At 49.8% G+C, this 70,928-nt stretch overlaps 1 protein-coding gene across 3 annotated transcripts; it reads left to right on the top strand.

Annotated features, from left to right (window-relative positions):
- The first annotated feature begins 42,363 nt into the window (after positions 1 to 42,363).
- Positions 42,364 to 68,913, top strand: CSF1 (colony stimulating factor 1). 3 transcript variants are annotated; one of them, XM_073319740.2, is made up of 9 exons: positions 42,364 to 42,590; positions 48,462 to 48,590; positions 53,036 to 53,098; positions 53,529 to 53,708; positions 54,867 to 55,044; positions 58,547 to 58,680; positions 59,402 to 59,457; positions 59,759 to 59,814; positions 61,032 to 64,309. In XM_073319740.2, the coding sequence occupies exons 1-8, from the start codon at positions 42,516 to 42,518 to the stop codon at positions 59,811 to 59,813; spliced, it is 870 nt and encodes a 289-aa protein (XP_073175841.1). In that variant the 5' UTR covers positions 42,364 to 42,515; the 3' UTR covers position 59,814; positions 61,032 to 64,309. The 3 variants fall into 3 exon arrangements, with proteins under 3 accessions (XP_073175841.1, XP_073175840.1, XP_073175839.1); XM_073319739.2 differs by lacking the exon at positions 61,032 to 64,309 and adding an exon at positions 68,879 to 68,913 and having other exon boundaries at positions 42,365 to 42,590; positions 57,503 to 58,680; XM_073319738.2 differs by having other exon boundaries at positions 42,367 to 42,590; positions 57,503 to 58,680; positions 61,032 to 64,310.
- Positions 68,914 to 70,928: the final 2,015 nt, after the last annotated feature.

The following is a 70,928-nucleotide window of genomic DNA, read 5'->3' as shown; positions in this document are numbered from 1 at the left end:
AGCTACAGCTCGCGGCATCGGATGCAGGGTTTCCAGTGACGCGACCCAGCATCGCTAACATCCACGGCAGTGACTTTTGTTAAACTATAATCAGTGACATTCTCTTGCTTCTGCCCAGCAATGAGTCCCCCGAGTCACTTCTCCCACCCCAGTATGTTCCTGGGTAGCCAATAGAAGGGTCTATTTAGAAGGCTTCATTCCCCTCTTCCCGCTCCAGCCAGGGCTGAGTGTGACTCAGCAGTGAAGCCTTTGTGGAATGCATGAGCAATGTACAGATCGCCTTACAGATCTGAGCACCGGGTAGGCAGTGTGTCCTTACTATGAAATCCAAGTGAGCATTGGCTTTCCCCGCTCTATGGGCTCCTTCATTAAACAAAACAACCCACTCGTGCTTGGAGCCAAAGACTGCTTGGGGACTGCAAAGGCTGAGGTCCTGGAAGGTATTTAGGCACCTAAATACTTTTGAGGATCTGGGCTAAAGTATTCCACAAGCAAGATTAATTAACCCATGATGCCCCTCCCAGCAGGGCAGGGTGCTCTTATCTGTGTTTCACAGATGGGGAAACTGAGGCACATGGAGGTGACCCGACTTGCCCAAGATTAACCAGGGAATCGGTGGCAGAACCAGGGAGCGAACCCAGAAGTCCTGGTTCCCAGTCCCCTACTCTAACCACTGAAGACAGTACATCTTCCCAAGACTGTACAGCCCCACACAGAGCCAAGGAGAATGTGATGGGTAGAGGTAACATGCCTCTCTTCTGGAGACGGCTGCTGTTGCATCCAAAGGCTGATCTCACATCCCCCTGCTTCTCACATGCTTGCCACTGACAAAATTCCCCTTTTGCCTACATGCCTGTATGCGTAGGCTCCACCCTGCCCCAAGAGGGCAATGATGCATGTCCATCAGGACCAGTGTTGCTATGTCTGGATTGCATTTACAGCACAAGTGCTCTGTGGGGATGTGCAGAACCTCCCGTGGCCACAGAGAGAAGGTGTAGCTATTGTGAACAGTTCTGGCCCCTCTTGGTGTCTAACCCTCTGACTGGCACACAAGAACAGGATAACCAGCTGGGGGGGGGGGTGTACCAGTGCCCTTCTGAACCAAGTGCAAACCTTCCTGCCAGCTCCCTTCAACGATGGCCTGTGGCACCTGGATCCAGGTGAAATACCAGGAGTGAGGCCTGTTCTGCTGCTGGCCCAAACCCCACCCGGGAATATTGGAAATCACATGGGAAAACCTGGTCTCGCTAGAGACCTATTGCCATGGGGCGTAGAGGGGCTAGCTAGCCCTCAGTATCATCATTGGTCATTGGTGCACCGTCACTGATGAGCAATCAACCAATTGTCTTCACCCCTGATGATTGTGTGTCAGTACTTGAGTCTCTGCGAAGTCCATTTGTGTCTACTTTTTTATGTTGTCAGTCCATCTCTTCTTCTTCTCTTCCCCTGTACTGTCCCTTGGAGGATGATCTTGGTTAGGCCAGATCTTGTTTCATGGCCTCACCACTTCAGCTTGCTCTTCTTCAGTCATCAGGAGGTCTTCATATGAGCCAGTGCATTGCGAGATGATGTTGCGGACCTCTTCATTAGTGATGTGGTTGAAGTAGGAGATGCCCAGGATTTTACGGAAGTATCTCATCTCTACTATCTATATTTTTCCGTTCAAGTTCTGCTGTAAGGATCCACGTCTCACAGGCATACAGAAAAATGGAGATGACCAATGCGTGCAATAGTTTCAGTTTAGATTCCAGGGAGATGTTCTTAGCTTTGCTGCTGCTGTCTGCACAGTTCTTGGCCGAATTTCTGCCTTGGATCCTTCATCAGTGATCATTGCTCCCAAATACTTGACCTGTTTCACGGTCTCCAGCTCTTGCCCACTGACAGTGATCCAAGGTGATCCTGTCATGTTTGTTTGTCTTGAGCTTGGTTTTCTTTGCACTGATCTCCATGTGGAGGTTTCACAATTTCATCTTTGCTGCCTGCCAGGCCGTCAATGTCATCAGCGAACCGAAGATTTGAGATTGTTTGCTCCCCCAGTGCTGACTGTGCATATGTGATCTTCTAGGGCATCAGTCATTATGCGCTCCAAGTAGATGTTGAACAGTGTGGGCAAAAGAAGGCAACCCTGCCGGACTCCAAGGGTGGTTGATGAGAACTGCACTGCTGGCCTCTGCATACAGTTGTTTAATGGTAAGAATAAGCTTACGACCAACATTGTACTTCATGGTTGCCCAGAGAGCTTCGTGCCATTGTCTGTCAAACGCCTTCTTAAAATCAACAACGGCATGGTAGATGTCCTGCTGGTGTTGTAATTACTCCTCATGTAGAACACGAAGGTTGAAAATCTGTTCTGTGCAAATACTTCTTCCAGCACAAAAGCCAGCCTGTTCTTCAGCAAAGATATTCTTCGCTTGTGGCTTCAATCTGTTCAATATGACTTTCAACACCACTTTGCTGGGATGGCTAATTAAGCTTATGGTTCAGTAATTTTGACCTCATTGCAGGTTGCCTTTCTTTGGCAGAGTGATTAGTGACTGTTCATGTGGTGGGCCACTCGCCAATCTGCCAGATCTTGTTGCAGATCTTGGATGATCTTGGTGAGTACATCTATTACTGGCTAAGCAGCAGTTCTGAAGAAAAGGACCTGGGGTTACAGTGGACGAGAAGCTGGATATGAGTCAGCAGTGTGCCCTTGTTGCCAAGAAAACTAATGGCCTATTGGGTTGCATTAGTAGGATCATTGCCAGCAGATCGAGGGAAGTAATTATTCCTCTATATTTGGCACTGAGGTCACATCTGGAGTATTGTGTCCAGTTTTGGGCCCCCCAATACAGAAAGGATGTGGACAAATTGGAGAGAGTCCAGCAGAGGGCAACAAAAATGATTAGGGGGCTGGGGCACATGACTTACCAGGAGAGGCTGAGGTAATTGGGCTTGTTAAATCTGCAGAGGAGAAGAATGAGGGGGGATTTGATAGCAGCCTTCAATTACCTGAAAGGAGGGGTTCCAAAGAGGATGGAGCTCGGCTCTTCTCAGTGGTGGCAGACGACTGAACAAGGAGCCATGGTCTCAAGTTGCAGTGGGGGAGGTCTACGTTGGGTATTAGGAAACACTATTTCACAAGGAGGGTGATGAAGCATTGGAATGGGTTCCCTAGGGAGGTGGTGGAACCTCCATCCTTAGAGGTTTTTAAGGTCCGGCTTGACAAAGCCCTGGCTGGGATGATTTAGTTGGGGTTGGCCCTGCCTTGAGCAGGGGATTGGACTAGATGACCTCAGGAGGTCATCTAGTTGGTTAATCTTCCAACCTTAATCTTCTATGATTTTCTCCTCTGCATTTCATCAGTTGAGCTGGGATGTTGTCAATACCTGTAGCCTTTCCATTCGGGAGTGACTTCACAGCTATCTCCCCTTCTTCACGTAATATTGGAAAGTCATCCTCCTCTGAATCTGGGCTGTCTAAGATTCTAGGATCTCCATTTGTCTGGTGGTTGTATAGATCAGAGCAGTAGTTTGTCCACCTATTGATGGTGTCCCTTTCTTCTGTAAGACTGTTCCCCTCTTTGGCTTGAATTGTGTTAGCTTTGGTCCATCTTTCCTTTGTCAGATCTTTTACAACCGGGAAGGCTCGTTTGCTATCTTTATTATCAATATACACTCCAATTTTAGAGCATTGTTTTTTAGTCCATATCTCCTTGGCCACCTTCATTCCTTTCTAGATCTTTCTGCCAATCGTTCTGAATTTATCCACTCCCGCAGTGCTGTTCTTGTCTCTCAAGTCCTCCTCTCATGTCACACATTTTGTAGCATTTCATTTGGGACCCATGGTTTTTGTCATCTTATGATGTTTCCCAAGGATGTCCATTGCTGCCTCATTCATTACAGCGCTGAAATTGTTGATCCTTGTTTCTACATCTTCCTCTAGAGCAAGCAGCAGGGCAAATTTTCCACCTATTGTTGCTCGGAATGACTCAAAGACTTGGAGGCTGAAGCATTGCAGAGTCAAACTTGGTTCTGGTGAACTTTGGCCTGACGATTTTCCTTAGCTGCAGCCAAAAATTTAGCATCACAAGGTCATGATCACTTCCAGTATCAGCACCAGGGAAGCTCCTTGTTTTAGCTCTGTTAATCCCAGAATGAAATTTGACTACATCATGGTGCAAAACAATCTGGCTGTGATGTGTGCCATGTTGATCATCTGGATGCTTTCTGTGCTCCTAATGTGTTTGTAAGAACCAGATTCTTATAGCTGGCAAACTCCAAGAGTCTCAATCCTCTCTCATCGGTTACCGCATTACAGAAAAAGACACAATAATCTCACCAATTTGCCTGTACGTCAGTACCCACTTTAGCATTCCAATCTCCCTGTACAATCAGGATATCTTTCTTGTGTAACTTATCAATGATGTCTTGGAGCTGTTTGCAGAAATCTTCAATTTGCTCATCGTCATAGTCTGTTGTAGGGGCAGAGACTTGTACCACCATGATATTAAACAGTACTGCCTATAGACAGATGGAAATAAGCCTGCTGGACATCAGGCAGCATCCTAATACTGAATTCTTGATATCCTTATGCACAAGAAATCTTATGCGGTTGACACGTTTGTTCTCTCCCCTGTAATAGAGTACATGGCCTTCTTACGTTAGTACTTCTCCATGGTTCTTCCATCTGACTGCAGAGATTCCTAGGAGGTGCCAGGTGTATTGTTCCATTTCGTACATGAGTTCTTTCAACCTCCTGATTTTGTCTCAATGCTCTCGCCTTCCATGTGGCTATGGTGATGTCGTCTCTTCCACGGATCCTCTTCATTGGGGTTACACCGTTAGCATATTTGTTGCTTCTGACCTGATAGGAGACGGATGGCCTGGTCATTATTAACCCGGGCTGCGATCCAGTATGGCGATCGTTGACTTGCTTGTTATATGGTGTGTCTTGGGCAAATTTCTAACCTGGCGGAGCCCATCCCGCTCCAGGCAGCCCCCTTTTAGTCCCCTCTTACAACATGCAGGAGGAGCAGTGGGCCTATTCTGTCCTCGGGCCCATAGGGGAAGCCCTCAGTATACAAGGGGTTAACTGCCGCTCGACTGGCCCTTCTCCTTGCACAAGTGATCAGAGGAAGGGCTGCTGGAGAGATGGTATGGGAGGATGCCCCGGGACTGCAGGTTCCTTACCCAGACTCGGGGAGCTGCTGGGGTAATCCTTATCTGTTCCTACATTTGCTGATTTTTATTATTTACTAGTTGTATGGCAGTAGTGCCTAGGAGACGGAGTCATGGGCCAAGACTCCACTGTGCTAGGTGTTGTACAAACACAGAACAAAAACACGGTCCTGGCCCCCAGGAGTTTACAGTCTAGCCTTTTCAGCTTTGTGTATATAGCCATTCTCTCCTGCTGAACAAACTATCCTGCCTGGTGGTGCCTTGTCTCTGCTGTGTCATTACATGGACTGACACCAAGCCTGCAGAGCCAGGTTTGATCCCAAATACACAGCTCATCATGGGCCAAACGCCCTGAAATTTGGGATAGCGTGGACTTGCTTGTGGGTCTGGCTATTGTGGGGATGTGAAGTTGGGATCTGATGCTCTTGGTTCTGCCTATTCAAGACCCAAGATTTGGATCTGGATCCATAGTTCGCATCCAGTGGCGGTGCCCATTATAGAGATGTGAAGTGTAGATGGCGGATTTCAGTTCTGCGTGTTCTGAAGAGATGAGGTTTGGATTTAGATGTGCTATTTGGGGTTTGGATCCCGAGTTCAGATCTGGGCTTTGACTCTGTCCATGTTAGAGATAAATAGTTGGAAATTACTGCCCTTCTGTGAAACATGGCCATTCTGACCAACAAGGGGATTAGAGTGGAGCCAGTCAAAAATGAAAAGTATATTTCACGGATCATTCTGAAAAGACACTTTTATAAATTTTATTTTTTTATGCAAAATATCTAAAATTCTTTTTTTGAGTGAAAACGTTCACTCTGATTTTTTTTTCTCCCTTTTTTTTTCTCCCACCTTCTGCCTTTTTCTTTTCGGGGCGGGGGGAGAGTAAACACACATACTAATAAGAAAACAACTCTGAAAAGCTGAGGGGACAGGAATATTTGTTTCATCCTGAAACTTTGTCATTAAAAAATAGAAAATTCTCATTTTGATCAAAGTTTTTCATGTAAATACTTCCAAAAAATGCCGTTTTGACCAAAGAGTAATAACAATAGGCTTGGATGGACCGTTTTTGACCAGCTCTAGTTTAGGGATTTGAAGCCCAGGCAGCGCAGACCCAGAAACCCACACTGAAACTGACCCTTCACCTCTTGAAAACTCTAAAGCATTAAAAGCTTTGTGGGTGACGAGAAACCACAACAGTCCTTGAAACTGAGCCATGTTTGTAAGAAGCTTTTAGTACAGCAGCTGGTCAGGAATTTAAAAAAAAAATTAAAAAAACACTTTTTGTTATCACATTTCAGTTTCAAGGAACTGACAATTTTTCACAGGAATTGTATCAATTTTGATGGGAAAAGTTCCAAAGCTTCAGTCTGGCATTTCTGGGCAGACAGTGAACCCACCCATCTGTGTGTGTCCAAATGGCTAGGAGGCTCATCTAGGAGAAGAACGTTAAATTCCTGCACTTGTGAATATTTAACTTTTTTTTCTACACCAAGTAGAACAGCTCCAACAGGAGAGTTTGAGTGAGCCTCACCCCCTATAGCATGGTGTCATTGGGGGTGCTTACCTGGAATGCACAGATTCAAGGCCCTGCTTCAATTCTGGCAGAGCAGGGATTTGAACCTGGGTTTCCTATCTCCCAAGTGAGTGCTCTAACCACTGGGCAATTAGCTGTTCAGGGGTTAGCTGTGTGGTTCCCTCCCCCCCCCACCACCAAAAAATAACCTCAAAAAGTCTGTTTCATCCCACTGTGAAACAGGAACATTTTCATGGGAAAACCATTTCTCACCTAGCTGTGTGACCTAGTGACCAGAGCACTGGACTGGAACTTAGAATCCAAGTCTTCTATTCCCTGCTCTGCTGGGTGACCTTGTCCAAGTCATTTTCCTGCTGCATGCCTCGGTTTCCCCATATGTAAAATGGGGATAATGCCACTCCCCTCCTTTGTAAAGCACTAGATGAATTATGCATGGACAGTACATCACAGGAAACTAGACAGAAGAGTCATATGGTCACTGGGTTGTCACGCAATATCCTCTTTAGGTAGCTTGGAAAATACAGATGTGATATTTATAGCCCAGCTGTGTGATAACAGCTCTGTCTCCCAGCTGTTTGCATTCATAAACTGAGAATATGGGAGAGAGGTTCTATCAGCATGTGGGTCTGAGGATTGACCAATGACTTGTATTAGCATCACAGATACCTTGATATTACACTGTCATGTGGCTGGTTTATACAACGTGTGACAGAGAAACTATTTTAGAAATGGTTTAAAATATCTTACTGGCATTATTTTTCATCTTCCTCCTCCTGTAAAACCAGTTTCCCTGAGTACCATGGGCTGGATCCTCAGCTAGCACAGACTGACCTAGCTCCATTAACTTCAGTGTACCCGTGCCAACGTATGCAAGCTGACATTCAGCTCCCTTTCTTTAGCCCTGATGGGTTGCCAGATTTTTAAGCCATAATCTGGTTGCAGTTCCAGGGCTGAATATTACTTATAATGAACCTCAGACCAGTGAAACTTTGGGGGGAAACCGCACACTTTTGTGGGGAGGGAAGTAGGTTTGCTGAGAGGTTTGGAATGTTGGAGGTAGGCCCAGCAGAGAGGATGGTGGGCAGAGTATAGGTGAAGTTGCTAAAGGTGGATGATAAAGGCAGGCGCTTATATGGATATCATTTCTACAACATGTGTAGATTAACCGCACCTGCACGTGCTCCTGTTAGAGCTCATCGGAAAATGGAATTTTCTGTTCCACAAGAAATGGCAACACTTTGAACAAAACAGCAAAGATCCTCAATTTCTTGTGCAATGAAAATTCCAAAACAAGTTTCAATTTGGGACTATCAATGTTTAGATAATGTCAAAACATTTTAGTTTTGATAAGGTAAAAATGCATCCGATGAAGTGAGCTGTAGCTCACGAAAGCTGATGCTCAAATAAATTGGTTCGTCTCTAAGGTGCCACAAGTCCTCCTGTTTTTTGCAGATACAGACTGACACGGCTGCTACTCTGAAACCTAAAAATGCTTTGTTTGCATAATATCAAAACCCTGTAATGATCAGTGCTCCTGAGTACTACAATAATTATAAAATAACAATGATTTATTTTATATATCAGAAAAATGTATCTGTACGCACTTTCACATTACAATATTAAAATTTGATAATTTTAAAGTCAATAAGAAACAAATCAAAACAATGTCAAAACAAAACATTTTACCTTGTTGAAACAAAACACTTCACTATTACCAAAACAATAGAATCATAATGATTCATTTAGATTTTTCCCCATCAAATTTGGTTAAAATGGACACATGAAATGTCTCATTTTCAACTAAATTTGCATTTTCCGTCAAATTTTGTGGCCAGCTCTGAGCATTCTAGCAAATCCTGGTTAACTGAACCTACTAATCAAATCATGGTTAGTTGTCCTGAACATCTGCTTTTGCCACATGTAACTCCCATGCTTATGCAAAAGTTTCTGAAACTGTCTAGCTGATTGGCTTGCAATGGATGTAAACAGAGAGGGTTAATTGAATTCAGTGGATTTACCCCAGGGCTGAATTTTGCTTCGAGACTGAAATTCACCCCGGGCCTACGGACAACACACATTGTGTGCAACAATGAGATCCCATTTAATCTTCGATTCCCCTGGCTATCTGCAGGGTTCTTCCCAGAGAGAGAGGTTTAGATGGGACTATACCATACATATTATTGCCACAAATGCGGCAGAACTCACTGTGCCTTGGCTGGAATATGCCAGGCATGAGCCTATGACATCTGATGCCCTACCACTGGGAGTGCTGTGTGCAAAGCCCAAGCATTGGGGATGGCAGCTGGATTAATAGGTCCATAGATTTGATTTCTTTTTTTTTTTTTAAACCAGAGCACTTCGTGCAGTGATTCCTGTACTGAGCCTAGAACTAGAACAGATCTTTTAGAAAGGGATCTAGGCTCCATGTAACAACTTCAAGTGATGGCTAGTCCAACACCTGTCTGTCTAAGTAGTTCCAGTAGTTAACCATGCTCCTTGTTAAACGTTGTGCCTCTAGGCTTTGGATATGCTTATGGCTTGGAAATGCATAATTTTACTCCTCCTTTTGGCCCGTGCACAGCTGTTACACTTTTCCATGGAAGTGAAATTTAACTACAGGACGCAGCCTTGCTTGTGGGTCCAGCGTGTGACAGTGTGGTGATTCATTTGACTGGGAATGTAGAATATGTCGAGTCCTGGCCTTGGGAAAGATCACACTTTTATCCTGAGTCAGTGGAGGTTTGTATGTTGCTCAAGGGATAGACTGTATGCCTGAGTGTGGGTGTGTGGTTTTCATTCTGTGTGTATATATTTGTGTGTGTCAGTGTGGCTGTGACCACATGCACAATCTGTACACCTGTGCGCATGACTCCTGTTGCACATGTGCGGTGCCCATCCCATGAGTCTGTCAATCTGCTTTTACAGCATAGTTGTCGTTCACTCCCCTCCCACCCCAGCCCCTGCTCCTCAGAGGCAGGAGGGAGCTCTGAGTTACTGGGGACCAGGTGAGAGAACCTGGATTTGTGCAGGAAATGGCCCAACTTTATTATCATGCACATTGTGTAAAGAGTTGTCACTTTGGATGGGCTATCACCAGCAGGAGAGTGAATTTGTGTGGGAGGGTGGAGGGTGAGAAAACCTGGATTTGTGCTGGAAATGGCCCACCTGATGATCACTTTAGATAAGCTATTACCAGCAGGACAGTGGGGTGGGAGGAGGTATTTTTTCATATTCTCTGTGTATAAATAAAGTCTGCTGCAGTTTCCACGGCATGCATCCGATGAAGTGAGCTGTAGCTCATGAAAGCTCATGCTCAAATAAATTGGTTAGTCTCTAAGGTGCCACAAGTACTCCTTTTCTTTTTGCGAATACAGACTAACACGGCTGTTACTCTGAAACCTGGGGACACATGCTGCATTATGAATACCTGGTCGGGCTCTTTGACCTGGTTCTAGCGTGCAGAATGCAGGGGTCGGACCCACAGTAAGGAGCTTTTGGGTAGAATGCAACCAAACAAATGTTTTCTGGTCTGGGCTCTGCAGTGTGGTGGCCACTGCAATGGGATAGAGGCAGAATCTGGAACGAGAAGAGATGCCACCTACCAAACATTCCCTTGAGCTTCAGAATCAGACACTCAGACCAGTGCTTTGCTTATGCCAGCTCATCAAAGCAAGAATCCGAGTGGAATTCTAGAGAAGGCTCAGGGGTGGGGAATGGCCAGGCAAGGTGAATCCAGGACAGGAATGAGGGGAATGCTCGGGGAGGTCGGGATAAGATGGCTTGGGAAGGGGCTAGGACAGTAGTTCTCAAACGTTAGACTACTGTACCCCTTTCAGGAGTCTGATTTGTCTTGCGTACCCCCAGTTTTCACCTTACAAAATCGGACACAAAAATACAAGTGTCATAGCCTTCTATTACTAAAACTGCTTCCTTTCTCACGTTGTTTGTATGGACTGTTTGCTAGTGTTTTTTATGTAGCCTGTTGTAAAACTAGGCAAATATCTAGATGAGCTGATGTACCCCCCCAGAAGACCTGTGTACCCCCAGGGGTACATGACCACTGGTTGAGAACCACTGGGCTAGGATGCTGTGGGACAGCATTGGCCTTCCGCTTCTCTTGCTTACCCCTTTCCTGTGACAGGTGTGGCTGGGTAACAGGATATTCTATTACATCACCCGCAATGGTGATATATGGGGTGTCGCTGCTTTCTTCTAGACCAGTGGTCTCCAAACTGGGGTGCGCGAGATGATCCCAGGGGTGCACGGCACCAGGAGTGCTGCCGGATGGCACTCCGCCATTTTTTTTTCTTTGGCGGCAGCTCTGCACATCCACAGCTGATGTTCCCCTCCGGCGGCCCCCCTGCAGTAAGTCTTCTGTCGTCGGCGTGTCTGTGGCAGGTCTTCCAGTCTTCACCTTGGGGGTGTGCGAGCCAAAAAGTTTGGAGACCACTGTCCTAGACCATGGTGTATGCTGCTCTTACAAGGAGCGGCCCCTCTACACAGCTCCCTGGCTGGGGGTGGCAGGAGTGGGATCCACAGCAGGCATGTCTCTGGTACAGATCACACACATGTTTGATTCACTCAGGGAATCTCATGCCCTGAGCTGAGCCTTCAGGGAACCTACCAAGGAGGAAGCTTGCTTTCTCCAGTACCATCGTAGGGAGAGGAAGCAGCTGGAAAGGAAACCACAGGCAGTTTCTATAGAGTTTTATTAACCTGGCACATGTGACAGGGCTTCTGTTTTCTGGTTGTCACGACCAACTGCTGAGTCTCTGTGATTGCAAGGTCTGTTGCTGATTCTTGGGGCTGGTTAATGGGAGGCCTTGGGGTGGGGTCAAGGAGGATACCAGGGCTATGAATGCTGCATGGTGTGACAAGGAGGGGGTCGACCACTTCAAGGTCAGGGGGCCTGGGGCTGGCCAGCCCTGTTCTGAAACCAAGCCCCTTTAGGAACAGGTGACATGGCCTGATAGAGGGGATGATCAGACCCAGCTGGGAAGGGTTCAGGTGAGCCTCTGATTCTTATAAAGGCTGAAAGATCTCCGTTGAGGGGCCAGCTACAGGAAGTAGGTTGGCAGGGAATGGCTCCGGAACTGTTTTATCCAAGGGTTTGCTGAAGATGGTTGTGCATGGAGACGGGATGTATTTGCATTAATCGGGAGCAGGTTCCTACCAGGATTTGTAACTCTGAAGCCACAGGCAGGGCGTGGCTGGCCAACCACGTGGGGTGCAGCCATTGCTTCTATTGGCTGGTGTTAGACCATGACTGGGGGGGGAAGGGGCCTTGCTTGCCACCATGGCACAGGTGTTTACAGATTGCAGGTAGGGGCCAGGTGCTGGGGGCCAAGGAGAGAGGGAAACTAATGTGTGAGGAGAGAGACAATCCCGTTACCTGATCTAACTTAGAGAAGGCTGGATAACCATCTGTCTTGGGTGGTTTAGATACACGTTGGCAAGGGGTTAGACTAGATGGCCCTGGCAGTCCCTTCTAACCCTATGATTCTATGATGTGAAGGCTTCCACATGAGAACAGCCCTGCTGGGTCAGACCAGTGGCCTATCTAGCCCAGTATCCTGTCTTCACTCCCTTTGAAGCATCCGGCACCAACAGAACAGAGCAATCCTCCAGTGATCTGTCCCCAGTCGTCTACTCCCAGCTGCTGGTAGTCAGAGGCTTAAGGACACCAAGATCATGGGGTTGCATCCCTGCCCATCTTGGCTAATAGCCACTGATGAACTTATCTACCTTTTTGTTTTTAAACCCAGTTATAATTTTGGCCTTCACAACATCTCCTGGCAACGAGCTCCACAGGATGACTGTGCTGTGTGAAGTACTTCCTTGTATTGCTGCCTGTTAATTTTGTCAGGGAGACCCCCTAGTTCTTGTGTTACTCAATGGAGTAAATAACCCTTCACTAGTCACGTTCTCCACACTAGTCCTAATTTTATAGACCTTTAACATATCCCCCCTGAGTTGTCACAAAAGCACCTGGACATGCACCGAGGGGCTCAATGCAAAGACGAAGCAGGGGAAGAGGAGACGGTTGGGGTTCGATAGTGTGTGTGGTGTGGCCCCTCTTTGCTACTGACTAGAGGGCAGCTGGTGCTGTAGCAGCTCACGCTTTTATCTTTGGAGGTCCAGAGTTCAATCCCTGCCAATGACCAAGATGCCTATCATCATGCAGTCCTTACTCAGTAATGCCTCCTGATGACCTCAGCCCTGGTTTTGCCCAAATAAGAACTCAGGCTTTGGTTCCTCCCTTGTGTTGGGGGTGGGATTCCAAGCCTGATGGAAGAAAAGACTGAAGTCATTTCTCCCAAATTAAACCTTCAAGCCCTGCTTCTTCCCCCTACTTGAGCAACAATCACCTTGGTGCAAGGCATTGGGGGATTTACTGCCACCCTGGAGGAAGTGACTAATCTTGTGTCATGTGTCATTAGACCCTGGGAGAGAGCTCCCATTTTGGCTACTGAGAACTATTTTTACATAATTTCCCTATTCCTTTCTAGTTTGGTGCATGTGATCAGTAGAATCCAAGGCCAGAAGGGACCAGTGTGATCATCTAGTTTGACCTCCTGTATAGCACAGGGCATAAACTTCCCCAAAATAATTCCCAGAGCTGAGCTTTTGGGAAAATATCTGGCCTTCATAGGCGCAGACTTCTGTTGGCACCGATGGGTGCTTGACCAAACAGCTGTTTGGTGGCAGCAAGCACCGGGAGGTAGGAGTGGGGACTCATTGCACTCAGGGGTGGGGGGGGAAGGAGGAAGAGAGGAGCTTGGCTGCTGGTGGGTGCAGAGCACCCACTAACTTTTTCCCTGTGGGTGCTCCAGCCCCAGAGCACCCACGGTGGCTATACTGGCCTTTATTTAAAAATTGTCAGTGATGGAGAATTTACTGCAGCCCTTGGTAAATTGTTTTGAACAGTTAATTACTCTCACTGTTAAAAATTTACACCTTTATTTTCAGTCCGAGTTTGTTTAGCTTCAACTTCTAGCCATTGGGTCAAGTAACACTTGTCTCTGAAGAGCCCGTTATTAAATATTTGTTCCCCAGGTAGGTGCTTGTAGACTGTAAACAAATCACCCTTTAACTGTCTCTTTGTTAAGCGAAACAGGTTGACCTCCTTGAGTCTATCACTATAAGAAATGTTTTTAATCATTCTTGTGGCTCTTCTCTGACCCCGCTCCAATTTATCAACAGCCTTCTTGAATTGTGGGCACCAGACCTGGACACAGGATTCCAGCAGTGGTCACATCAGTGCCAAATACAGAGGAAAAATAACCTCCCTGCTCCCACTCGAGATTCCCCTGATTATGTACCCAAGGACTGTGTTAGCCCTTTTGGCCAAAGCATCACATTGGAAGGTCACAGTTCAGCTGATTATCCACCATAACCCCCAATTTTTTTTTTCTAGAGTCACTGCTTCCCAAGATGGAGTCCCCGCACCCTGTATCTATGGCCTACATTCTTTGTTCCTAGATGTAGTGCCAATCTTTAAAAAAGGGAAGAAGGAAGATCCTGGGAACTACAGGCCAGTCAGCCTCACCTCAGTTCCTGGAAAAATCATGGAGCAGGTCCTCAAAGAATCAATCCTGAAGCACTTGCATGAGAGGAAAGTGATCAGGAACAGCCAGCATGGATTCACCAAGGGAAGGTCATGCCTGACTAATCTAATCACCTTTTATGATGAGATTACTGGTTCTGTGGATGAAGGGAAAGCAGTGGATGTATTGTTTCTTGACTTTAGCAAAGCTTTTGACACGGTCTCCCATAGTATTCTTGTCACCAAGTTAAGGAAGTATGGGCTGGATGAATGCACTATAAGGTGGGTAGAAAGCTGGCTAGATTGTCGGGCTCAACGGGTAGTGATCAATGGCTCCATGTCTAGTTGGCAGCCGGTATCAAGTGGAGTGCCCCAAGGGTCGGTCCTGGGGCCGGTTTTATTCAATATCTTCATAAATGATCTGGAGGATGGTGTGGATTGCACTCTCAGCAAATTTGCAGATGATACTAAACTGGGAGGAGTGGTAGATACGCTGGAGGGGAGGGATAGGATACAGAAGGACCTAGACCAATTGGAGGATTGGGCCAAAAGAAATCTGATGAGGTTCAATAAGGATAAGTGCAGGGTCCTGCACTTAGGACGGAAGAACCCAATGCACAGCTACAGACTAGGGACCGAATGGCTAGGCAGCAGTTCTGCGGAAAAGGACCTAGGGGTGACAGTGGACGAGAAGCTGGATATGAGTCAGCAGTGTGCCCTTGTTGCCAAGAAGGCCAATGGCATTTTGGGATGTATAAGTAGGGGCATAGCGAGCAGATCGAGGGACGTGATCGTTCCCCTCTATTCGACATTGGTGAGGCCTCATCTGGAGTACTGTGTCCAGTTTTGGGCCCCACACTTCAAGAAGGATGTGGATAAATTGGAGAGAGTCCAGCGAAGGGCAACAAAAATGATTAGGGGACTGGAACACATGAGTTATGAGGAGAGGCTGAGGGAGCTGGGATTGTTTAGCCTGCAGAAGAGAAGAATGAGGGGGGATTTGATAGCTGCTTTCAACTACCTGAAAGGGGGTTCCAAAGAGGATGGCTCTAGACTGTTCTCAATGGTAGCAGATGACAGAATGAGGAGTAATGGTCTCAAGTTGCAGTGGGGGAGGTTTAGATTGGATATTAGGAAAAACTTTTTCACTAAGAGGGTGGTGAAACACTGGAATGCGTTACCTAGGGAGGTGGTAGAATCTCCTTCCTTAGAGGTTTTTAAGGTCAGGCTTGACAAAGCCCTGGCTGGGATGATTTAACTGGGAATTGGTCCTGCTTTGAGCAGGGGGTTGGACTAGATGACCTTCTGGGGTCCCTTCCAACCCTGATATTCTATGATTCTATGATTCTATGTCTACATTTACATTTAGCTGGACTGAAAAGCATATTGTTTGCTTGTGGCTGATTTCCCAAGTGATCCTGACCTGTCCTTTTCATTATTTACCACTCCCCCAGTTTGTGTCTTCTGCAAACTTTATAAGTGATGATCTTTCCTAACCTAATGTTAAATAGCATAGGACAGAGAGACAATCATTGCAGGACCCCACTGGAAACACCCCCACTCGATGATGATGATGATTCCCTGTTTTACAATTACATTTCAAGACCTATTAGCCCATTTTTAATCCACTTAATATGTGCCATGTTAATTTTGTATCATCCTCATTTGTAATCAAAAAGTCATGTAGTACCGAGTCAAACACCATACGGAAGTCTAAATATATTACATCAGTACTATTGCCTTTTTCAACTGAACTTGTAATCTCATAAAAATATTAAATCTATTTTCCACAAATCCCTGTTGGTTTGCATTGATTACATTGCCCTCCTTTAATTCTTTATTAATCAAGTCCCATATCAGCCCTTCCATTATCTTGCCCAGAAGTCATGTCAGACTGACAGGCCTATAATTACCTGGAACATCTCATTTATCTTTCAAAAATATTGGCACACTATTACCTTTCTTACAGTTTCCTGGAACTTACCCAGTGTTCCAAGACTTGCTGACCATCAACACTAACAGTCCAGTGAGCTCCCCAGCCAACTCTTTTAAAACTCTTGGATGCAAATTATCAAGATCGGCTGATTTTTAAAATGTCTAACTTTAGTAACTGGTATTTAACATCCTCCCAAGCTACTAGTGGAATGGAAAGAGTATTATCATTAGATATATGATATAACTATTTTTCTCCAAATTCAGAACAGAAATATTTGTTGAATGTTTCTGCCTGTTCTGCATTATTACTGATAATTATAACATGTCCATACACTAATGGCCCAATATCATTGTTAGGATTCTTTTTATTCCTTATACTTTTTTTAAACCCTCCTTATTGTCCTTAACTCTGCTGGCCTTAGATTTCTCCTTGTGTCCCTTTACTTCCCTTTTTGATATTCTACAGGTTTTAGCTTCTGAATTATATTCTTTACTATTGCTGATGAGGTCCCCAGTGCACCATTTAATCAGAGGTCTGGACCAGTGCTTAAATTGTGCCAGGGGTTTGCCAGGGCTAAGCCCTGGCACCACTAGGCTTGGCAGTTCATAGCCCCAGCACCTCTGGGCTTGCCGTGTCAGCTATGAAAGTAAAAAATATTGTTTGAGCACTGCTACCTCTTTCATAACAGATAAAGCACGGGTCTGAGTATGCCTAGAGGTTCTAGCAACTAAATCCCCAGCCATTCTTGGCTGGTCTGTTCATCAGACACAGATGGTCCAGTTAGCTGAGAATTCTTTATCTCTATCACAACTTAGTGATGTTCCTGTGGGAGCTCTCGGAGGCACATCCCTTCCATCTCCCCTGACCAACCACAGCCAGGAGCAGCAGTCTGAGTACTAGACACTGGAGATTGGCCATAACAAGAATAATTTCTCCTGCATACTTCAAGGGTTCAGAAACAAGATGCTTAGATGCCACAATAGCGAGGGTGGGATTGGACTGGATAGAAAGTAGGACATGGATCTGGTTTTGGCTTTGACTTTGCAAACTCTGACTGATGGGCAAACCTTACAATGTCTGAAGGTTTAGTGAATCCTATAGATCTATGCTGAGGATCTTGCCCAATCTCTTCAAGTTTTTGGTTGAACAAGACCCTTTCGGGTCTTGTGTTACATTAAGATTCCACTTATAAACAGCGTTCTGGCAGATGGCACTGTTACACAGTCTTCCCAGTTCTCTCTTAGCATGCGAACAAGGTTTCTGTCTGGAGAAAATGCTTCTGGTGACTTTATTCTGTGCCTTGGTTTTTGATGAAGAGTTGTTTCCTGGGATCTTGGCATTGGTGTTGCGCTGAGATTTCTGGGAGAAGAAATCGTCCTACGTGCTGTTTGACCATGTCTGTCTCAGGACTGGCATATATGGAAATAAAACAAGTTACTTTGACTACACCTGGACTCTGAATCACTGATTTGTTCTCCATTGGGAAGCTGACCTGTAAGGCTCCAGAATTTGTCTATTGTTTTGGCAGAGGGCTGACTCTGATGCCCGAAGAAGGGGTAACAGTAGCTTATTCATTAACATATGATTAACAGATATGACCAGAATGTATAGATGGCTTTAAGCATGTTGGAAGGGCTTCCAGATTGTCAGAGTCCCATGGGTTGATACTTATAACAATTAAAAAGACTTATAACTAGAATCTTAATACAATGTGCAACCTGATTTTAGTTTCACAAGGCATTGTTCCTCAAATTTAAGCCACTGTTTTCCTAGTAAAATTGAATTTTCTAAAACTCGCATTTGTAACTACCATCCTTGGAAGCCTGTCCTAGAGTAACAGGAAAGAGCCTCAGATAAATAACTATTGCTCATGTTTCTTAGGCTTTCGTGGCAATAAATTAAGAGCAAGGCAGCATTTTCCATGGCCTTCTGTTCTAATTGGGGATGCCTGGGTAGGAGCTGAATGGGGCTGTCTAGCTGGATGCTCTTGTGAGATCTGGCAAAGGGCTAACAAAAGAGAGTGGAGAACAATGGCGAGAAATCTTCCAGGAAAGGAAGAAATACCTATGAAGTGGAGTAGGGGCTGCCTAGTTGCTATGGTGATGGGCAGATAAATAATACTTAGCAATTACATCTTCAGGGCTCTTAAAAACATTAATTTGTCTTCACTCCCCCTCACCCCCCACAGGCAATAAAGTATCATTATCCCATTTCGCAGAGGGGGAAACAGTCCTGCAGAGGAATGGGGCCTTATCCAACTGCTTTGGGAGTCTTTCCATTGCCTCGAACGGCAATTGGATTGGGCTGTAAATGACCTGTCCCAAGCCTTATGATTTATTTGTATTGCAGTAGTGCTTAGCAGCTCCAGCCAGAGAGCAGGACCCCACTCTGCCAGGTGCTGTACAAACACCAAACAAGAAGACCCTGCCCCAAAGAGCTTACAATCTAAGTAGGTGACAGAGGAAGTCGGTGGCAGAACTAGAATGAAACCTCTGATCCTCCTGGCTCTCAGTTCCATGCTTAAATCATTCGCATGTGTTGCCTCTTGACAGAGAGAGGCCAAATTCTGCTCTGTGTGATGCCGGTGCAACTCCACTGTTATAAACGGGAAGAGAATTTGGCCTAAGCGTATATAATCTGCACTTCTTGCTGTAACATGGTCTGTCTTCTCAGTTACCCCCCTAGTCAAATTCTGTCTCCAACCCGTTACACCAGTGTGGGAATCGGCTGCAAGCACATGGACCTGTAAAATGCCAATACCCAACATTAGACCTTGCATGGTCAAGGAAATGGTGTTTGCAGAATGGTCTGACAACACAACAGAGCAAAGCCAGCTCCAGCTGCACCATGGAAGGAACCATTTATTCTGTAGAGAAATGCCAGGACACCAAACCCCTTTGCTACGCTCTGGGCAGCGGGCAGATGCTGGAAGAGTCCCTGGTGCTGCCTGACCTGGACAATAGCCCTGACCCTCAGTTGTTGGCGTCTCCTTTTGAGGGCTGTAATGGAGTCTCTGACTTAAATTTGTTCCAGGCCCTGGCAGAGACGGATTCTGGTTCTGCATCAGGTTCCTTTTGAGCTCCTATCTGGTGCAGCTAGATTGTGCACCAATGCAAGTCCAGATTTCCTCTCCCTTATCGCTGCTGTCATCACATGAGGGGGAGGCTTTCTTCCCCTCCTTGTACTGACTCCCTCAGGGTCACCATGGAGACCCACACAAAGAGGAACCCTCATGACCGGATGTTTATTGCACAGTGCCCATTTAGAAATCTGAGCAGGACAGCAACAGGGTCATAGATGACAAATGAGTTCCACTGTGTTGCAGCATTGTGGTATTTCAAACTATGACATTGCCTTGACGAGTGCGGAAATTATGTTGCTGTGATGCAGCATGAATCTCATCGTATCTAGATCTCATCCCCGTAGCCACGCCCTAGCCTCGTTATGGATTATTTAGCACCAATCCCTGTGGCAGGTAACGGAGTACTGTGTGGTGATACTACATCATCCTCAAGTAATGACTAGCATGACATGAAGCCACTCCTCCTGGTGTCAGACCGCCTCCTGAGCCTACCTTACAATAGCTCAAGGCCCAGAATAAGTCCAAGAGTCATTAACAGCCCTGCAAGATCAGTTTGGGGGGAAATACAAAGTAGAGTCATGACAACGAGGACTGTCCCATGCAGCTTTACGATGGGTGGAGATCTTTATGTACTTGTAGAGACTGATCCGGTGTTTTGATGGATAGTGTCTGGTCTTTGAATTGCTGTTACTGGGAGGTGATATCATGCACTTGGCTTAGGTGTACATCCCTGGGCCTGGGCACACAGGCAGAGTTTGCTTACCAGAAGTTAGGTCTGTAAGGTGGGATCTTCAAAAGAGCCAACGTGGCTTTGGTGCACATGGTCCGTTGACTATTTTTTTTTAATGGGATTTGTGCTCCTAAGTCACTTAGGTGTTTTTTGAAGTCCTACCCCTTGAAGCCAATGGAGGGACTTGCCCCAACTTCAGTGGGCTCTGGATCAGGCTTTGCAGTAGTACATCCTCTCTGCTAAACGTCATGCTCCTCCGGCCATCACAGTAACTGCCCGTACATCCCAACTATGACTTTCCATACATCCCAGTGGTGTTACCCAGCTTACGTTCCCCCAGGGCCAACCCAGCGTGGAGAAAAGCAGAGAGGAGGAGGGTGCTGAGGATGGAAACCAAAATTGCCTTCCAAGAATGGAAAGAGGCTGAGCCCACACGGCCCTCTGTGGATGCTCAGTGTACTAAGACCCTGATCCAAAGCCCATGGAAGTCTCTCCTTGGATGTCACTAGGTTTTGGATGAAGCCCTTAGCTATTCCAATGAGAGGTGCCTTAGATAGGTTGGATTGGCTTGGCTTCAGGAATCATAAATGGTTTCACTAGTGAATGGACAAAATCTTGCAACTCTCCCCTTAGCCAGAGCCATTCCAAAGGGATCTCTCTTCATCATGCAATTAACTGCAAAACATGAAATCCACTGGGGCAGAGCCAGCACGCTGCTAGTTTTGTGAGGTGAATCTAGACCAAGTGTTACGTAAAATAATATTTTTAAAGAGGTTCGTTCACTGGTCCTTCAGTCTAACAAATCTGCTATCAGGGATTCCAGACACTGGGCAGCAAGATATAAAAGTTGAGTCATAAAGAAATGGGATCTCTGATCACAGCCATATTAGAACAGAGTTAGCCTTTTAAATGATCTAGTTAAACAAGGAACAGCAAGGTTAGCTTGCTCTCCTTCTGCAATTTATCATCCCACGTATGGGAGTTATGAATGGTGGGGAATAGTCCATGTTCACCGTAATGGTCTCTATTTAAATGGACATGTGATTCTTCTTTCCACGCGTGCCTCTTGTCTCGTGGTTACAGGAGGACAGCAGGAGCCAAGCTAGTTATGGTTCTTGGTGGTGCGACTGCCTCGCTGCAGGACCTTGGATAAATCAGTCCCCTGCCTCACTGTCTCCAGCTGTAAAATAGAGAGGATATTTCTCTGTTTCACCTGGATTTTGTGATCCTTGCGGCATGGGCCAAAGTGAGCTCTCAGTGACACTGTGTAAATCAGGAACATGCCCATGGAAGAGAACCAGGAGCATTGGAATTGTGTCCTGGCAGTGTGTGACTGTGCGGCAAGGATTACAGCCGGGGGGGTGGCGGGGGGTTCTTTATTGGCTGCTGCCTTTTACTGGAGTGAAACCAGAAAGTCTTGTTCAGGCTATTGAGTCTCTCATGTATCTCCAGCTGGACTCCCCACTAAGGCCCTTTCTCTGTGCGTGGCCCACTGAGCAAAATCCTCCCCTTCCTTGCTCTGGTCCTTTTCCCAGCCCGGCAGCTGTTTAAACCTGGGCAAGCGGAGCGAGGGGCGTGTTGGGGCTGGGAAGGCTCTTCTAGAATCGATCCTTTAGAGGAACAACGAGGGGATAGGTTGGTGTCCGGAGACGAGAAAAGGAAAGAGAAAGTGTCTGTCAGCGTGGGAAATTTACAGTAAAGAAAGAGCCTGGGGCCAAGGGGATGTGACTGTGCTGGATTGGCCAGGCCCACCTGTAGCGCAATCCTTTGCCAAGAGAGTGCATTGGCTTAGAACAAGTCCAGGAGTGGGGCCAGCTCTGTGCTGTGAAAAGAGGGAGGTACGTAAAGATGGCACAGAGCCGGTCACTTTCCCTTAGTGGGGAACCAGGGGATTTTCCCCAGGGTGGCGTTAAGGGAGGATAAGTGGATGACGCGCACAACTCAACACTTTGGCCCAGATCCTCAAAAGACTGTATTGAGTCCCCAGAAGGCCATGTGCTAAGATCCAGGATGCCAGGGTCTGGGAGGCTTGCCCAGAAAGCCTTGCAGGTCACGCACCTAAGAGCAGGGCTAGAACCAGCAAGTCTGCTGGCTCTGTGCATTCACACATCTGAGCAGATCGGCACGGAGGTGACTAACGCACTTGCAGCTGCTCACCCACATTGGGCTGAGTGTAATCCGTGTGTCTCTGTAGTGAAGCTAGGACCCAGATCCCAGCCTGCCTAATACCCTTTTAGGAACAGGGCCCTGGTGTGTCTCTACCCTTCTGAGGTCCTACCAGACTCAGGATGGGAGTCCTTACACTCCCTCCTGAGTCTGTCTCAGACAAGAACACGTAGCAATAACCCAGCACTAGGCGAACCGTCCGCCACAATAGGCTCGCTGCTGCATATGCTCTCTGCTGCTCGGAGCAGGCGAGGGATCTCTCCGGAGCTTCTGGTTGCTGAGGGAGGAGATGGGCCTCCCATGATAACCGCTGCCTCTGATGAACACCAGGCTCCTCCAGACAGAGCAGGCTGCTCTGGCCCTTGCAGCAGCTTGAGCAATGCTTTGAATTCCAGGCAAGCATTCATTTCATTTCAGCGCCAGCCAGGCAGGGCTGCTGGGGAGGGGAGGAATCAGGGATTTTTTTTTCTGCAATCTCTGCAGCATGGGTTGTTTTTTGTTTGGGGCTTTCCCAGGGCCCCCCCTTGCTCCGGGCAGGGGGCTTTTAGAGGAACCAGATGGGAGACGTCTCACGGGGGGACTTTTTTCATCCAGCTTCACCCTAACCAGAGGTGGGGGGGTTTTGTTTGTTTTTTTCCCCCACAATCTGAGCACTAGAAAGGTCTGTCCACCTTCTTCCCTGCTATCCCCGGAGGACGGTTTTCCCACAGGGAGTGCACTTCACCCTGGTGTGGAGGAGCTACATAAGGCTCTCCTGGCCCTTTAAGCCTTGTGGTGGGCCTGTCCAAAGGGGCTGCTTAGGCACCTCTGCGCCCTCCTAGCCTGCAAACGCCAGCATTCTAGCTTACAAGGGTGAAGGATGGTCTTGTGGATAGGATGTTAGCTCAGGAGCATCTAGTTCAGTTCGCTGCTCTGCTACAGCCCTCCTGTGTGATCTTGGGCAAGTCCTTCAGCCTCCTGGACCTCAGTTCCCCCTCTGTACAATGGGGCTAAGACAACTACCCCACTGCCTGGAGCTGTGCGGAAGGATAAACATGGTAAAGACTGAGATGCTTGGATACTCCAGGCTGGGGGGCAGATAACTACCCTAGATAGGGCAGGGGACAAGATTGCAGCCAGGCCCGCTGCCCTGGGTTCTGAGCGTCACTCCCCCTACGCTGCTGCTGCGTGACTGGGGCTCCTAGGTGCTTTGGTTAAACTACTAATCAAGCCAAACGACAGGGGCTTTTTGTAGCTGTTTGTGCAAGTCCCTGCAGTCAGAATGAGCAGCACTTTGTAGCCCACGCAACTTTGTTTTAAATCCTCCGGCGTTGAGTCAGAAGCAATCAAAATCTCTATGGACCCATTGGGTGACCCCCCAAATCCTCAGCATCTGTTCATGTAGAAATTGGTGGATTTCTACTGTTCCCTGCTTAAAACTTGTTTCAAACAAGTATTGATGTCTAGCTGTTATTCCCTGTGCGCTTTTTGCCCAGGCCAGCATCTGTCTATGGTCATGCACACCCCTTGATAGACTGATCGAGTGTAGATATTGGTATGGGCCCCAGTACTATGGTACGAGATGTGGTGAAGAAGAGTCAATGAGAGACATGAACTCCAGCTGAAAATGCTGTCAACTAGTGTGTGGGCAGGGCACCTAAGGCAGAGAGGACCGCTCTGAGCTCTCCCAAAAAGGCTGGAATAGCCCTGTATTGTAAAATTTCAGGCCTGCAAAGGGAGTGGAGTGAGGTCTGAATGCTAGAGGAGAAATCCCAGGTGACAGAGAATACTAATACTTAGCACTTATGTAGCACTCTTCATTGAAGGATCTTAAAGCCCTTTACAAAGGAGGTTTGATATTATTCATCCTATGTTGAAGGTAGGGAAACTGAGGCACATAGAATAGAATAATAAAATCATAGAAGATTAGGGTTGGAAGAGATCTCAGGAGGTCATCTGCTCAAAGCAGGACCAACACCAACTAAATCATTCCAGCCAGGGCTTTGTCAAGCTGGGCCTTAAAAACCTCTAAGGATGGAGATTCCACCACTTCCCTAGGGAACCCATTCCAGTGCTTCACCGCCCTCCTCGTGAAGTAGTGTTTCCTAATATCCAACCTAGACCTCGCGCACTGCAGCTTGAGACCATGGCTCCTCGTTCTGTCATCTGCCACCACTGAGACCAGCTGAGCGCCGTCCTCTTTGCGGGATGACAGGACAGATAATCTCAGATCCGTCATACGGGTTATGTTGACAGGAGTGGAGTTCTACTAGAGCTGTCTTGGAGTAACTGACATCATAACCTGCTCCTTTGTGCCACGCTGAGCAAGGTCCCACAATGAGTCAGCGGTGGAGTCAGGAATCAACCCCGGATCTCCTCACGCTAAGGAGACAATCCAAAGCTGGGTGTACCAGTGTAACGCCTCCCCGCCCCCGGGGCAGGTTGAAAGCAGTGTGGGAACCCAGGACCTGAAGAACGGCAGCTCAGACGTCTCTGAGCTAAAGGAATGACTCCCTTTACTAAAGGATTAACAGTAGTAGCTGTTATCCTACAGACTTGAATTCAGCTCTGCCACTGACTTGCCTTGTGACCTGGCACAAGCCCCTTTCCCCTATCTGTGCCTTGGTTTCCCCATTGGTTCCACAGGGATAATGATACCCACTTCCACAAAGCCCAGTGAGACCTCTGGCTGGCAAGCACGATAGAAGGGCAAGGTCTTATCAAGACAGCATGGAGACTTTTCTCTAACACGAGCAGAAGTTACAGGACCTGGTGCAGGAATCCCTGGGTGAGGTTTTCCAGCCTGTGTTAGAGGAGATCAGACTAGATGGTCACAATGGTCCCTCCTGGTTCTAGAATCGACGAATCCTCTACGTGGGTCAGTCACTAGACGTGGACATGACTCCCACGTGACAGGCGTGTTGCACGGATGCCCCTGAAGCATGAGGGGCGGGGCAGTGCAGAATCCAGATCTGGGCCCGTCTTGGGTTGCCGGGCACAACAGGAGCCTCCCAACCGGACCCTGGGGGGTGAAGGGTCCCCGTGGCCCAGTTTGCGGCCCAGACTGGGGGCTGGGGGGCGGAGGGGACGGGCCTGTGCCAAGCTCCATAATCACTGCTCGGTTCATGGCGCTGGGAGCAGGAGGCTGGCGGCTGGCAGGCTGCAGGTGGCTGATGTAAACAGCCTTCTTTGCAGATAAACACCCAGCCCGTGGAGGACGAGGAGAAACAGCGCCTCTTTGTGCTGTTCTCTGAACCGGCTTCATCCTATCCCTGCCACAGGAGCCTGCTTTGGGCCTCCACCCATAGTCCCAGCCTGTTAACCATGAGGCCCAACCTTGGGGCAAACAGCTGGAATCAGACTGGAGGGACCAGCTGGGAAATGGGGTTCATGGAGGGCAAAGGGGCTGGAGTTGTCGGCAGGGTTAAATGCACACAAGGCGGGGAAGGGTGAGCAGAGAACCCCACTGGTCAAGAGGGATCCAGTGGGCTGTGCTCAGGTGAATAAGTGGGTATCAGCTTTCTCCACATCTGCCAGCTAGCAGCCAAACCCTGGTGGGGATTTAACCCATGGAGAGCCTCCCTGCCTGATGTCCACATGCACCATCTGTGTGTGATCTTTGTTCTACAACAGGGAGGGCTCCAACCGGGAGCCTTGTGAGCTTTCCAGCAACAGAGCAACCCCCTTGCCCCCTGCTGAGTTTTCTGGACCCTCGCTCAGCTGCTCTTTGCATCCAAGGTTTGCTGGGCTCTAGTTTTACCAGAGATGGGGCCGAGAGCTGAGCAGGACTGAAGCTGGGCAGAGTTTGGATCAGGATCCCCTCGGGCCCGTCCGGTGGGTTCCACCCATTGTTGCTGGTGCGTTTCCAGCGCTGCACGGTGAAACGCATCCCACCCCCAAGCAGCTGCGCCGGCTGCCGTGACGCTCCGCCCGGCGAACTCTGCTCGCATTCCTGCTGCTTCGTGAGGTCAGCGAGGGTTCCCCAGGGGGAAGAATCAGTCAGAGTCCTTAGAAGGCAAGACCCTTTCTGCCGATGTCATGGTTTCCTGGAGAGCATCCAGCTTTGCTCCCCCACGTTTCCGACGCCTCTGCGGGTTCCCCTTGATGCACAGTCCTGCTTCGCCATTCACGTCTTCCCCCACCCTTCAGTCCCCCTCACAATACTGCACATGCTGGACTATGCAGTGCTGCACCTACTCCTAGCCTGCCCATGATCCCTCCTTCCCCTCATTCCCCAGGATTGCGCACAGCTGCCACCTGTCCCCCAAAACACAGCCTAGTCCTGCTTTGATCCCATTAGTGGCTGGGATGCTGGTGGAAGATGCTGCCTCGACAGACCAAAAAATGCTATCCTCAGATTAAGTGCGCGCACCTCTGTACTGCCCCCAGTCAGTTACACATTGGGTGGGCCCTAAAGCAGGTGAGTTTATTGCCCTTCCCAGCCTCTAGGTTATTACTGAAAATTTACTGTTGTGACTCTGGATGTTCATGATATTCACAGAAATGTCCAGTCCTTTTTGGAATCCTGCTAAGTTTTTGGCCACATCGATATCTTGTGGCAGTTAGTTCCTCAGGTGAACGTTTTGTCTGATAGGCCTGTATCCCTTTGTAAACAAGGCCGTGCACTGACAAACGGTTTGCCTGAACAGGAGCGCAGCTCAGCTACATCTCGCAGCATCCAAAACCTAAGAGCCAAATCTGGCCCTTGTGTAAACAAGAGCAACTCCCTGGGCTCAAACAGAGATCCATCTGCTTTCACCACAGTGAGACTTGGCCCCTGACCTCTGTTAGGATCTGGGCAACTTCTTAAATGTTTGGCCCCTTGTCACAGTCCCACAGAGTATTTCCTAAGGGCAGCCAAGCTTGCCTTTCCTCCTGCTGATGGAGAGCACAATGTAGGCTGCATTGGTCCAGCATCGTTGAGAACAGTCTAGAATTTGGACCTATGGAGCCCTGGCAGCAGGCTGGGGGCAGGGAGTGACAGTGCGGTGCCTTCTGTGGGACCAGCTTTGGTCACACACTGACCTACTGGGTCTGAGTGATCTGGGCAAAAATGGGGGAGCTCTGCCCCAAACTATTAGGACTGAGGGATCTTGTGTTTCCATGATGGGGGAACTGTCCCCCTCCTCTTGGGTCTGCAGGATCCACCCAGGCTCTGAGCAGGGAGCTGCTGCCCATCCAGCTGGAATGAAGACATTACGAAAAACTTCCTGGCAGGGTGGTTAAGCACTGGAATAAATTGCGGAGGGAGGTTGTGGAATCTCCATCACTGGGGATTTTTAAGAGCAGGTTGGACAAACACCTGTCAGGGACGGTCTAGATAATACTTAGTCCTGCTGTGAGTGCAGGGGACTGGACTAGATGCCCCCTCGAGGTCCCTTCCAGTCCTATGATTCTAGGGTCTAGCCAGACCATGAGTCAGGAGCTGCACCCCACCTATTGGGATCGATCCTGTGGCCGCGATGGGGTGGCCGTTATCCCTTGCACACCAGTGGTGGGCTTCCCTGTGACTCTGCAGCTGATCCCCGGTCGCTGGGCCCAGCGAGGGGCTGGCGGAAGGAGTGCATTCCGCAGCCTTGTCAGGGCTGCCTGCCCGTGGGAGGGTCCATCCCTTACAGCCAGGCCGGCCAGCCAGCAGCCAAGCGTGACTCAGGGGTAACGCCTTTGCAGAATGGCTGGAGGCATGAGAGTGTGCAGGCTTTGCAGAGACCCTCTGCACAGTCCCTTGATTGCCGCACTGTCATCAGTCTGCAGCCGGGGCTGAGGGAGAGTGCTGGGTCCCTGTTGCCTGGGGAGGACACCTGGTCCCTGCCAAGTTTGGGACACCCTCTGGGGGAAAGGGGGAGGGACACCCCAGCAGCAGACGACATTAGGAGCCTCCTGCCGGATGCCAGCTTAGGAGGTGGCTTTCTCTGTTTGATAAGCCAAATATTTATCCTCTTGCCCCATCGCTCTGTCCAGCCACAACAATCTCTCCCAGCACACTGGGGGTGGTTCCCGAGAGAGTACCTGTGTTAGAGGGGAGACAGGATTGGGCTACACTGGCTATAAAGGACACTCCCTATTGGGGCTGCTGGACTCAGACAGAACCTGTGGTTCCCACGAGCTGCCAGCCTGTGCTGCCTAGTGTAACCACACCAGGCCTCCCTAAATCCTGATCTGGGCTCAGCAGCTCTGGGAGGTGCATGGTGACTATACTATAGGCCTGAGTCCTGAGCCACGAATGACTGTGGGTGCTTCCATTCTGGGGGGGGGCACCTTGAGACACCCCAAAGGGGCCTGGTTTTCAGAACGCCCCCTGAAAATGTCTTTAAATCGTGAGTTCCTATTGCAAACCCTTGGCCCCGAACCAAATGACGGCTCAGATCTGAGCCCCTTTCCAAACATCTCCACTGACCCTTTGTCTCAAACGGGCAGAACCAGACCCCTGGATCCAAAGACACCTGGACACCCCAAAGGTTTGGATCTGGCTCTGATCTGCCGTGAGGTGTGTCCCTATTTATAGTTCTCCAGAGCTGGCACTCCCCCTGCTGATCAGCCATGCCGTGGGGAATTCCCTGTGGCTCTCGAGCAGGGGGAGGGCGTTGTTGTGCGGTACCAGTGAGTTCCCACTTTTCTGGGTGCTCTCTGCATTGGGAACTCCTCCCCAGATGAAGGCTCTCTGCTGTGCCACCTTGCATGCTTGGCAGTGGGGAAGGACGCCAGAAGGAAAGGTCGGGAGGCCCTTGCTGTGCCCTGTTAACCAGCTCATCTCTTAGGTACCCTGCCTGCTGCTGCACGATGTTCTGCCTTGGAACAGGCAGCTGGCAGGGCTCCCCGTGCAGGGTAACCAGATGTCCTGATTTTATAGGGACAGTCCCGATATTTGAGGCTTTTTCTTATATACAAGCCTATTACCCCGCATCCCCTGTCCTGATTTTTCACACTTGCAGTCTGGTCACCCTATCCCCGCGTTGATGGATTCATATCAGTCTGGTGCAAATGTTCCCGCCAGCAGAAGCCGGTGGCTCAGATGCTCACGGAATGGTGAAGCAGGCATGAGCATGAAATCGAATGCAGGGCTGTGTGCAATGAGCTTAGACAGAGGAAACCACAGGAGCTGGGCTATTGGCATTTGCAGTCTGAATCCCCAGGTGAGTAATGCAAACCACTCCCCATGAATAGCCACTCGGACCTGCAGAAAATTCCACACTCATGCCTGCTTCACTGTTCCATGAGTATCTGAGTCATCGACTTCTGCTATCCGGGAAGGTTTGACTGATCTGTATGCACCAGCACGGGGAGCCCTGCCAGCTACACTCATCCAATCAGGGAGAAGAAGTAAAATCATGTGATTTAGCTGGCCAATGTCTGCAGAACAACAGAGCTTGACTATTGGTGATCGGATCCATGGAATAAAGATTTGAGAAGGCAGCCATGCGTTAAATTGCAGTCGTGAGTGAATTTTGCAGCCAGACCATGAATATCCTGCCAGAGAGGAAAGAAGCTATGTTCAGTGGATTCGTTAGCCATTGCCATTAATAAACTCAGGTCTAATCCTGATTAACCTGGATCCATGAGGAGCAGAGAGGCCTTCGTACAGCACATCAAAGCCTCCACTGAGCCCTGGAGGAAGAGGGATTCTGGGGAGGTATTTTCCAGCATAAGCCACCTTCCCCTCTGCTACACAGCACAGTACCAAGGGACTGCTGTCATCGAGATACAACAGACAGGAACCTGCAGTACCAAGACACGACTTCATCCCTCTATGATCGGGCTCTTAGCGTTCTAGGAGGGAATTTCCAGCTGGTGGCAAGTATCATAGAATCATAGAATATCAGGGTTGGAAGGGACCTCAGGAGGTCATCTAGTCCAACCCCCTGCTCAAAGCAGGACCAACCCCAACTAAATCATCCCAGCAAGGGCTTTGTCAAGCCTGACCTTAAAAACCTCTAAGGAAGGAGATTCCACCACCTCTAGTGTGACCAGATGTCCCAATTTTATAGGGACAGTCCCGATATTTGGGGCTTTGTCTGATATAGGAACCTATTACTACCTCCGTCCCAATTTTTCACACTTGCTTTCTGGTCACCCGAACCACCTCCCTAGGTAACCCATTCCAGTGCTTCACCACCCTCCTAGTGAAAAAGTTTTTCTTAATATCCAACCTAAACCTTCCCCACTGCAACTTGAGACCATTACTCCTTGTCCTATCATCTGCTACCACTGAGAACAATCTAGATCCATCCTCTTTGGAACCCCCTTTCAGGTAGTTGAAAGCAGCTATCAAATCCCCCCTCATTCTTCTCTTCTGCAGACTAAATAATCCCAGTTCCCTCAGCCTCTCCTCATAAGTCATGTGTTCCAGTCCCCTAATAATTTTTGTTGCCCTCCGCTGGACTCTTTCAAATTTTTCCACATCCTTCTTGTAGTGTGGGGCCCAAAACTGGACACAGTACTCCAGATGAGGCCTCACCAATGCCGAATAGAGGGGAACGATCACGTCCCTCGATCTGCTGGCAATGCCCCTACTTATACAGCCATAATGCCATTAGCCTTCTTGGCAACAAGGGCACACTGTTGACTCATACCCAGCTTCTCGTTCACTGTAACCCCTAGGTCCTTTTCTGCAGAACTGCTGCCTAGCCACTCGGTCCTTAGTCTGTAGCGGTGCATGGGATTCTTCCGTCCTAAGTGCAGGACTCTGCACTTGTCCTTGTTGAACCTCATCATATTTCCTTTGGCCCATTCCTCTAATTTGTCTAGGTCCCTCTGTATCCTATCCCTATCCTCCAGCATATCTACCTCTCCTCCCAGTTTAGTGTCATCTGCAAACTTGCTGAGGGTGCAATCCACGCCATCCTCCAGATCATTAATGAAGATATTGAACAAAACCGGCCCCAGAACCGACCCTTGGGACACTCCGCTTGATACCGGCTGCCAACTAGACATGGAGCCATTGATCACTACCCATTGAGCCCGATGATCTAACCGGCTTTCTATCCACCTTATCGTCCATTCATCCAGCCCATACTTCTTTAACTTGCTGGCAAGAATACTGTGGGAGACCGTGTCAAAAGCTTTGCTAAAGTCAAGGAATAACATGTCCACTGCTTTTCCCTCATCCACAGAGCCAGTTATCTCATCATAGAAGGCAATTAGGTTAGTCAGCATGACTTGCCCTTGGTGAATACATGCTGACTGTTCCTGATCACTTTCCTCTCCTCAAAGTGCTTCAAGATTGATTCCTTGTGGACCTGCTCCATGATTTTTCCAGGGACTGAGGTAAGGCTTGCCTGTAGTTCCCCAGATCCTCCTTCTTCCCTTTTTTAAAGATGGGCACTACATTAGCCTTTTTCCAGTCATCTGGGACCTCCCCCGATCGCCATGAGTTTTCAAAGATAATGGCCAATGGCTCTGCAATCACATCCGCCAACCCCTTTAGTATCCTCGGATGCAGCGTGTCCGGCCCCATGGACTTGTGCTCATCCAGCTTTTCTAAATTGTCCCGAACCACTTCTTTCTCCACAGGGGGCTGGTCACCTCCTCCCCATGCTGTGCTGCCCAGTGCCGTAGTCTGGGAGCTGACCTTGGTTCATGAAGACAGAGGTGAAAAAAGCATTTTGAGTACATTAGCTTTTTCCATTTCCTCTGTCACTAGGTTGCCTCCCCCATTCAGTAAGGGGCCCACACTTTTCTTGACGTTCTTCTTGTTGCTAACATACCTGTAGAAACCCTTCTTGTTACTCTTAACATCTCTTGCTAGCTGCAACTCCAAGTATGATTTGGCCTTCCTGATTTCACTCCTGCATCCCCGAGCAATATTTTTATACTCCTCCCTGGTCATTTGTCCAATCTTCCACTTCTTGTAAGCTTCTTTTTTGTGTTTAATATCAGCAAGGATTTCACTGTTAAGCCAAGCTGGTCGCCTGCCATATTTACTATTCTTTCTACACATCGGGATGGTTTGTCCCTGTAACCTCAATAACGATTCTTTAAAATACAGCCAGCTCTCCTGGACTCCTTTCCCCCTCATGTTATTCTCCCAGGGGATCCTGCCCATCAGTTCCCAGGGGGAGTCAAAGTCTGTTTTTCTGAAGTCCAGGGTCCGTATTCTGCTGCTCGCCTTTCTTCCCTGTGTCAGGATCCTGAACTCGACCATCTCATGGTCACTGCCTCCCAGGTTCCCATCCACTTTAGCTTCCCCTACTAATTCTTCCCGGTTTGTGAGCAGCAGGTCAAGAAGAGCTCTGCCCCTAGTTGGTTCCTCCAGCACTTGCACCAGGAAATTGTCCCCTACCCTTTCCAAAAACTTCCTGGATTGTCTGTGCACCGCTGTATTGCTCTCCCAGCAGATATCAGGGTGATTGAAGTCTCCCATGAGAACCAGGGCCTGTGATCTAGTGACTTCCATGAGTTGCCGGAAGAAAGCCTTGTCCACCTCATCCCCCTGGTCCGGTGGTCTATAGCAGACTCCCACCACGACATCACCCTTGTTGCTCACACTTCTAAACTTAATCCAGAGACTCTCAGATTTTTCTGCAGTTTCATACCGGAGCTCTGAGCATACTGAGTCATACTGCTCTCTTACATACAGTGCAACTCCCCCACCTTTTCTGCCCTGCCTATCCTTGCAGAACAGTTTCTATCCATCCATGGCAGTACTCCAGTCATGTGAGTTATCCCACCAAGTCTCTGTTATTCCAATCACATCATAATTCCTTGACTGTGCCAGGACTTCCAGTTCTCCCTGCTTGTTTCACGTGTGACTATTCAGTGGGCTGTAGGGGTTACCTCCACCCATCTCGCTTCTGGAGGCCTCTTTTTACCAGCTTCCCTCTTGCTCAGTCACCTCTCATCAAGGGTTTGCTATCCCATGAATACATAATCTACTTTCTCCCAGCTCAGGAGAGAGACACACACAAACTCCTCTCCCCGGGGGACACACACACAAACTCCTCTCCCTCTTCTAGCTTGAGCATGCTTACCCCTTCCCTGGTTTTGGGAATGTATTGATTTGTCACCAGCTGTTCTATTTAGAGCAGAGATGCCGGGACTGACAGATCTGAGAGATAAAAAAGGCTGACTTGTCTGGTTTCAAACAATGTCCCTCTTTTGCCCCCGCTGTAATGAATCATCGAGGAAGGAAATTAACTAAGATCTCAGACACTTTCTCTCTGGAAAAATAACCTCCTCTGAGAAATGCTGGGCTGGGTTTTCAGGGATATGAATTCCTGAGATGAGGTTTGATGCTGATTGTTGCCGGTCAGAGACAATGCAATGGCTGGCCAACCAGAAGGTATCTGGCACCACACCTATCCTGGAGAGAAACTGGAATCTCTTCCCCCGTCTCATTCTGCATCCGATTGTCTTGACCCTTCTCCAATGTGGATCTGCTTGCAGCTTTCCACCAAGAATCCACCCTGTCAGGTTATTTCAATGCTGCACATAATGCTCCCCAAAAGACTGAAGCTGTTCTAATGTAACTACAGAGAAAGGTGTGCAATTGACCCTGGAGCTGGACCAACCTCTGGCTGCATTCACATTGGTGTAAATGTGGAGTGTATCTGCACTGGAGTCAATGGGAACTGAGGGTGCTGAGCACCTCTGAAAATCAAGCCACTCAGGGCTTGGACCAAAGCCATCTGAAGTGAATGGCTGACCAATGGGAGGCAGTGTGATTAGTGGTTAGGGCACTAGCTTGTGAGATAGGAGACATGAGTTCTATTCCTGGCTCTCCCTCTGACCTGGGGCAAGTCATAAGAATGGCCACACTGGGTCAGACCAAAGGTCCATCTAGCCCAGTATCCTGTCTTCTGACAGCGGCCAATGCCAGGTGCATCAGAGGGAATGAACCTGATGCTCACATTGCACATCTAACAGAGATCTACCATTCTGCACACACGCCTTTGCACACCCAGCTCCATGACTATGCACTGGTTAAATCTATTCCCTGGGGCCCTCTGACCCTTGGAAGGGACAGGTAAGCCGGCACCAGCTGTGCATGGATTTCCATGGGAGCTCTAACTCCGTTTCCTGCCAGAGGATGTCAAAGAAGTGATGGATGGAAGAGGATGGGAAAGAGTTCATTTGAAAACCAGAAGGTGCTATGTGCCTGAAGACTACTGACTTCAAAGGGCTTTGGGCTTTGGATCAGGCCTTGTGTGAGCACAGCATAGGGTAAGGTCCATATCTCATGCGTATGGACTTAGAGAGAACTCAGTCTTTCTCCCAGCTTCACTGTTGCCGCCCCAGGAAAGCTAACGGATGGAGAACTGTGCTGGCAAACTGAATCATACTAAAGGCCCAGCTACAGTGTGAAGTTACGTGTTCAGATGGTGCTCAATTCTGGGAGGAGATGGAAGGGTTGAAGAGGAATGCCCAGAGCTCAGTTGCGAAGCCATCAGCTCCAACCTCAGTGCTGACAGAAAGAAAGCCGGGCAGACAAAACAAACCCCACATCCTTTGGACAGTCGCGGGAGAGGGAGATGCAGAACTGGCGAAGGGCCCTGGCCTAGACAATGGAGGGCAGGCAATGAGGAGCACCAGGAATGTCAGAGTAAACATAGCCAGTGTGGGAGCATGCCAAGGTAGGGACGCAGCGGGAAGATGAGGCAATGCCCTGGTGGGATTGTGCTCCTGGTTTTTGCTGCCTGCCACACTGTAAACAAGGGGCACTGGAAATCGTACAAAGCACAGCGAGGTGAAATCCTGTGTGCCGAAACATGTGAACTGGAGCCGTGAACTGGAGTGTTCCCCCCACCCCCCGCTGCCCTGCTAACTGCAACGCAGCCTGGAGAGAGACAAGAAATGTGCCCGAACTCCCCAGTGATCACAGCTGTAGTTCTCCCCCTTCCATTAGGGGCAAACACCAAGCCCAGACCCTGACTGGGGCAGCTGGTCCAGGTGCGGCCAGATGCACCATGCTCAGCAGGGTGATGGTAGCTCAGCAGTTGAAAGGGCCACTGCTGCCCCTCCCGCAGTGCCACACTGTGATCAGCGGTTGGTGCTTGAATGCTCACAATAAGCTGCCCACACAGAGTCTATAACTGCAAACGCTCAGCGGCAAGCGTCCAGCAAATAGTCGCGTACAGTAAAGCAACGCAAGACACTCACAGACTGCCAGTGAGGGAGGTAAGGATTATCATCAGCCCTGTTTTACAGATGAGGAAAGCAGCGCACAGGCCCTTGCCTAAGGACCCCCCCAGTGAGTCAGAGGTCAGATGAGACCCAAGGTCTTATGTTCTAACATTAGACCATGCTGATTCCTAGAAATGTGAATGAGGCTCCTTCTGCATTTCAGATGACTGAGTTTGAGCTGGCCTACGCCATTCACGCTGTGAAGATGCCACCCTATTGTAAGGCATCCCCGTGGCCCATGGACTTGAGTTACTTCAGAGCACTGACATGTCATAGACACAAACCACATTTTTATGGCTACTAGTTTCATTTCCTCTCCTCAGGGTTCCTGCACATGGTCAGGGAGGCTAATTTTGTGCTAATATTCTCACCACCAGTCAGAGAGAAAGTACACACATATATGCAAATACAAAGGGAGAGGTATTTATAGAAAGGAGCCTAAATCCCAGGTTTGGATCCAGATTCTGATCTGGAAATGAACTTTGTGGCTGGTCACTTCCCCTCACCACAAAATTTAGGGAAGTTCAAATCCCAGTCTGCCCTGCGGCTCAAGGTGAGCTCCTCCTACGAATGTCAATTTTATGATCACTAGTAATAACTCAGGAGCATTTGGTACCCAGTACTCAGCTGCTTCTCCATCAGCTGCTTCCCTGGGCCTTCCTGAAGAGGTTAATGTGTTGACATTTTTACGTCTGATGTGGATGGGAGGAGACGATCAGGAGTCGGTTTGTGCAGGTTTGCAGATCCTGGAGCAAACCCAGAAGTGCCAGCCAAAAGAACAGCATTGGCTTCTCTTCAGTGAGTGCTATGATCCCACAGGTAGATGATCAGTGCAGGGATTTCCTCCACTTTGCCCTAACTAGCCTGCAGCACAATGAATACACAACAGGTAGCTCACCACATGACTTTGGCCATGACAGTCTTCCAGCCACTTAAAAGGAAACAACTTGGAGAAATTAAAGAAATAGGGCCAGATCCTTGGGAAAGGTCAGCTTGATTCGGTGGAAACACGGGAAAATGAGTACACAAGACTAGCATAAGCATGTAGGGACAAAATGAGAAAGGCCAAGGCACAAAATGAGTTACCCCTAGCAAGGGGCGTAAAAGGCAATCAGAAGACATTATATAAATACAGTAAGAACAAGAAAATGATGAAAGAAAGTATAGACCCTCTACTTAGCAGAGAAGGAGAGCTAATAGTATTCTTGTCAGCAAGTTAAGGAAGTATGGGCTGGATGAATGCACTATAAGGTGGGTAGAAAGCTGGCTAGATTGTCGGGCTCAACGGGTAGTGATCAATGGCTCCATGTCTAGTTGGCAGCCGGTATCAAGTGGAGTGCCCCAAGGGTCGGTCCTGGGGCCGGTTTTGTTCAATATCTTCATAAATGATCTGGAGGATGGTGTGGATTGCACTCTCAGCAAATTTGCGGATGATACTAAACTGGGAGGAGTGGTAGATACGCTGGAGGGGAGGGATAGGATACAGAAGGACCTAGACAAATTGGAGGATTGGGCCAAAAGAAATCTGATGAGGTTCAATAAGGATAAGTGAAGGGTCCTGCACTTAGGATGGAAGAACCCAATGCACTGCTACAGACTAGGGACCGAATGGCTAGGCAGCAGTTCTGCGGAAAAGGACCTAGGGGTGACAGTGGACGAGAAGCTGGATATGAGTCAGCAGTGTGCCCTTGTTGCCAAGAAGGCCAATGGCATTTTGGGATGTATAAGTAGGGGCATAGCGAGCAGATCGAGGGATGTGATCGTTCCCCTCTATTCAACATTGGTGAGGCCTCATCTGGAGTACTGTGTCCAGTTTTGGGCCCCACACTACAAGAAGGATGTGGATAAATTGGAGAGAGTCCAGCGAAGGGCAACAAAAATTATTAGGGGTCTAGAACACATGACTCATGAGGAGAGGCTGAGGGAACTGGGATTATTTAGTCTGCAGAAGAGAAGAATGAGGGGGGATTTGATAGCTGCTTTCAACTACCTGAAAGGGGGTTCCAAAGAGGATGGCTCTAGACTGTTCTCAATGGTAGCAGATGACAGAACGAGGAGTAATGGTCTCAAGTTGCAGTGGGGGAGGTTTAGATTGGATATTAGGAAAAACTTTTTCACTAAGAGGGTGGTGAAACACTGGAATGCGTTACCTAGGGAGGTGGTAGAATCTCCTTCCTTAGAGGTTTTTAAGGTCAGGCTTGACAAAGCCCTGGCTGGGATGATTTAACTGGGAATTGGTCCTGCTTCGAGCAGGGGGTTGGACTAGATGACCTTCTGGGGTCCCTTCCAACCCTGATATTCTATGATTCTATGATTCTAATAACAGATGACATCAAGAAGGCTGAGATGTTTAATGCCTATTTTGTTTGTCTTCACTGACCAGATACGTAACACAATTAATATATACAAGGGGGAAGGAATGCAATATTTAGATAAGTGAGATATTTGAAAGTGGCAGGGCCTGATAAAATTCCTCCTCGAGGAAATAGCTGAAGCAATCTCAGAACTGCTAGCGATTGTCTGCGAGAACTTATGAGGGATGGAAGAGGTCCCAGAGAACCGGAGAAGGGCAAACATAGAACCTATCTTTAAAAAGGGGAACAAAGCGGACCTAGGGAATTAATCAGCCTAGCTTTGATACCTGGAAAGATATTGAAACGAATTGTTAAACAATCAATTTGTAAGCACCTAGAGGATCACAGGGTTGTAAGTACTAGCCAACATGGATTTGTCAAGAACAAATCATGTCAAACCAACCTAGGGTTACTGGCCTCGTGGATGGGGGGAAGCAGTAGATGTGATGTATCTTGCTTTTAGTAAGGTTTTTGACATGATGGTCTCATAAGCAAACTAGGGAAATGTAGTCTAGATTAAATTACTATCAGGCACGGGTGCAAAACTGATTGTAAGACTGTACTCAAAGAGTAGTTATCAATGGGTTTGCTGTCAAACTGGGAGGATGTATCCTGAAGAGTTTCTCAGGAGTCTGCCCTGGGTCTGGAATTATTCAATATTTTCATTAATGATTCCAGTACTGGAGAGAAGAGCATACTTATAAAATTTGCAGATGAGAAGGTTTATTAGCACTTTGGAGGAGAGGGTTAGAATTCGAAACAAAACCTTGACAAATTTGAGAACTGATCTGAAATCGACAAGATGAAAGTCAATAAAAACAAGTGAAATGTATTGCACTCAGGATGAAAAAAAATCAAATGCACAAATGTAAAACGGGGAATAAGGGGCTAGGCAGCAGTATTGCAGAAAAGGATCTGGGGGTTACTGTAGGTCACTAATTGAAAGAATCAACAATGTGATGCAGTTGCAAGAAAGGCTGCTATCCCAGTGTGTGTTAACAGGAGTGTTGTATGTAAAACACAGGAGATTATTGTCCAGCTCTACTTGGCAATAGTGAGGTCTCAGCTGGAGTGTTGTGTGTAGTTCCGGGCACCAGACTTTAAGAAAGATGTAGACACACGGGAGAGAGACCAGAGGAGAGCAACAAGATAAACATGTTAGAAAACCTGACTTATGAGGAAGGGCTAAAAATAACCTGGGCATGTTCCGCACTGAGAAAAGAAGTCTGAAGGGGGACTAAGGGCTGTTGTAAAGAGGACAGAGATCAATTGTTCTCCTGAAGGTAGGACAAGAAGTAATGGGCTTAATCTGCAGCAAGGGAGTGTTAAATTAGATGGGAGGGAAAACTTTCTAACTATAAGGATAGTTCAGCACTGGAATAGGCTGCCACTCAAGGTTGGAGAGTCCGGGTCATTGGAGGTTTCGAAGAACAGGTTTGACAAATACCTATCAGGGCCGTTCTAGGTTTGCTTGGGGCTGCCTCAGCACAGGGGGTTGGAGTAAGTGACCTCTCGAGGCCCTTCCAGCCCTCAGCCCAATATTTCTGTGATTCTATGAGTCATTGACTTCAGTGGGGCTATACTGCATGACCCCAGCTGAGGATCTGGTCCCTAGGCTATACAAATGGTTCCCTTTCTCTTGCCTTTGGACTCCATCCCTCCCACTACCACTCTGCCACTCCCTTGGTGTCAGCTGAGTTGTGTCTCTGTGATGTTACCCTGTGAATCAAAGAAAACAGATGTGATCAGATTACTGAATGGAAAATCTTGACCTTCTGGTTTGGGTTTTTCCCCCCCCCATAGTTCCTATTTTTAATATAATGACACTGAGCCCCGAAGATGAATTTATCCAAAATCTCTCTGACTCAACCTGGGGCAGCTGTTAAAACCAGTGCTCATGCCAAGTGTTGGGGGGTCATGGAACCAACCCAAACACACCCCAAGTCTCCCACAGTTCTGCCTTCCAATTCTAGCCCTGGGAACTAAACGACACTTTGGAATAAGACATGCACGTATAATGTATATGGATGTGGATGCATGCACACTGATGCAGATGCACAAACATTGTACACACAGAAGCACAGGCGTATACATTATCACACTGACACACTCGCAGCTTTGCGTGCCTTATCCGTGCGTGCACACAAAATACAGACACACAAGCACGGTCCCAAACCTACTGCACACAGAGGCAAATGAACACAGATGAACAATGCACAGGCAGATGCCCTGGCACACGCATAGATATGGCGATTCACGGACATTCCTTGTGTACAGACGTTAACAGACAGGCATCAGCATACCCATCGACATACCTGCACGTAGATACACAAACGCATTTGAACAAATTTGCCAGGAGCTGGGAATAGGCCACAGGGGGTGGATCACTTGATGATGCCCTGTTCTGTTCATTCCCTCTGGGGCACCTGGCACTGGCCACTGTCAGAAGAGAGGATGCTGGGCTAGATGGACCTTCGGTCTGACCCAGCATAGCCGTTCTTATGTATTATCGGTATGACAAGGGAATATTATAAACAGACACATTAATTTACCTAAGTTACTCATCAGACCTTAAATTATTCAAGTCTCCAGTCATTTTCAAGATCCAGTTTGAGACTAACTCCTGCCTCTGTTCTCGACCTAATACAGTCTCCTCAAAGCATGTGGTTTTCGGGAAATCTTGGACAATGCAGTTAATTTCTCCCACCTCCGAGAGTGAGAGTCAATGAAGTCAGTTTCATTAATTCTTATGGTCCATTCCGTTTTGTGGTACGTGACTCTTTGAGTTGCAGGTCAGCGAAAAAGTTTCCTTCCTTACAAACAGCTGTTTCCAAGAAGCTTTTTAAAGAACAAAGTAATAGAAAGATGGTTTCTTTTGTTCTTATTAACCACCTGTGTGTTAAACCAGATTTGATCTGACAAGTGACAATGTTCCTCTACTACGTGAGCAATTCTCTGCCCTAGGACTGTAACAGTGGGTTTCTGTGATATTTGTGCATTTTGTCATAGATCCATGCTCATTGGCAAACATATTTCACACATATCCTAGGCACATTCCAATCCAGACACATGCTCTCACCCCCCACACACACAGACATGATCATTCACATGCACATTGCACACCCATTTACACACACACACATATATATATGCACACGTCTCTCACAGACAGACACATGCAAACTCATAGACATATACCCACGCTCATGACAATGCAGTGTTTTTGGACTGAAACTGACCCGTGCTCACTAAGGGTATGGCTACATGGCAAAAAAATCCAAAACCCAGCAGTGAGTCTCAGAGGCCCGGGTCAACTGTCTCGGGCTCACACTGGGGGCTAACAGCTGTGTAGATGTTCCTGCAGGCTGGAGCCCAAGCTCTGAAACCCAGCAAGGGGTGAGGGGTCTCAGAGTCCAGGCTGCAGCCCGTGTGGGAACATCTACAGGCTGGTTTTTAGCCCCCAAATCAGCTGACCTGAGCGCTGAGGTTCTCTAACCGCACTTGTTTTATATTTGCAGTGTGTAGATGCACCATAAAACCAGGCCTATACTTAAAACATTGGCTGGCAGAGTAACGTTGGCCAGTGGTGTGATGTTTTGATGCCATTTTTATATAGTCACCGCTGTAACAGCATAAAAGGGCTTTCCCCCGTACAGGAGAACCTCAGAGTTAGGAACACCAGAGTTAGGAACTGACCAGTCAACCCCTCAGTTGGAACCGGAAGTAAGCGATCAGGCAGCAGCAGAAATAAACAGTGTAGGTGGGGGGGGGGATATAGTACAGTCCTGTGTTAAATGTAAACTACTAAAAACATTAAGGGACAGCAGCTTTTTGCTTTCGCACGGTGATGTTTCAAAGCTGCATTAAGTCAATGCTCAGTTGTGAACTTTCGAAGGAACCATCAGAACGTTTTGTTCAGAGCTGCGAACATTTCAGAGTTAGGAACCACCTCCAGCCCCCAGGTGTGGGATAGCTTATTTCGTTTGGGGAAGTAGAGTGCAGGCCATACTGATCCCGGCATTTGCTACAAATGCCATCTCCACTGGGAGGCTCTGCACTGTGCCCCCTTTGCCCCTAACCCCTGCTCCCCCCCCGGCCCTTCCTGTGCCCAGGTGGGGAAAGTGCCCTGGATGCCCAGAGCGCTCGGTTTCAGAGGAGCAGCCGTGTTAGTCTGTATCCGCAAAAAGAACAGGAGGACTTGTGGCATCTGAGAGACTAACCAATTTATTCCAGCATAAGCTTTCCTGAGCTACAGCTCACTTCATCGCTCCCCCCATCACAGCCCACTCTGGGGGCACAGAGGGTCACTGAAGGCGGGGGGAGGAGGGGACCAGTAGCTGTGCATCACCCCTTGCCCCATGTTCCTCTGCCAGGAGGGGGCAGAGAGAAATCTGCCCCCTCCCCACCCATGCAGCGCTCCCCTGCCAGCCCGGCGTAGTCTCCGACTCTGCACCGGTGCCCCCCTGGGCGGTCGCCCCAGCGGCCCACCCCCTAAGGCCGGCCCCGCCTGGGGCACATTTCACTCCAGGATCCAGCCTGGACTCAGTTGACTTCAGGCCCCCCAACCCCTTTCCGAGGCTTGGAACTTTTGGGGAGCAGCAGGGAGCTCCTGCCCTGCGGGGAAACCCCCCTCCCCAGTGTGTCGGGGGGCGGGGTGGGGGGGAGAGCTGCAAGGTAAAGGCAGCAGCTCGCCCTCCCCTTCCCAGTTCGGCCCCCGCCAGCGGAAACAAAAGCCCAGGCCCGGGCGAGCTCGCTGCCAGCGCTGGCCGGCGGCCAAGGTGATTTCCCACAAACCACATGCTCCGGAGAGGCAATAAAAGGGCCGAGCCCAGGAGAAGGGAGGCAGGAGACGGCCGCCGCTTCCCCGCCGCGCCGCGCCCAGTGCCGCTTCCTTCCCCGCGGCAGCCGCGATGGCTGCGCAGCTCCGCGCCCAGGAGGTGGAAGGCCCGCGGGCGGCGGCCCCGGCGGCCCGGCTCGGCCCCAAGGTAGGGGCGCTGGCAGATCCGGGCGGCGGCGGCACCTCCCTGCCCTGCCTTCGCTCCCGCTGCTTCCCCGGCTGCGCCCCTCGGCCGGCGCCCGCGCTCGGCTGAAAGCCCCGGGGCGCGCCAAGGGCGTTAGGCGCCTCGCTCCCGCCCGCCAAGGGCTGGAGGCGCCTAAGTCCCTTTGGGGCGCCCCCTCACCGTGCGCTGTCGTTAGGGGCGATTGTCGTTATTGGCGGGCCCGGGGTTATCGGGTGTTGGAAGAGGACGGTCCTGGCTGAGCGCAGTCCTGCAGGAGCAAACTCCGAGCGGCTCTCTCTGCCTTCGCCTGCCGCTCCTCCTTTTGCTTGCTCCTTCGCTCGGCTGGGCTGTGCCTTTGGATGGAGACAACAGGTCCTTTCCCCGCAGGCCCTCGCTCTTCTGCTCGCGCTGCGCGCTGGCAGGGCAGGGGCTTAAAGCTAAGTTGGGGCGAACTTTCCTCTGTGCGTTGTTTTGTAAAATGCAATGGGGGCTAAGCCGAGAGAGAGATCTTCATACCGGGGAGAGGGAGCGGGTGCACGCAGAGGCATGCACAAGGCTGGGAAGCCTTGTCACCTGTCTGGGAAGCTTGTCACAGCCTGGGCCTGACAAGGAGCTTGGGAATGGTTTGGCGAGAACTCCTCCCAGAGGACTCTGTTTGACCCCTTTGAGTGGGCTGCTTGCCTGGGATCCCCTCACCCTGTTGGAGTACGGCACTTAAAGGACAAGTCTATCTAGCTAACTAACTGTCCTAGGATAGGTTTGAGGGTAGCAGCCGTGTTTGTCTGTATTCGCAAAAGGAAAAGGAAGACTTGTGGCTCCTTAGAGACTAACACATTTATTTGAGCATAAGCTTTCGTGAGCTCTGTAGCTCACAGAAGCTTATGCTCAAATAAACTGGTTAGTCTCTAAGGTGCCACAAGTCCTCCTTTTCTTTTTGTCCTAGCATACTGATTCATCAAATGACCGACCTAGCGAGATAGATCAGAATACTAAGATCTAGGAGGATTGATGGCCCCTGGAATGGAATGCGTTACCTAGGGAGGTGGTGGAATCTCCTTCCTTAGATATTTTTAAGGTCAGGCTTGACAAAGCCCTGGCTGGGATGATTTAGTTGGGGATTGGCCCTGCTTTGAGCAGGGGGTTGGACTAGAAAATGATCTCCTGAGGTCCCTTCCAACCCTGATATTCTATGATAGGTAGCTAACTAGAACAGTATACTAAATGTCTGTCTGTCCATCTATCTATTCATTCTCTTAAGTCTTCGTATTCTGATCAATCTAGCTAGCTAGACCAGTATATTAAGATAAGAATGGATAAGCGGTTAGCTAGCTAGATCAGTGTATTAAGATCTAGTAGGAGAGTTAGCAAGATAGTATATTGATTGATCAATTGATCTATCTAGCTAACTCTCTTCCTAGATCTTAATATATTTAGCTAGCTAGCTACCCAATCCATCCTCCTAGATCTTAGTATATTGATCTAGCTAGTTAGCTAGCTAGATTGATTAATCGGTATACTAAGATCTAGGAGGATAGTTAGCTAGACAAATAGATCTTAGTATTCTGATCTGTCTACCTCGATCTTAGATCAATCCGTATACTATGGTCTATCTCTCTATCTATCCCCATACAGTGCATCTCTCTCTCTCTCATTATTATTATAATACAGTACATAACTATTTAATCTATTTTCTACTTATCTCATTTACCCATCCATTTATATCCCACTGGTTTCAAGAGAGTCACACCAGGGTTGCCCTGTGTTTTCCCTGTAGCCCTTGGAGGTTGGAGTGCCCTGGTTGGGGATCCTCTGCCATATCTCTAACAACTTAATGGAACTAAATCAGGGGGCCCAGATAACCTTCATCCAAGAATATTAAAGGAATTGGCACACGAAATTGCAAGCCCATTAGCAAGAATTTTTAATGAATCTGTAAACTCGGGGGTTGTACCGTATGACTGGAGAATTGCTAACATAGTTCCTATTTTTAAGAAAGGGGGGAAAAAAGTGATCCGGGTAACTACAGGCTTGTTAGTTTGACATCTGTAGTATGCAAGGTCTTGGAAAAAAATTTGAAGGAGAAAGTAGTTAAGGACATTGAGGTCAATGGTAAATGGGACAAAACACAATATGGTTTTACAAAAGGTAGATCGTGCCAAACCAACCTGATCTCCTTCTTTGAGAAAGTAACAGATATTTTTTTAAGCAAAAGAAACATGGTGGATTTAATTTACCTAGATTTCAGTAAGGCGTTTGATACGGTGCCACATGGGGAATTATTAGTTAAATTGGAAAAGATGGGGATCAATAGGAAAATTGAAAGGTGGATAAGGAATTGGTTAAAAGGGAGACTACAGCGGGTCCTACTGAAAGGTGAACTGTCAGGCTGGAGGGAGGTTACCAGTGGAGTTCCTCAAGGATCGGTTTTGGGACCCATCTTATTTAATCTTTTTATTACTGACCTCGGCACAAAAAGTGGGAGTGTGCTAATGAAGTTTGCGGAGGATATAAAGCTGGGAGGTATTGCCAATTCAGAGAAGGACTGGGAAATCATACAGGAGGATCTGGATGACCTTGTAAACTGGAGTAATAGTAATAGGATGAAATTTAATAGTGAGAAGTGTGAGGTCATGCATTTAGGGATTAATAACAAGAATTTTAGTTATAAACTGGGGACGCATCAATTAGAAGTAACAGAGGAGGAGAAGGACCTTGGAGTATTGGTTGACCACAGAATGACTATGAGCCGCCAATGTGACATGGCAATGAAAAAAGCTAATGTAGTCTTGGGATGCATCAGGCGAGGTATTTCCAGTCGAGATAAGGAGGGGTTAGTACCATTATACAAGGCACTGGTGAGACCTCACCTGGAATACTGTGTGCAGTTCTGGTCTCCCATGTTTAAGAAGGATGAATTCAAACTGGAACAGGCACAGAGAAGGGCTACTACGATGATCCGAGGAATGGAAAACCTGCCTTATGAAAGGAGACTCAAGGAGCTTGGCTTGTTTAGCCTAACCAAAAGAAGGCTGAGGGGAGATATGATTGCTCTCTATAAATATATCAGAGAGATAAATACCGGAGAGTAATTATTTAAGCTGTGTACCAATGTGGACACGAGAACAAATGGATATAAACTGGCCATCAGGAAGTTTAGATTTGAAATTAGATGAAGGTTTTTAACCATCAGAGGAGTGAAGTTCTGGAATAGCCTTCCAAGGGAAGCAGTGGGGGCAAAAGATCTATCTGGCTTCAAGATTAAACCCAATATGTTTATGGAGGAGAAGGTATGATGGGATAACATGATTTTGGCAATTAATTGATCTTTAACTATTCATGGTAAATGGGCCCAATGGCCTGTGATGGGATGTTAGATGGGGTTGGATCTGAGTTACTGCAGAGAATTCTTTCCTGGGTACCTAGCTGGTGAATCTTGCCCATATGCTCAGGGTTCAGCTAATCGCCATATTTGGGGTGGGGAAGTAATTTTCCTCCAGGGCAGATTGGAAGAAGCCCTGGTGGTTTTTCACCTTCCTCCAGCGCGTGACCCATGCTACAGAGGATTCTCTGCACCGTGAAGTCTTTAAACCATGATTTGTGGACTTCAATAGCTCAGACATAGGTGAGAGGTTTATCGCAGGAGTGGATGGGTGAGATTCTGTGGCCTGCATTGTGTAGGAGGTCAGACAAGATGATCATAATGGTCCCTTCTGACCTTAATATCTATGAATCTATGTCTGCCAGGATCACGCCTGACAGCACGTGGATCACAGTGCAGGAGGTCCCATGAGTGCCCTGCTCAGAGAAGGCATTGCTGTACCCTTCTGCATCTGTTCCAAACCCCACTGGACTTAATGGAAGGATCCATGGATCCAGCTCCCTGAAAGCATTTGAGTTCCAGGGTGGGAGGTTACAGGGGGAGAGAGAGCTCAGTGGTTTGAGCATTGGCCTGCTAAACCCAGGGTTGTGAGTTCAATCCTTGAGGGAGCCATTTAGGGATCTGGGGCAAAAATTGGGGATTGGTCTTGCTTTGAGCAGGGGGTTGGACTAGATGACCTCCTGAAGTCCCTTCCAACCCTGATATTCTATTCTAATTCTAAGCTAATGCCATAAGAACGGCTCTCTAGCCCAGGATCCTGTGTCCAACTGTGACAAGCATCAGCTGCTTCTGAGAAAGGAGCCAGAAACCCTCCACTCCTGGGTTAACCTTCCCCTGGGAATGTTTCCTCCCAACCCCAGTGAGTTCGAGGGTGGTTGTGCCATGAAGCAGGCAGGTTTGTAGCCCTTCCCAGCCTCTTGGTTATTTCTTTAGCATTTGCTTTTGTGACTCTGGGTGGTTTCATTATCCACATAAATGTCCAGTCCCTTTTGGAATCCTGCTAAGATTCTGGCTTCTCTGATACATTGTGGCAATGAGTTCCACAGACTAACTGCATTGTGTGTAAAAGAGTTCATGGAGCTAACACCTCGCCACTACTTATATGGAGAGACGTGACTCAGTGATGGGGCAATGTGAAAGGAGGTGCAAAGAGACGCTCAGGGCTGGAGTGCTGCGACATGGAGGGGCAGTGAGGGGTCCTGGAAAGGGAGGACACATTTGCAGCTGGCTCTGAGATGGATGGATTTGAGGAGGTCCGTGAATTAAGATTCCTTCTCAGGAGACGAGAAAGGGAAGGGAGAGATTGCAGGGGTGAGTGAGAGCTGGAGGGGCGGTGGGAAAGAGACAGATGGGGGAGCAGAAGAGGGGTTGGAGGAGGGAGGAAGAAGGGGTGCAAGCGTTGGGAGGTGGCGCATGAGAGGGGGTGAGAAGAGAATGTGAAGAGCAACGGAGGGGGTGCAAAAAGCAATGAATGGCTGAGTGATGGGGCGGAGAAGACAGGACGAGACAGCGACTGGTGGTGCGCTGGTGGCAGGAGCTGTGGTTTCCTGCTCTGCACGGAGGGGCTTGTACACACGTGCGTCTGTCAGCAGCCTGGCTCTGAGAGAGCAGCTCAGCTGGCCCCAGGACAGCAGGGCTGGGGAATTCCCAGCAGGGGCTGCTCAGCTGACCTGCTCCTCTAAGAATAGCAGACCTGGAGAGGGAGCGGGGGACGGGACGGCCAGCAGGGAGGGGAGAAGCATTCACAGACTGAACGCTTGGGTGCCACTAAAAAGGATTCGTGGCCCGAGCTCCTGGCACAGCAACTCGGGCAGATCAGTGCAGCTTGTACCCTTCCAGTGGAGTGCCACACGATGCCCACCTACCGTGCCATGCCCCCCCAGCACCACATGTCTCTTAACCATCTCTGCATTGCGAAGGGTGCTGACTCCAGAGGGAGAGAAGGATTTGTTGAGGTGGGGGAGGTTTAGATTGGATATTAGGAAAAACTTTTTCACTAAGAGGGTGGTGAAACACTGGAATGCGTTACCTAGGGAGGTGGTAGAATCTCCTTCCTTAGAGGTTTTTAAGGTCAGGCTTGACAAAGCCCTGGCTGGGATGATTTAACTGGGAATTGGTCCTGCTTCGAGCAGGGGGTTGGACTAGATGACCTTCTGGGGTCTCTTCCAACCCTGATATTCTATGATTCTATGATTGTATGGCAGAGAGACAGACAAACCAGGCAGTTCCTCAAGACGTACCAGAGAGAGGGGGAATCCATAGGGCTCTCCATGGGGGCTGGCAGCATTGTGCTACATCCACTGACTGGCACAAAGAGATCCACCGCAAAGGCTGTTTCCAGGGGGTGGCAAGGGGGTAGCCACAGGAAACAGCGCTAGGATGCTGCCCTGGAGCCTGCTAGCCATGGGGGCAGCAGGTAGCCCAGGGACATGGATTCTCTGATGGCAGGGGTTCCTGACAACTTCTCCCTTCCTCAGGTATGCCCGGTCTCCTGCACCCTGCTGACTTTCTTCCTCCTCGCCGCCTGCAGCATCCATGAAACCGAGCAGAAAGGCTACTGTGAGAATATCATCACCAAAAAGCACCTGGATAAGCTGCAGGAGCTGGTGAGTATCCTGCCCAGCCAGCATGGCTGGTGGGATGGGATCTGGAACATTAGGGGGTGAGGCTGGGGCCTGGTGCTAGCCAGGTGTCCATGCTAGGTGAGTGCGTGGTGGGCTCCAGGTCTATGTTCGACAAGACCAACGCCTCTGCCAGGTGAGAATGGTACCTGCTGAGTTTGATGCCTGAGACAGGCACTCATGCCATGGGAGAGTGACTCTAGGGGGCCAGATTAGCTGGGGCGGCAGGTTCGACCAGCCCCTGCCCCAGGTGAGATCAGTCTTTGTGCCCCACATGAATTAGACCGATGATAGGCAATCCAGAAGCAAAGCTCCCATACGGAGCAAAAAATCCAGGGGAGAGACCTATCAAAACAAGAGGGAGGTGAGCAGTGGTGATAGCTGTGGGAAGCAGAGATGTCCTCTGGACAGCCTCTCTGCTCACCGGCCTAGATTGGGCTTTGCTGTAAATGAGCATTGGCTCCAGCATAGAGGATGGGCCGGATCACTGGGATGGGGATGTGAACCCGCAGGCATTGGCAGGGAAGGAGTGAGGATGGAAGAGAAAGGGAAGGCAAATGTGGGAGAGATCGCAGAAGTAAGGAAAGAGAAGGATAGACAGGAGACAGATCGATATCTACCCATCTGTCATATCTGGCGGATAGATAAGATGCTGGAGTGGGGTAGGAATGCCTTTCTACCTGGACAAAACCCTGCCGACACAGTTCGCAGGGTGACGGGTCGTGCACAGGTGCATTCCAGGCTGTGCTGATTGCAGGCTGGTCTTTTAGGTGTGGGGTCTCCTGAAGCCCCAGCCCCACATTCCTTTCTTCTGCATCAGAAGGGAGAGGGAGACTTATAGGGAAGGCACTTCCTAGCCCTTCCTTAGAATGAACTCAGTCTGGATTGTAAACCTCGTGAGCATTTAGGAGGAGGATGGAGCCCTCGAGATCTGCAGCTGCCGAAGGGTTAACCTTGGGAATCTGGCAGTTCCCCGACAGGATTAGTTGCAAGGGGATTGACCCAGGAACCTTCCTGGTCTTCCAGTACTGGGAGGAATTCCCCAGCCTTGTTTCTTGCACAGCTGCTGCACAGCCTAACAAGGCTGAATACTGGTGGATGCTGCCAGGGCATCAGTGGCAGAAGGCAAGTACAAAGAGGGCACACAGGGCCAGTTGGCGTTTGGCAGGCCTGTTTTTTTTTTTTTTCTCCCTGGATCACAAATGATTTGTGGGCGGATCCAGCTGATTCGGGGTCAGAAATCAAAGGAAATTCCTGCGATGTCTCCAGCTCTCCCTCCTGATTCTCACTGGCTGCAGCAGTGGATGTCCTTTAAGTTAAAATTATTTAGACAAATTAGATGTCTTCAATCACCAGAGCCTGATGAAATGCATCCTAGAATACTCAAGGAGCTGACTAAGGAGATATCTGAGCCATTAGCGATTATCTTTGAAAAGTCATGGAAGATGGGAAACATTCCAGAAGACTGGAAAAGGGCAAACGTAGTGCCCATCTATAAAAAGGGAAATAAGGACAACCCAGGGAATTACAGAGCAGTCAGCTTAACTTCTGTAACCGGGAAGATAATGGAGGAAATAATTAAGCAATCAATTTGCAAACATCTAGAAGATAATAAGGTGATAAGTAACAGTCAGCATGGCTTTGTCAAGAACAAATTGTGGCAAACCAATCAGATAGCTTTCTTTGACAGGGTAACAAGTCTTGTGCATAGGGGGAGCGGTAGATGTGGTCTATCTCGACTTTAGTAAAGCTTTTGATACTGCCTTGCATGACCTTCTCATAAACAAACTAGGGAAATACAACCTAGATGGAGCTACTATAAAGTGGGTGCATAACTGGTTGGAAAACCATTCCCAGAGAGCTGTTATCAGTGGTTCACAGTCATGCTGGAAGGGCATAACGAGTGGGGTCCCGCAGGGATTGGTTCTGGGTCCGATTCTGTTCAGTATCTTCATCAATGATTTAGATAATGGCATAGAGAGTACACTGATAAAGTTTGTGGACGATACTAAGCTGGGAGGGGTTGCAAGTGCTTTGGAGGATAGGATTAAAATTCAAAATGATCTGGACAAACTGGAGAAATGGTCTGAAGTAAATAGGATGAAATTCAATAAGAACAAATGCAAAGAACTCCACTTAGGAAGGAACAATCAGTTGCACACATACAAAATGGGCAATGACTGCCTAGGAAGGAGTACTGTGGAAAGGGATATGGGGATCATAGTGGATCACCAGCTAAATATGAGTCAACAGTGTGACACTGTTGCAAAAAAAGCAAACCTCATTCTGGGATGTATTAGTAGGAGTGTTGTAAGCAAGAGAAGTAATTCTTCTGCTGTACTCCTGCGCTGATTAGGCCTCAACTGGAGTATTGTGACGCCCAGAACTGGACACATTTCAGGAAAGATGTGGACAAATTAGAGAGAGTTCAGAGAAGAGAAACAAAAATTATTAAAGGCCTAGAAAACATGGCCTGTGAGGGAAGATCGAAAAAATTGGGTTTGTTTAGTCTGGCAAAGAGAAGACTGAGAGGGTACATGAGAACAGTTTTCAAGTACATAAAAGCTTGTTACAAGGAAGGAGAAAAATTGTTCTTCTTAATCCCTAAGGCTAGGACAAGAAGCAATGGGCTTAAATTGTAGCCAGGGCGGTTTAGGTTGGACATTAGGAAAAACTTCCTACCTGTCAGGGTGGTGAAGCCCTGGAATAAATTGCCGAGGGAGGTGGTGGAATCTCCATCGCTGGAGATGTTTAAGAGCAGGTCGGACAAACACCTGTAAGGGACGGTCTAGATAATACTTAGCCCTGCCATGAGTGCAGGGGACTGGACTAGATGACCTCTCGAGGTCCCTTCTGGCCCTATGAGTCTATAGCCTTATTAATTAGCCAGGGCCCCATTCAGATCTTGCACTGCCATCACTTCATGAACGTCATGGGGTTAGTCCTGAGTCACACCAGGGGGAGTGAGAGGAGAATCAGGCCCCACGGAGTTGGCACGGGGGCGAGTGACCGGGCAACCAGGCCACTGCCCTGTAAATACTGCGCTAATGATCCAGATGTGGCGCTACCCGTTGAAGCGCTTAGATACCGTGCCAGGAGCCAGGCTGTGAGTCCAGATGGTGTGCCACCAACCCAGCATTCAGTCACTAATCCAGTTGTTGCTGCTGTCCCAGCTCTGACCGAGTCCAAAGTCGAATGTTCCCTAAGTTGGATGGCTGCCACCATCCTCATTACTTCGGGCACAAAGGTCAGAGTCAGGCGCGTGAAACCAACTCGAAGATAGCAGGGCTGATCAAAGGATTTCCCTCCTGTGTTCTCCGGACTTCTGCAGCGATCACAGCCGCGCACCCCATCCCTGGCCCGCCTCAGCCAGCTCTACTTTGTATCTAATAAGCGTTTGCTAGCAACCGCCTCACCGCAGGCCCAGTGGATAATGAAACAATTGTTCCCAATAATACATGCTCTCCTGGCAGCCCTGTTTTTTCCCAGCCTGGAACGCAGACTCAGAGTACTCCCCGGAGGAGAGCTTTTCGTCCTGAAATTGGAAACCTCTGTCACTCAGGGCCTTGGTCAGATGTGGGCGCTGTTGCACTCGGCTCCCCTGCAAAGTTATTCTGCAAAGTGCTGAGTCAGCATGTGAAGAGCCAGGGGGCAGCGGGGTTGATTTTTATGGCCTTTTGCTTTCCTCTGACAAGGCAGATCCTGGCCCCCGATGAAGAAGGGCGACTGCCTCTTGTTTGTTTGGACGAGGATTGGGAATGCTCATAGCCTCATCAGGGCTACGCCTCTTCACAGAACTGCTTGTTCCTTCATTATATCTGTTTACCCTCTGGACCTCCAGTGAACTGCATGGAATAACATCTCACAGTTATATTGTGCCTTCCAGCAACAAGGATCCAAAGCATGTTACCAAAAAAAACCCCTGCATCCACTCCTAAAATGCAGCTGTGTATGGGGTGATGAGCTGCAGCTGAGTGACACAGGGGAGAAAATTTTGGCCAGGACATTAGGGCAAATTCCTCTGTGACGAGAGATACTCTGTAATCATGAGCATGTCTGCAGAGCAGGGGCGGGGATCTGGTTTTAAAAAATGATTGAGTGGAAGAGTGTATTTAGTATGTGTTCAAATGATTGATAGATGCTGAGCTGGATCTCTAGTCCCAGGAAGTGAACCTATAATGCTCGGGAGCCCTGTACATAGTGCATGGAGTCCCGTCCTGTGGTGCTAACAGCCCCCTGGCTTCAGCCCTTGTATGGTTCCCTGCACTGATCCTATCCAGAGCAGCTGGGTTCATCCCACTCTGCAGATTCTCCTCTCTGCAGGCCCTAGGGGCTGGTGCAATTATCAGGTGCCTGCTTAAAGGGGAGCGGCAGCCTGGCTGGATTCCTGTTAAGGGGCTGCAGTGTGACTTTATGCTTCTCTTTCGCAGATTGACTCCCAGATGCTGATGTCCTGCCACGTCTCCTTTGAGTTCATTGATGAGCTGCAATTGGTGAGTGGACTTTGTCTGATCAGCTGCTAGCCTGAGCCTAGCAATTCCTCGGGATGGCAGCTTGTGCATTAGTCCCAGGGATGGGAGGAGCTGTAAATCCAGAGGGGAGTCTCAGCAGCCTGGAGAGAAAGGAGGGGCCTGTAGCCTAAGCCTTCAGAGAGCTGGGCTTGATTTCCATCTTGGTCACAGACTCCCTATGTGATTTTTGGAAACTCATTTAATCGCTCCATGCCTCTGTTTCCCTTTTGCAAAATGGCGGTGGTAATTCTTCCTTAAAGAAGGAAGCTCTTTGGCCCACTTGCTGAAGTGTAACTGACTTCCCTCACACATCACCTCTGAACTGGGGCCTTGGGAGGAAAGCCAGTATAACTTACACACAAAGGGTCAGTTCTGTATTGCAGCCAATAACCTGTCCATGTTTGCGTCCCAGGGTGACCCCATCTGCTTTGTCAAAGCGGCTTTCCCTCGGCTGGAGGACATCCTTGACAAAATGAAATTCAAGAAGAACTCCGATAATTTTAACAAGACAAAAGATGTGCAAAACATGTACAAGAAAATCGACGAGAATGAAGTTCCGTGCATTGACGACCAGGATGATCATGAGCGCGAGGTACATTCTGAGAACCAGCTGCGGATCCGCAGGTTAATGGGCACAGGGACGAGAGGAGGGCTCGCAGCCCTCAGTGGAATGGAGCAGTTTGGTTCAGGCTGGTTCCTGCTGCTCTAGGAAGCTGGGTGGATGTCCATATTGGGAAAAGACTAACTCCCAGAGCACTGAGGGTGACCACGTGGACTCTGGAGGGTGGCCCCTGTGGATGATGTAGTTGGGGTTGGTCGTGCTTTGAGCAGGGGGTTGGACTAGGTCTTCTCTGATGATCTTCTCTGATTCTGTGAAGGCGTTCCAGGCTGTGTCTGAATATGTGACCGGTGGTTGCTGATGTGAGGTTAATGATCATTCCCAGCCACTGGGCTAATTAAAGCTGGAGCTGGGGTCAGAGGGTCCCCGGCCTGGCAGATGAAAGAGCAGAGCAGGAAGTGCAAAGCTGGGAATATTCCCAGCCTCCCTGGCTGTCTGCTGGAGCCTCCCCTGTGAAAACAGCAGCCTCAGGGGCTCTCGAGAGACTCCCAGAGCCACACTGGTGGGGGTGGGGGGTGGGATCCTGAGCGGGATGGAGCGGGATTCTCCGCATGCACGCAACCACAAGGACTTACAGGACTTTGCTATGCAGCCTCAGATGTATCAGACTCTGCTCCCAGCAGAAGGCCGTGACTTTGGCTGTAGACTGCTCTAGGCCAGAGTCACCCAAAGGGCCCAAGCACCAACTGGGTCACCATCCGAGCTCAGTCTTTTCCCTAATCTTTTTCTACCTGCGTTTGCTCCTGCCAAGAGCCCCTGGAATCCCAGCCTGGGTGTAAATGGGCCTGAGCCAGCTCTCGCTGGTAGAAGTGACCAATCTCCCACTGATTTCAACGGGAGTAGGATCACACTGAATGGGCCCGATTCTGATCTCATTGGGGGGGACATGGGAAGACTCCTCCCATTGATTTCAATGAGAAGGGGATCAGGCTCAGTGGTCCTGATCTTTCCCTCAGACCGTGTTTACACCGAGCAGTTTCACTGATTGCCATAGAGCTGCGAGGGGAGAGTCAGACCGTGTGTGGTGCCTGGTGCTTCTAGCGATTTGGCAATTGTAGGACGAGGGGGAGTTTGACCCAGTTTCTGCTCTCTGGGTTGTCTCCCAGCTGCTGATCCCTGCTCTCTGCTTAGCTCTCCCAGGCCTGCTCCAAGGAGTTCTCCATGCCTCCCGAGAAGATGCTACAGCTGGTGAAGAATTTCTTTCACCGAGTTATGGTCCTCTTATCCAAAGATGTGGATTTCAAACACGATTGCAGCAAAACCTACCAGAAGTGTTCTGATGCCCCGAAAAAGGAACTGCCGTCTCCAGGTAAGAAACTAGGACAGCTGATCTCCCCACGCCACCTCCTCTTGAGCAGCATCCTCTAGCACCAGCCAGGGCAGTGGATTCACATGCCTGATCGTTGCGAAGATTTATACCATTATGAGACTGCAGCTTTTACACAGGAGCATGCTTGTGTGCGTGCGAGCGTTTGTCCCTGTGTCACGGAGTCCCTGGGCGATGCTCTGGAACTGCTCCCCATGAAGCCAGTCAGGACTCTGGGGCAGTCGCCTTTCTGTGAGCAGCCTGTCTTCGGGACACACAGCTCACACAGCTTCCACCTTCCTGGGTCTGACCTCGGAGCATTCAGCATCCTCTGCCCCTCCGTGCGCTTCCCCCAGCGAGTCCGCTCAGGCGGGGCTCCTGGGGAAGCCAGAGGATCCGGCACCCCAACTTTGCAGTCAGACGTGACTCTCAGCCAGCCAGTAAAACAGAAGGTTTATTAGACGACAGGAACATGGTCTAAAACAGAGCTTGCAGGTGCAGAGAACAGGACCCCTCAGCTGGGTCCATTTTGGGGGCAGTGAGCCAGACAACCCCGTCTGCACTTCACTCCATGTCCCAGCCAGCCCCAAACTGAAACTCCCTCCAGCCCCTCCTCCTCTGGGCTTTGTTCCTTTCCTGGGCCAGGTGGTCACCTGATTCCTTTGTTCTCCAACCCTTCAGCTTTCACCTTGCAGGGGGGGAAGGGCCCAGGCCATCAGTTGCCAGGAAACAGGGTGTTGGCCATTCTCTGTGTCCAGACCCCTGCACACACCTGCCCTCTCGGGCCCTGCAATGATCATACACCCTTACCCCACCACCTAGATACTTAAGAACTGCCTAGGGGAAACTGAGGCACCCCCACAATATTCGGAGGAAACGTTAAGAACAGGCCCACTTCGTCCCACCCTGTGAATGGGTGTGCATATTGTTTGCGGCATCACAAGGGTGTGTATACATATTGTATGCTCACATGCGTCCGCACTGGATTGCACCCATGTGCCTGTCTTTATGACTGTGCTTCCCTGTGTGTGTGTTCTGCATTTCTCTGTGCATGCATGTATTTGTGTGTGCGCGTGTGTCCATTCGTGTGACTGCTGATGAGGGAGAAAGCTCCAAAGTTTCGGGTCAGAGCATAGGTGCTGGAGCTAGGGGTGCTGTCGTACCCCCTGGCTTGAAGTGGTTTCCATCCTATCCAGGGTTTACAGTTTGGTTCAGTGGTTCTCAGCACCCCCCACTGTGCAAATTGTTCCCGCGCCCCTGGGTCAGAGACAGGCCCCCAAATTGGGAAGTTGTTTTGGAAGTGGTTTTCTCACTCTTCGCTCTGAGAAGCGGGCTGGATGGCTCTCTAGGGCTGTGAGTTTGGCTGTCGTACTGCAAATACAACAACCTCGTTTGCGGTATTTCTGCCGAAACCAGGAAGTTCGCAGGCAGGAGCAGAAATTAGCAACGTGAGAAAAGCTCCAAGAAAACCTCAAACCTGACTCAGCCAGGGCTGCAGGTTTGGGGCCTAGTCGTTTTTATCTGCAATGGCTCGTCTGGGAGTAAGGACGGACTTGTGGCTCGGGCCCAGCTCTGGGAGGCAGGACTCCTGGCTGCTCTCTGCCACCGACACACGGGCCAAGTCACGTTCCCTCCTTGTGCCTTGGTTTCCCCATCTGTACAGTGGAGAAAATTTTCCTGGCCTCCGGCTACCTGGCTCTGATCAGGGGGGCGGCACTTGGTCAAGGCAGAGTGGAAGATGCAATGCTCTTATCTGTCCCTGCGGCCTGCCTGTGTCCGGGTCCATGTTACATGTGATATGTTTGCATGCACGCCAAGAAGAAGCTCCCATCCGTCCTCCCCACCAGTAGGATCTGTCCTGGGTCTTGTGACTGAGACGAGGGGACTCGGTGAAACTAACACTCCCCTCCCACTGATCCTGTTGCTTGGGCTGCTGCTGCTGGTGATGACACGAGCCTCAGACCCTCCACTGCCTCTGGACAAGGGCCTGCCGCAATGTGGACGCTGCCTTGCTTGGGCACACTAACAATCACAGCCCCGATCTCCCGCCGGCCCTGCCCCACCACCTCTCCCTCTGTCCCCTGGCCTGCTGGCTGTGCGCCTTCTTGACCCCTTCTTTCTCGCTAATCGCTTCCACTCCCCAGGGCACGGGCTGCTCTCTGTGCGCTGCTCGCGGGTCTGCATCTCGCAGCCTCTCTGGGCAGCTCAGTTCGCCTCACCGCTCCCTCTTTTTGCTCTGCCCGCCGCTGTCCCCCCCCCCCCCCTCATTCCGGACTCTCTCTTCCCTGCCTCCTGTTTCACTTCGGCCTCGTTTCAGTGGCTCTGACACCAGCCCACCCAAGCTAAAGCTGGGTCCTGGGGCGGGGAAAGGGATTGAGCTGACCCTAAAGGCTGTTCCCTGCTCTTCCTGGAGGCTGGTTACCCTATGGCCTTTCTCTCTCTCTCTCTCTGGTTCTTTCAGGTGTGGTGACTGACCGTGACTGCAACTGTCCATCCCCAAACTCCCCTCGTGAGGGACCCCAAGCCTCTCCCCACCCAGCCTTGGCCACCAAGCCCTTCCCTTCCACTGTACCCGGCCTGGGCAGCAAGGAGGCGGCTGCCAGCACCCGCCTGGCCCACAGCCAGCCTGGTGCCATGCAGAGCCCAGTCAAGTCAGACAGCAGCGCCAAGCCCAGGGTATCCAGGAGCACGCACCAAGCCCTGGTTGCTCTGGAGATCCAGGGGGTCTGGGCTGGCATCTCTGCCAGTGTGTCCTCACCACCAGCAGACCTGGAGCTAGCATCAGCATCACAGGGACCTGGCAGCGCGTCTGTCCGCACAGAACCACTCCTAGACCTAACCGAACCTCCCAGCCGGGAGCCCCCTAGCACCGACGATGTCTTCACCTCCCCTTCCAGCCTCCCGGCCTCTGGTGGAGAGACGCTACAGAGGGAAGAGATCCATCGCACCAGGACAGAGGCTGAGCAAGTCCAGGCATGGCCGACTGGGCTCAGATTGTTCCTCCGCAAGCCTGGTTCACCGGACTCCTCCCCCAGCGCCAAGCCGACCCAGCCATGGGCAGGAGAAGACATCACCCAAGCCAGCTGGGCATTCTCAGCAGCAGAGCTGAGCACCCACCTGATAGATCCCAGCAGTGCCGATGCCGGGTCCAGCCCAGCCCTGACATCCGAAGCAGCGGAGGCCTCGGGAGCAGACCCCGGTGGCCGATTAGTGACCCCCCTGCACAGTGAGCTGTGGCCGATCCCCTCTCTGGGCTCCGAGGAGCCCCTCTCTGTAGTGCAGCACCGGTTCTCCAGGATGTCTGCTACCACTGACCGCCCTACTGCCCCAGAGACGCCCCCTGGGGGGAGTCCTCTGCACCCAGCAGGGCAAGGCAAAGCCCCAGACGTGCAGCGCACCACGGAGCTCCGAGGAGAGAGAACAGGGGGGCTGCCCAGGTTCAGAGAGCTCGACGACAGCCTGGCGGGGCCCATCCCTGACCTTAACATCCTTCCTCCGAACACAGACCAGCGCAGGAAGGAGGCGCAGCCCAAGGAGACCCAGCGGGAGGTCATGTCCTATGTGCTGGTAGCAGTCCTGGCGACCGTGGCGATTCTGCTGGCTGTCGGAGGCCTGCTCTTCTACAAGCATCGATCCAGGGTAAGCGCCTCACCAAGCCACCCCCACCGGGACACGTTGGCTGGTCCCAGCTGCTCCCAGGGCAGGCAGAGGGGTGTCTTGTGGGCAGTGCCGGCTAGTGGGTTAAAGACCCATCCTCTCTCAGCCCCTTCCTGTCAACCAAGTAGGTGTGCGCACCTGGGGAAAACCCCACCCCACCCAAGCTCTGAGACAGTGTCTCGAGTGGTTAGAGCTGGAGGCTGGGAGTCAGGAGGCCTGGGTTCTGTTCCCAGCTCTGTGAGGTGGCTTTGGACAAGTCACTCCCCCGCCCGCCCCAAATCGCTCTCTGCCTTAGTTTCCCTCGCTGTAAAATACCTTGCAGGGCACACTCATCAGGGACTGAAAAGCACTGAGGGGCTCAGGTGGAAGGGTAGAGTGTGGGGAGAGCAGTTCTCGTAACTAGGAACGTCCCATCCCCCTGCCCCATGGGAGTGTGTTTGGGGCTATGACTGCAGTGGGGGGTGGGGCCCGGGGGGGATGTCTGGGGTGGGAAAGACTCCAGTCCCAGCTATTCACCCTGGCTGCCACCTCCCACAGGAGAGCCTGTCTGTTCACCCCCTCCCCCCCCCCCCCCCAAGGCACTGCTCACTGCAGGGAGAAGGGGATAGAAAGGGCTCAGGAGCTCCCCCCCTCATGGACAGCACAGACCCCTACCTAGGCTCCCAAGCAGTCCAAGACTGATCCTTCTACTTCCCTCACACAGACCCAGGAGGGACGGCTGCAGCGGAGAGGGAATGACCTAGAAGAGCAGGAGGGAAGGTGAGAGGCTGTGACCTAGGGCTGCAAAACTGGGGCTTCTCCTCTTCTGGGTCTCAGTGGGCTTTGTGGCCTCTTCTCTGGCATGCAGTGTCCTATCCCTCTGGCCTCCCAACTTGGAGCGCTTGGCCCAAGAGCCTGCTGCAGACCCAGCCCCTGCATGGCCAATGAGTGGCTGCCTGGCAGCAAGGGGCACTAGGCATCCCCCCCTGTGGGGCACGGGTGGGCATCACCAGCTGAACCTTCTTCCCGCATTCAGCCCCTGGCGTTGGTTTGAACCCCTGGATATTGCTTCTCTTTGCAGTCCGCTGAATGGAGCGGAGGAGCCTCTGGAGCTGCAGGCGCAGGGCGAGCTATGAGGTAAGGTGCTCCACTTTATCCGGACGACAGCCCCCCTTTAAATCAGGCCCCACTCCTGCAGCCTGGCACAGCGGGGGGTTCGGAATGGCTCACGCAGACCCTGGGGTTAATATTCAGCCAGGCACCGAGCACAAGGCTGCCAGCTTATTGCTTGGCAGCTTAAGCACCTGGAAATTGATTCCAGGTTTCCTAGCTGTTGTACAAGGCCCTTAGCAACGGGGAATTTAATTGTCACCGTCTGGTTCCTGTCTGGGACCCACATTCAGTACGGGCAGAACTGGGCGTAAGGCCATTAACCTGGATCGGGGCTGGCAGGGGTAGATCAGGCTTCTGCCAGCCAGGGATCTGTTCAGCTGGAAAGGGCAGTTCTGCTCTGAAAAGTGGCTCTGAAATTGTCCTCTACCTACTCCGCAAATGCGCTTCTGGGGGCATCTGAGTCAGTGCTGAGTTCCAGCTCGGGTCGCTCCTGGGAGCCCTGACAGGGCCAGCCCGGCTAGGGGAGAAGGGTCTGGAGTCTGTCCCTTGCTGTGCATTGGCAGAATTGGTTATTAAGTGCCAATGCCATTCCATGACCCCGCTGCAAACCCGCTGCTGGAAATGGGGCTGCACAAGGGTGACCTAATTTGGCCTGTAGAACCTTTCTGACAAGTGATGTGCAAGGAGAGAAGAGCCCAGCGGGACTCTTGGATCCCAGGGGAGGGGAATCACCTCTTTCCTTGTCAACTGGGCAGGTTTGTTTGGGCGTGACTGACTCTAAACACAGGGCCACGTGATGCCGGTTTTGCAGAGCCAACTGCCCTTGACATCCCCCCCCCCCTTAGACAAACCCAGCAGCCTGTAACCCTCTGATAGATGCTGACCCCCTGAGCACCTTGTTCTGCAGGCTGGTTTCTTCCTACCCAGCTGTATACTTTTAGCTATTTTAGTTTCAGTTTAGTGCAACCCAGCATGAAGTGTCTGTGAGCCAGGTAAACAACCCCACCTGCCAAAAGGCTCCACTCCTGCAACTGGAAGAAGCTGGGAGCCTCTGGCATAAACAGTGAATGTCGGTGAGCCCAACCGCTCCCTCCTGGGTAAACATTTAAGCTTGGCTGGGCATGCTCCTGCTTCCTGCGTTCAGCAGAATCTCAGCCCCGCATCAGCCACGCGTGCCCCATCCCTTGGAAGTCTCCCTGCAGCAGCCGATGTCACCGCCCTGATTTCGCTCTCCTTTCCAGCTGGGCCTTTCCTGTGCCAGGAAGAGCAACGGCTTGAGGCTTGGATTCCGAACCCTCCCTTTTGTGTGGGATCTCAGCCCCATCTGGAGGAGAATCTGCAGCAGCTGGACCCCTCCTCCGTCGTCCCCAGTGCCAACGATTGTCACTTGCTCTCGCTCTCTGCTCCTCTCTGCAAGGTCGGGAGAGACTGAAAGATCTGGAAATGGATGCTGTTTATTTTTGGCACTGGCGCCTGGGTTCCACGCTGCCCCATGCCCCGGCCAATCCCACCCCTTGCTCTCTAGCTACTGGCAAGCCAGAGCAGCCTGCAGGACCGCCCCAGCAGACCTGGCACCGGGATGGACAAAGTTTGGCTCTGTTGAAGGGAGATAAACAGTCCTGCGACTTGCGTTGTCTGATCCTCTCCAGCCTGGAAAGGGTTAGGTGGACTCCACAGAGAGTTAGGATAGCGTGACGCTGGCTCCTTCAAGGGCTGGCTGTGCCTGCCGTGGAGGGCTCAGCGAGAAGGGGCATGCCTGGGCAGGAATGAGAGGACTCTGCTGAGCCTGCCAGGTTGTCATTGCTCCCTGCATGCTCTGGGTCGGAGTTGGATGCAGGAGGACAGGAGGGGTGGGGACTGCGGTCTGGGGTCTCTTTCTTCCCGCTTCTTAGACCAGCTCCATCTCGTGACATGGCAGAGGGAATCCTCTGCTTTTCGGAGAGGCTGCCACCTGGCTGCGAGCGGAGTCTGCCTCTCTCTCTCTCCCCTGTCTGCCCCAGCACGGTGGCCTTTGGAATGATCATCAGATGGCCCCTTTCAGGAGTCGTTTTTAACGACCTGCACGAGCCAGCATCGGTCCCCTCCATGCCTCGAGGCTGCTGTGTCTGGCTGTCTGGCCCCGGAGCCCTGATGGCGTACTATGCAATGCTTGCCCTCTCTCCTCTCCCCATGCCCTTCGCTAGAAGCCTGTTGGCTCAGCATATTGGACTCTGGGATCGGTCTCTGACCTTTGGGGTTCCCACCCCTGCAAAGTGTGGCCCTGTCCCCTCTCCCATCCCCCTGCACTCCAGTGAGAGGTAGAGGCCCTGCAAAGAGAGGAAGGGGCACCCTCATTTTAGGGGAGCCTGCTCCTTCCCATACCCAGGACATGCTGCAGAGTGGGTAATAGGGGTACAAATTGGGGTCCTGGATCCCAGCCCCCAAAGGGAAAGAAAACCTCTACACTGTGAATTTTAACTCTCTCCTGCTTCCCCCTGAGCAACAGGGGCTGGCTGGTGTTAGGGTTCGTGCCTACCGCTCCTTTCCCGTACACTCAGCGGGCCGTCCATCCTTCTTGTGCCTTCTACCCTTTCATTCCGTCCTCCTCCCCCCCATCCCCTGTCCAGGCATCCTGCTTGTCGTGATGTAGCTGATGACCCTGAGCCGGCCTCAGGTTGGGAGAACTGCCTTTATGCATTAATATATTGGAGAAATCTCCTTCTCCTGTAAAGTATTTTATTGGAGGGAGCGGGCGTGCCCGGCGGTGGGAACTGCAGGCGGTAGGTCACGGCCGGTGGGTGGCTTTCTAACGCAAGCTGGCCTTGTGTTCCGGACTGGATGTTTATGACTGTGCTTTAAGAGACTGAATATGTCTCGTTCTGTCAAGGACTTTTTATCCAGTAACATGGGTGCAACAGACCAACGGGCCTTTGATCCTGTGTGTATATCTCAGTAGGGTCATGTGGGGTGGAACTCCTTTACCGAATTACGTTGCATGGAGATCATTAATGCCCCCTGGAAGTGACAGCCCTGTGCTAGCTGGCGCGGTCCGTCTACGTAGCTCCGGTCAGGAAGTGGGACATGGGCAGACTTCAAGCTGATCACAGCTCGGCTCATCCCTGTCTTTAGTCACCTCCTGGCTCAGCTGTTAAAACGCTGGGGAGCTTTGCCAGCCTTCTGTGCTGTCCCCATGGTACCACTGAGGCTCAGAGGTTCAGGCCCATTCTGAGCTTAGGACAGATCACACAGCGAGTCAGCGTCAGGGCCCGGAGCGGGTCCCACAACTCCCAACTGCTCAACCGGGGTCCAAGGGGCCACCGGAGCTCCCATTGCGCTGTTGACATGCCCCCTTCCTAAATCTTGGCAGCCCAGTCTGCAGGGGGCTCCAGACAGCCTCGGTCACCTCCACTCCCCGGGAGGAGGGCTATGCCAGCCCCCTCTGCCATCACCTGCACTGGTGGCCCATCCCGTTCAGAAATGAACCCCGTTGGACCACTCAGGCCTCACAGTTGCCTCCAGCCTCTCTCTGATCTTGGCTCCCCCCTCCAGGACCCTCCACCACTGGGGAGAAGGCGTTACTCTTCCAACTGAGCTGTGCCCTCCCCTCTCTCCATCAGACCTCCTCCCCCACAACCTCGCCATTGTCTTGCGCCTGCTATGGGCCTGCTCTGCATCATATGGCAGAAGAGCCCACATTGGGCCGGATCCCCTGCTGGAGTAATTCGGCAGAGTTCCCATTGCCTTCAGCAGTTTACACCAGCTGAGGATCTGGCCCATGACATCAAACTTTGCTGATACTCAGCATCTGATCTGATTCTAGGGCCAGATGCTCAGCAGGTGTAAATCAGTCTAACTATGGGACTCTGCTGTTTGGCCCCCAACTTGAAGACGGGGATGTCTCTGCTTTCAGCGATAAATGGTTTATTTTTTTAAATGGCAGGAGAAAACCTATTTAAACCCTGTATTTTTAAATTATTAATATGTTTCTTAAAGTATATTTATTCAGTCCAAAGGCACATTCCACTTCCAGTACGGCGTGCGATTGTGGTGAGATATACACACAGCTCAGGTGTCAAGGGCACAGAGAGTCTGATTCGGATCTCATGTACCCCTGTGTAAACCAGGAGTAATTCCACTGAGTTCAGTGGAGTCAGATGTAAATAGGATCAGAATCATGCCTGTAAAGTCCATCTGCTCGTCAGCCTGCCAGACCTTGGGTTGGCGTCAGCCAGCGTATCTCTATGGCAAGCTGTGGATCTCTGGCAATTTACTCTAGGGCTAACAATCCACGGTCTGACTCTGTCTACTAGAGCTATGCACCTGCCATGTCATGTTATTCCACATATATTAGCCGATGGGAGAGTCGCTCCCAACAAAGGGGGTTATTGTTTTGGTCCCAACTGTGTTGTTTGTGTGTCTGTTTTTTTTTTATACTTCGAAATTGTGAATTATTTTATACAAAGTCATTTAATAAATAATGTCTATTTAAAAAAACAAATAGAAACCAGCTTGTGTATTTAACAATAATAATAATAAACACGGATGTGTGGCACTTTGTAACACTTGGGTAGTGGACTTGTGCTTGCTGGTCATTGTGAAGCACTCACCCTGCTCTCAGCCTTGGATTTAGTTGGGGATTGGTCCTGCTTTGAGCAGGGGGTTGGACTAGATGGCCTCCTGAGGTCCCTTCCAACCCTGATCTTCTATGAAGGGAGGCTGTATGTCTGGCTCAGGAGTGAAGCATTCAGCTCATGTTGTTACCAGGTCAGCCGAGCAACTTAGGTTTGTGTCTATGGCCAGCTCATTGGGGCAGGGAGCTGGGGCTGGAGGGGTTGATGGAGAAAACCATCCTTTAAGCGGTCTTCAGCAATGGGGGAGGCTTTGGATCCCCATGATGACTAGATTTAGGAAAGACCTACCTCCAGCTCCCAAAGGGACGCTCTGTGTTTCTGCACCACTCAGTGCAGTGCGGTAACTCCATGCCTGAGGCTCCTGTGTGAGTAACACAATCTGAATAATTGTAATAACAATGGAAATCTTCAAGACTGAAGAATATTCAGGAGTCAGGATTTAAGACAACCTCGTAACTATTTGAGAGTGGGGGAGACAATGTCAGGGCAGATTACCCCATATCTGCTGCAGGAGGGTTCTGACACCTTCCCCTGAAGCAGCCGATGCTACCCACATTCATGGAGACAGAATACTGGGCTAGCTGCATCTTGGGTCTGATCCACTCTGGCAATTCCTGTGTTCTTATAGGAGCTTAGATACCCCTATGATGGGTGCCTTCAAAGAATCCTACATAGACAGACAAATCACTATATTAAGATCTAGGAGGATATCTAGATGGATAGGTACATAGATAGATCATACTAGGAGCTGACAGATAGGTAGATGTGGTGTCTGGAGAGAGAGAGGGAGACCGTATACAATAATGATGGTACAGCTGGGCCTCCGATACCATAGTTCTGGGAGGATCCGCAACCTTTCTCCAGCCAGCACCTGCAGTGCCTCATCGGCCTTCAGAGGATGGACGTACATTACGAATTTGTTCAACCGGAGTGAGCTCCAGAAAGCAGTCTTCCTAGCGACGCAGCCCCGAGAGGAGAGGAAGGATAAATTCAGTGTACATGAGCTACTGGCTGGAGCAGAGTGAGAACCAGTCAGATCCTGGGGCTGATAGCGCTTCCCTCTGGTAGTTTTATGGGGCTTCAAAGGTTGTGTCTTTGATTAAGTGCTTTGATGGACCGTTAAGAGAGAGAGCAGAGGTTCGCCCCTGACTTTGCTCTCTTCCTGTTTACATGCCTCAGGAGCTCGACAAACTGAACATAGGAGCCCGGGATTAGCCTTCCCAAACTGGGCCACTTGCCTATCAAATCTGATATCCTAGCTCGGACCACAGCCTGTACTTGATGCTTCACTGGAAGGTAAACTTCGCCAGCCCCCGTCCTGCATTTAGTGCCCAATCCTGCTCCCACTGAACTCAAAGGGAGCTGGATCGTCCTTTTAGAGCAACTGGGCCATGATGATCACCAGGAGGGGATGGGGAGAAAACTTGCCTCAACCTGTATAGGTGACCAGCTTGTGCCCTGGAGCATGAGGTTCCATTTCCCTTTGTTATCGTAGCATGGAGCCTTAGGAGCTGTGCTCTGAAGGGACATGAAGAAAAGGCCACTCACCCGTAAGTGACTCAATGATTTCCTGTGACAAGGAGGTCAGTTTCACTATGCCTCGCATGAACAGCTCGAAGAGCTGTTTCCGTTTGCCGGTGCTAAGTCTGACAGGACTGAATTCCACCAACTCCGTGCTCGTTCTGTTGCTATGGTACGAAGCAAAAAAAAAAAAATTCATTCAACCTCCAGCAGTTTTCATACTTAGAATCAAGTTTCCGCTCTTGCTGACCGGGTTAGGGAGAGGGACGTTTTATCCTGCGAATTCCACAGAGTTTGCACATCGATCAGAACGTTCCCCCCATGCCGGGGTGTTTTGCGCTGGGCGTTTGGGTTTGGAGCCTGGTGTGACGGAGCAGGACCCAGGGACCTTGAGCTCCGCCTCCACTTGCACAGGGGCTATAGGATAGCGCTAGAAACTGGCTGGGTCGGGGACCAGAATGAATGGCTTTGGGAAGGGTGGTGTAATGTGGAGGAATAGGGCAGTATCCCTTTAAAGTTTGGGATCCCTTTAGTGGTGCTGACTGTGTGTGGAGGAGACTCTGGGGGGGTGTCTCTGTGTGTGAATAGTTAAGGTTTGTCCACACAGGAAGCTATTCTGGATTAGCTCCTAGAGTAGATTTTGTGCAATGGCTGTTGTGGTCAGTTTCCCTATGTAAATAAGTCCTTGGTGACCATGGCTATTTGAGATCCAGCCATGCCCCTGGGGTTTGTCTCAGATTGTTCTGGTGTGTGAAAAACACTAGGCCTAACAGCGAGGCTCCACACCCTGGAGCCATGGGGCTGCGCTGCCCCCCAAGCTGGGGAGCTTTCCGTTTCCTTCCCGGCTTAGGTTGATTTGTTCTGCTGATTGCACAGGATCCCTTGAGGAAAAGACCTTGCTGACAGCCATGGGGTTGCTGGCCCCTTCAAAGGGAGTCAGGGCCCACCCTATCCATGAGGACCCAATTTAAAGGGAACAAGCTCAAGTAGGCAGCTAACTGACTAAGAAGCACCTGGGCCTGTTACAAAGCCATCAGGGCTAATTTGCATAGAGGCGCTTAACAGGAGCACCCCCCTAAGGGAAGGCAGCTGCTGTTGTCCTTGCTGCCAGTGCCTGTTAAACTCTGCAAGTGGACAGGTCAAAGCCTTCAGTAGATGGATCTAGATGGGGAGAAGCTGAGTAATCCAGCTCCTGGAGGAGAGCTGGGGACTCCTTAGCTGAGGAGCATGAGTTGATTTAGCTGATGACCTAGCTCTGGGAGGAGGGCTGAGGACCCCTGGTTCAAGAGACTGAGACTGTGAATTACAACCCACCTCCAGCAAGGAGGACTGTGCACCTCCTGTGGCCAGGATGGAGAAGCCTGACCAGAAATCCCCTCAGCCCTGAGAAGGGGAACAGTGTTGAAAGACTCTGGGTGCAAGTGTCTTATTTCTGAACCCTGAGGGAGCTGAGGGTGGGGTTCTTGCAGAACCACACTGTGCCAGCAGTGGTAATGATTTGGGACGGCCCCCCTCTTACACTGGTTGTATGTTTGTTTCCTGCTGAGTCATTCCACCCATTGTTCCCAGGCTTAATGAAAAGTGAGGACATTCCTGTGCATTATGAGCTGGGCTTTCTTTAAACAAATTGCAGCAGAATTGTAACCTGGAATCTAAACTGACCACGACGAGGGCTCTGGCCCTTTCGGTGGGGATGCTGTTCTTCAAAATGGGACCTTAGTATAACAAAAATGATGATGACTGCCTGAGTCTGCAGGCAGCCTGAGAAGATAGCTGTCTGTGACAGGAGTGTGTCTTGTTCCTGTTCACCTCAATGGAGTGTTTAACCCTGAAGTCTAATGATAATGTCTAATGAGCTCTTTAGCAGAAATATCAAACGAATGTGCTGTCATGGTAGTAACAGATATTGCAGTGGCATGCTATGGGCCAGCCAGCTCCTGTTCATGGCAGCTTAGGCGTGTGAGGAATCCAAACCTTTGTCCCCTCCAAATTCATAGTCAGCCCCCAACACCTATCTTCAGTATTGGAACTGGAGATAATGCCTCCTTCAGAATACCAGAAACCTCAACTGCCTCCTAGCTACTGAAATCACCTCCCACACAGTCCTTGGTTGCAAAAGACTCAACTGTCCCCTGAGCAGCTGCCGAAACCTACAGCTTCCGCCCCCTCCCCCGCGACAACTCCTATGATACAGCTAGTTTTGCAATAAAAAAAATTTAGGGCTGTTGATTAATTGCAGTTAACTCACGTGATTAACTCAAAAAAATTAACTGATTAAATTAAAATTAATCGTGATTAATCGCCCTGTTAAACAATAGACTACCAACTGAAATTAATTAAATATTTGTGGATGTTTTTCTACATTTTCAAATATATTGATTTCAATTACAACACAGAATACAAAGTGTACACAGCTCACTTTCTATTATTATTTTTGATGACAAATATTTGCACTGTGAAAAGGAAAAGAAATAGTAGTTTTCAATTCACCTCATCCAAGTACTGTGGTGCAATCTCTTTACTGTGAAAGTGCAACTTACAAATGTAGATTTTTTTTTTTGTTACATAACTGCACTCAAAAACAAAACAATGTAAAACTTTAGAGCCTACAAGTTCACTCAGTCCTACTTCTTGTTCAGCCAATTGCTCAGACAAACAAGTTTGTTTACATTGACAGGAGATAATGCTGCCTGCTTCTTATTTACAATGTCACCTGAGAACAGGTGTTCGCATGGCACTTTTGTAGCTTGCGTTGCAAGGTATTTAGCATATCCTGCACGTAAACATTCATATGCCCCTTCAGGCTTTGGCCACCATTCCAGAGGACATGCTTCCATGCTGATGATGCTTGTTAAAAAATAATGTGTTAATTACATTTGTGACTGAACTCCTTGGGGGAAAATTGTACGTCTCCTGCTCTGTTTTACCCACATTCTGCCATGTATTTCATGTGATAGCAGTCTCGGATGATGACCCAGCACATGTCCGTGTTAAGAACGCTCTCACTGCAGAATTGACAAAATGCAGAGAAGGCACCAATGTGAGATTTCTAAGGATAGCCACAGCACTCGACCCAAGGTTTAAGAATCTGAAGTGCCTTCCAAAATCTGAGAGGGACGAGGTGTGGAGCATGCTTGCAGAAGTCTTAAAAGAGCAACACGCCGATGCGGAAACGACAGAACCCGAACCGCCAAAAAAGAAAATCAACCTTCTGTTGGTGGCGTCTGACTCAGATGCTGAAAATGAACCTGCGTCGATCCGCTCTGCTTTGGATCTTTATCGAGAGAACCCGTCATCAGCATGGACACCTGTGTGCGATTTGCTGGGGAAGGAATAGTTGCCTCTCTGAGCTAACGCATGGTAGGTTTACAGGAGGTTTGGGGAGCTCTGGTCTTGTCCAGGAATGGGAAGAGATGCTTTCCAGCTCCTGACTCCTGTGGCGAGTCATAGGTTCTGAGGGCAGACGGGACCACGGTCATCACCTAGTGTGACCGGCTGTATAGCACCGGCCAGAGAACGTCCTCAAATAATTCCTAGAGCCGATCTTTTGGAATAACATCCAATCTCGATTTAAACTTTGCCAGCGGTGGAGAATCCACCACAACTGTTGGTAAATTGTTCCAGTGGCTAACTACCCTCCCTGTTAAAAATTTACACCTTATTTCCAGTCTGAATGTGTCTCGCTTTAACTTCCAGCCATTGGATCATGTTTTGCCGCTCTCTGCTAGACTGAAGAGCCCGTTATTAAATATTTGTTCCAATTGTAGATACCTATTGACCAGAATCCAAGTCACCCCTAAACCTTCTCTTTGTTAAGCTAAGTAGATTGAGCTCCTGGAATTTCTCACGAGAAGGCAGGTTTTCTAATCATCATTCTTGTGGCTTTTTTCTGAACCCTCTCTAGTTTAAATTTGAAGGGGTATTTGCAGAACAAGGGAAGTAGCTGTGTCGGAGGATACAGTGGGATTTCCGCTATGAGCACCCAGTCACCTTACTTCCACCTCGTATAGGACACAGACCCAATAACAGCATCTCTGCCAACTAAAAAAAAGCAGGAGGGCAAATTCAGAAACGGTCCCTAACTGCTGAGAATAATACAGATTTAGGCACAGTTCCAACCTTACTGTGAATAATGGGTCAGAGCCGTCCTCTGTAGTATTGTCCAAAGGTTACGTATACATAAGTCAGGAATTCAAGTCCCAAATTATTAATACTAGAACTGGGGAACTCCGAAAACCAAATGTACCCCAAGAAAAAGTCCTTCCAACCCAAGCACCCCAAAAATGTACAAGCCAAGGAGCTTGGTTTAAAAATGGGTCCATAAATAGAGGAGCAACTGTAAAATTGTATCACAACCCTGAAAATATGGACACATGGCAATGGGAATGTAATAGGTGTACCCAGACCACGTGTTCATTAGGGTATGGCGGTGAATCTGTGTTCAAATGGGAATTCAAAAATAAATGGATAATGGTAAGGAACATCACCATACCACCCTGTAGCGGGGCAGTTACCCCGCTCCTGGGAGAAAAGGGAGGCTGATTGGGGAAGCGGCCACAGCTGGGGCCACACCCAATCAGGCCACAGCTGGCCCTGATATAAGGGCTCACTCCAGCCTGGGAGTGGGAAGGACCTGGCAGCCTGGGAGTATAGGGTACCTGGGGCAGAGCAGTGCTGGGGAAAGGCGAGGGGAGCTGGGGCACTCCAGCCAGGCAACTCCCCAGGGTGAGGCCTTGTTAAGGCCTAAGGAGGTACTGGGGCTGCAGAGGTAGCTGGTCCAACCCCCTTGCCAGTGATGAGTGGCCATCACAGACTGCAGTGTGCCCTGGGAAAAGGGGGCTAGATGATGATTGGCAGTAGCCACTGAGGCAAGGTGGGCATAGAGGGAGGGGGTTCCCTTGAGGAGGGGAGACCCAGAGCATGGGGGTGCTGCTGCGGGGAGCACCCCAACGTAAGGGATACCAGGGTCCGGGAGGGACACGGGGCCTGCGGCAGGCGAGACACCAG

Source organism: Lepidochelys kempii, chromosome 21, assembly GCF_965140285.1.
Source record: "Lepidochelys kempii isolate rLepKem1 chromosome 21, rLepKem1.hap1, whole genome shotgun sequence".
In the NCBI taxonomy this organism is placed as follows: Eukaryota; Metazoa; Chordata; order Testudines; family Cheloniidae; genus Lepidochelys; species Lepidochelys kempii.
The sequence above is the reverse complement of the archived record's forward strand: the minus strand, read 5'-3'. Positions and strand labels throughout refer to the sequence as shown.

Bases quoted from the DNA above. Each gene is read 5' to 3' on its own strand.
- CSF1 (XM_073319739.2), top strand. From the start codon at position 42,516: ATGGCTGCGCAGCTCCGCGCCCAGGAGGTGGAAGGCCCGCGGGCGGCG. The intron at 48,591-53,035 runs GTGAGTATCCTG...TCTCTTTCGCAG, and splicing joins TGGATAAGCTGCAGGAGCTG to ATTGACTCCCAGATGCTGAT. The intron at 53,099-53,528 runs GTGAGTGGACTT...TTTGCGTCCCAG, and splicing joins TCATTGATGAGCTGCAATTG to GGTGACCCCATCTGCTTTGT.